The sequence below is a fragment of the Camellia sinensis genome, chromosome 1, assembly GCF_055761805.1.
Source record: "Camellia sinensis isolate YWXY chromosome 1, ASM5576180v1, whole genome shotgun sequence".
Taxonomy (NCBI): domain Eukaryota; kingdom Viridiplantae; phylum Streptophyta; class Magnoliopsida; order Ericales; family Theaceae; genus Camellia; species Camellia sinensis.
In genome coordinates this window covers 106,753,610-106,825,698 of record NC_138961.1, presented here as the reverse complement: position 1 = coordinate 106,825,698, position 72,089 = coordinate 106,753,610, and the positions used below count along the sequence as shown (strand labels likewise).

The 72,089-nt window shown below is 39.9% G+C and overlaps 1 protein-coding gene across 2 annotated transcripts; it reads right to left on the bottom strand.

Moving 5' to 3' along the window:
• Positions 1–37,972: 37,972 nt before the first annotated feature.
• On the bottom strand, positions 37,973–51,640 carry LOC114317499 (DNA-directed RNA polymerases II and V subunit 6B). 2 transcript variants are annotated; one of them, XR_014336944.1, is made up of 6 exons: positions 51,383–51,585; positions 46,611–46,644; positions 46,341–46,522; positions 46,199–46,250; positions 38,335–38,467; positions 37,973–38,267 (listed from the first exon to the last, which is right to left on the bottom strand). XR_014336944.1 is itself a non-coding variant. In XM_028264235.2 (6 exons), exons 1-6 carry the CDS (start codon positions 51,412–51,414, stop codon positions 38,177–38,179), a joined length of 438 nt encoding a protein of 145 aa, XP_028120036.2. In that variant the 5' UTR covers positions 51,415–51,640; the 3' UTR covers positions 37,973–38,176. The 2 variants fall into 2 exon arrangements, 1 of the variants encoding a protein (XP_028120036.2); XM_028264235.2 differs by having other exon boundaries at positions 37,973–38,246; positions 38,400–38,467; positions 51,383–51,640.
• Positions 51,641–72,089: the final 20,449 nt, after the last annotated feature.

The window sequence follows — 72,089 nt, the reverse complement described above, 5'->3', positions numbered from 1 at the left end:
TGGACATGTGGAACACATCATAACCCCAAAAAGTTACGGCAGTAAGGTTAAACAGTATGCCACTTCCCCAATCCACTCTAAAATCTCGAAAGGTTCAATAAACCTCAGAGACAATTTTTCACTCTTTCCAATCTCATTAAGCCCCCATCTTGGTGAAATTTTAAGAAACACATGGTCACCAACGTCAAAGGATAGAGATCGTATTCTCTTATCGGCATAACTGTTTTGCCGGCTTTGAGTCGTAGCCAACCTCTTTTGAATGAGAGAAACCTTATCGGTTGTCTTGTGAACTAATTCTGGGCCCAACATCAGTGCATCTCCCACCTTGGGCCAACAAACTGGTGATCTACAAGGTCGGCCATACAAGGTCTCCAACGATGTCATCCCGATACTCGCCTGATAACTATTATTATTGGCAAACGCAATCAACGGTAGGTATTTCTCCCAAGACCCTTTGAAATCAAGGACATAAGCTCTAAGCATGTCCTTCTAGGCCTGTATTGTGTGCTCAGATTGCCCATCGGTCAAAGGGTGATATGCGGTGCTAAGGGTCAATTTGGTTCCCAATGCCTCTTGAAGGCTCTGCCACAACTAGGCAGTAAAATGAGTATCTCTATCTGAAACACCCATCTAATCAAACTATGTCTCTAATGTACAACTCTGCCAAATAATCAACCGAGTCGCTGGTGCTCATAGGAATGAAGTGCGCAAACTTAGTCAATCTATCAACAACCACCCAAATGGAATCATTACCTTGTTGTGTTTTCGGGAGTCCAACTACAAAGTCCATGGTGATATGCTCTCATTTCTATTCAGCTATAGGCAAAGGTTGTAACAAACCCACTGGTTTTTTGTGCTCGGCCTTCACTTGTTGCCAAGTAAGACATTTCGAAACAAAAGAAGCGACATCCCACTTCATACCCCTCCACCAAAATTGGCAACTAAGACCATGGTCCATTTTGGTGTCTCCCGGATATACCGTAAGGTGTGAGTGATGAAATTCTTGAAGTACATCCTCTCTACAAGGTTCTGGAACAAACAAATGATTAAATACCGCACATTCAGATCCGAGTGGATGTTCAAACCTTTCTCTTATTTCCCGTCAGAGATCCTCTCACGAATGATCTCTACCTCACGGTCGCCCTGTTGTGACTTTGCTAATTAATGTAGATTGTGCAATTAAGGTAAACAAGGTAGCATCCTTGCTAGACTCACCAAGATGCAAGTCAAATTCACCGATATTCCCCAACATATCCCATTCCCAGATGGCCACAGTTGCCACATTACTCATAGGTTTTTGACTCAAGGCATCGGTTATGTTTGATACATGTGTATTGTGTATTATGTATAATTCTACAGTCACCTTTCACAACACCTCTTTCATTAGGCCAACCTAATGAGTTAATTTCTCATTCAAATCTTAATGTTTTTTTTTCATTCTTTTTGTGGTGTAAAGATTTCATTACAAAGAATCTAAACACACTTTAATCCACCTCCAATAAGGATCGGCACCCACTTTAAATTGCATTAAAGTCACCAAAAAACCATTATTTTTCCAATAATCCCCCACATGATTAAAAATTGACTGAATAACAACAAACGGACAACGCTTAACAACAAAGACTCGGAGAGAGTGCAACGGAATAACCCCGGCATTGGAAAGGGTAGCTTTTGGCTTTGAACCCCTCCTAGTGAAATCTATCGAATTTGCTGGCTGCCTAATGAACATGAAGTCTTGAACTGTGCTGCTGTTTATGTAAACCAAGATAACAAACCTCACACAGGAATTACTCCAACCATCGTTCTATTCTCACTGTTGTGTTCGGTTTGGCCCTAGAACACTAACCTGGTTCAGTGAGTGGTTTAAAGAATTACACCTTGTTAATTCTTATAGAAGCGGCCCCACTTCACACTAACATAGGTGACTCTTCTTGAGTGTCCGGCTATACTCAGCTCAACAGCTCAACACACTAGAGTCATTAAAAGCTCAACTTAACCTCTACACTTGCAGGTATCACTGATAAAAGGAATGGCTGGAGGTTTAACCTCCTCAGTGACATTCCACCGTTACACGCCATTAGGTTGTCCCATTGAACCTAGATCTTGGAATCTCAAATTAACTAGGTTGGGTTTCCATTCCGGTAACACCTTACACTACAGGCATTAAACCCTTTCCTTCTGATGACTTCTCTACCAATAATCAATTTAGCCCTTTGGTTAGCGAATCCGCAATGTTGTCCTTAAACTTCACATAGTCTAATGTGAAAACTCCGTTAGAGAGTAGTTGTCATATAGAATTATGTTTACGACGAATATATCCAGACTTTCCATTATATATATTACTTTGTGCCTGTCCAATAGCCGATTGGCTATCACAATGAATACAAATGAATGGCACAGGTTTTGACCAATGTGGAATATCCTCAACGAACTGGCAAAGCCATTTAGCTTCTTCAGTTGTTTTATCCAAAGCAATAAACTCATATTTCATCATTGATCTCAATATACGCATTTGCATGGAAGATTTTCAAGACACGGCGGCCCCTCCGAGGGTAAACACATAACCCCTAGTGGATTTGGAGTCCTTTATATCAGATATCCAATTAGCATCATTATACCCTTCTAGTACCGCTAGGTATCTGGTATAATGCATCCCATAACCCCAGTTGTAGCGTAGATAACCTAACACCCGCATAATGCCCCTCCAATAAGTAGCATTTGGATTACTCGTGTATCTACCAAGCCTGCCAATTAAGTAGGCTATATTCAGCCTCATACAACTCATCAGATACATCAAACTTCCAATGACCCTAGAATATTCTAGATGACACCATTATTCTTGGTCAAGTGTAGACTCAAGTCTACCAATGTCCTAGACACACTTGTATTTGATTTACTAAATTGCTCAAGTATTTTCTCAAGATAGTGAGATTGAGAAAGTACAATACCAACAGATGTTCTAGTAATCTATGACCTATGTCTTTCATGTCAAACTTAGAGTTTAACAATTTCTTGGTAATTCTAATCATCTCATCATTACTACCAACAATGAGTATGTCGTCAACGTATAGACACAAAATGACATAACCTCTATAAGTGTCTTTGACATATATGCATTTTGATTTTGAACCTATTTGACGACATAGCGTTGTCAAACTTCTCATGCCATTGCTTGGGAGCTTGCTTTAAACCATACAATGATTTCACAAGCTTACGGACTTTCTTATTTTGTCTTGGAGCTAAAAACCCCTTGGGTTGTTCCATGTAGATTTCATCATCTAAATCTCCATTTAAGAAAGCTGTATTTACATCCATCTGACGTATCTCCAAACCACATAAAGCTGCTATTGCAATCACCATGCCAATTGATGTAATCCTTGTCATAGGTGAATACATATCAAAGTAATCCAGCTCTTCTCGTTGCCTGTATCCTTTGATAACTAGCCTAGTTTTATACTTATCAATTGATCTATCCACTTTCATCTCTCTTCTAAAGATCTACTTATTCCCTAAGGCCTTACTGCCTGGGGGTAGATCAACCAACTCCCAAGTATGGTTCTGTAAGATGAAATCAATCTCACTCTTAATTGCTTCTTTCCATAAAGGACTTTCAGGTGAAGTCACAGCTTCATGGAAAGTTTGAGGTTCTCCCTCTAACATATAAGTCAAGAAGTCCGGGCCAAAGGACTTTGCGGTCCTGTTTTACTCCTTTTTGGCTTATCTACTTCCTCAACTTGATCATTGACTCAGTCATCTACTTGATCATCTATGTGATCATTGTCACCTTCAATCTCTTTCATGGAACTCGAAATCCCTTTTTGGAGACGATGAGGAAATACATCTTCAAAGAAAGATGCATTTATTGATTCCATGATAGTATTCTTGTGTATATGCACTGCTATTATATGCATAGCCAATGAATATACAATCCACCGACTTTAGTCCTATCCGAACCCACTTGGGTGTAGGCATTGCTACTTTTGCAGGACACCCCCACATTCGTAGGTATATATAAGAAGGCTTGTGGCCTTTCCACAACTCATATGAAGTCTTGTCTACATTCTTTCGAGGTATTCTATTAAGAATGTAATTTGCGAAGAGAATTGCTTCCCCCCACAAGTTATGTGGCAGCCGAGAACTTATTAACATAACATTCATCATTTCTTTTAACGTCCCATTTTTCCACTCAGCAACACCATTTGACTGAGGGGAGTAAGGCGTTTTAGTTTGGTGAATAATCCCAAATTAAGCACATAACTCAGCAAACAGGGATTCATAGTTACCACCACGATCAATTCTTAAAGCCTTAATCTTTCGGCTTAGTTGATTCTCAACTTCATTCTTGAAAAGAATAAATTTATCAATTGCATCATCTTTGCTTTTAAGCAAATACACATAACAGTATTTAGTGCAATCATCAACAAAAGTGAAGAAGTACTTGTTGCCACCATGTGATTGTACAACTTTCAAGTCACACATATCACTATGCACTAAATCTAAAGGCTCGGTACTTCTTTCAATATAATGAAGCGATGTCCTTGTCAATTTTGCTCCTACACAAGTTTCACACTTATGATTTGGATTAATCTTGAAAGATGGTATGTGATCTAATTTTATTAATCTACGCGAAAAGTCAAAATTTACATGACCCAGTCTCATGCCATAAATTAGGGGACTCAAGCATATAAACAGAAGAAGAAGCTTTCTCATTAATTTTCAGGACAAGAGTTATTACATTGAGCTTAAACATATTGCTCGACATATACCCTTTCCCCACATAGACCCCGCTCTTGGTCAACACGACCTTATCAACCTCAAACACTATGTAGAAGCCATGCTTACTCAAGAGCGACCTTGAGACAAGGTTCTTACGAATGTCCAGCACAAATAGGACATCGTTCAGAGTCAGCTCCTTTCCTGAAGTCATCTTTAGGACCACTTTGCACTTTCCCTCAACAGTTAAGGTAGCAAAATTCCCCATGAACAACTTCTCACCATTGGAAACCGGTTCGAAGGTTATGAACATCGTTTTCTCAGTACAAATGTGGCGAGTGGCCCCAGTGTCCACCCACCATGTTCACTTCTGAGACGACAACTACTAGATGCATGTCATCCACATCTTGTAATAGATCCTCTATCTCAGCCATGTGAGCCCGGCTTTTGTTTTGTGGAGGGTACTTCTTGTAAGGCTTCTTCTTCTTATGGCAATCAACTGCCCAATGCCCATCATTTCCACAGTTAAAGCACTCTCCATTGAATCTAAAAGCAGGTTCCTTTGGCTTGTAGACTAGCCTCTTGGAGACTCCGCCTCTAGCCCCTAACTTTGAGCTTTTGCCTATCGATGGTTTTTTTCTTCAGCCCCAAGGACTCACCATGCTCAACCACGTTTGCTTTCACAGTGGAGGTACTCCCACCTTTCTTTTTGTTGTCTTCCTCAATACAGAGCTTGACAACGAGCTCTTTGACTGTCATTTCCTTTCACTTGTTCTTCAAGTATTTCTTGAAGTCTTTCTAGCCATTCGGTAACTTTTCAATTAGCGTAGCAGCCTGGAATGATTCACTCAAGAACATTCCCTCAACATGAATCTTGTGCAAAATTACTTAAAACTCTTGAACTTGACTAATGATGATCTTTGAGACCACCATTTTGAAGTCCAGAAACTGGCCAACGACAAATTTCTTTGCCATAGCATCCTCGGTCTTGTACTTCTTGTCCACAGCATCCCACAACTCCTTTGTTGACTTCTTGGCATAAAACATGTTGAAAAGTGAATATGCCAAGCCATTTAGAACATAGTTCCAGCAAAGGAAGTCTGACTGCTTCCAAGCATCTAGAGCCATGAGCTTCTGCTTGTCTTGATCACTCTCTTCTATGCTTGGTGGATCTTCACTCAAAAACCTACCAAGGCTTAGAGTAGTCAGGTAGAACAGCATCTTCTGCTATCACCTCTTGAAATTCACTCCCGTGAGCTTCTCTGGGCGCTCATGATGGTTGAACGAGCCTCTCGGAACAGCAGAAGCAACAACAGGGTTGACCATATGTGGACATCCCCGAACGTCCCGGGAGGGAAATCCCGTTTTGTTCATATGGGCTCACTACAGATCAAGACTCAAATGTCACGGTCTTGTATCTAATCTCGCAGAGTGCAATGCAAGGCCGATGAATCATCAAAGAGTCCAAATCCGGCAAATCGTTTTTGAAAACATATTTTTTTGAAAGAAGTGCCAAACATGTCGCCACCTAAATATTTTATTTTGGAGAATTTAGGAAACTCTGACTCGTTTGCCTAAGGCCACGTGTCTGTCATCACCAAAGTTGCCTCGGCTCGGGAACTTGGGTACTATTGGGGAAGGTCACTTCGTGAGCACCCCTGCTCGCCCGATCAAAATCGGCCTCTACTAACCATGATATTGAGTTTTGAAAACATTATGTGCTCTTATTCTGGTTATTAACCTAGATTTACTATGTGATGCGCATAGCATACAAGTATAGACTGGATTGCCTAAGTTGGAACAAAGCATCGCACATCTGTTTGTTTTGAAAATGGATTGAAGTTTGCTACTCGCAAGTAGGCTAAAACACGGGTTTCGACGAATTATCCCAACTCAAGCAATCCAACCTTCACCCACAGGCATTCAAGCAGTTATATCACATAAGCAGTTAGCCTCATGGTAAGCATGCGATCATGGCAGTCACTCACACACATGTAAGGATGCTAAAGCATAAAAATTTACCGAGTACTCCGAGCCAAAGAAAGAAGCTAATTAGAAATCATGCATGAATCCTAACTATGCTGAAATGCCTAATGCAATACATGCAAAAATGCAACTAAGATAGGCTCGGCTATTCTAAGATGGCATATGAAATGCAACAATTGATACACGTATTCAACTTGGAATTGAAATACGATGCAGTTAGTATGATGCGCCGAGCCTGGTGCATGCAAAACAGATGAATGAATGCAAACATGCCATCATAAGTATGCTAATTGAAACATGCCCTAAACTAACCATCATAAGCTAGTAAATAAAAGGGAGAAAGACGTGGAGTTGGAAGGCAAAGATCACACACACGCACACTTATTAAAATTGTGCCCTCGCTCGGAGGGTCCAAATAAATAATACAGTCCGAATAAATAATTAATTACTCTAGCTAATTAAATATTACAAAACCCTAATTAATCAACAAATTAACTAGAAAAGCAAATAAATTAGCATGCAAGCTAAATGGACCGCCTCAACTCTGTTCTGAATGATGAAAGGTGTATGTATGCTCGAGTCGCCTTCTCGGTAAATTCCATCGCGATGCCTCGCCTCACCCTTGTTTGCGATTGATCTCAGAAACTTGCACAAAGCTCCAGAAGGCAAAAACTCCACCTTGGGAAGGCCACCGACCAGTTATTAGCATGGGAGACCACCTGCCGACCACCCTTTGTGGTGGAGACCAAAGAGGGTGGTCGGCCTACCAGAAAATCTGGTCGGCCGACCAGTTTCCACCTCTGGTTTTTGGTTTTTCTGCAACAAAGGCAAGAGATAGAAAAGGCAATGTATTTTCAACAAATGTGTGCATGACCACTCTCCCTATCATTGCACAAGCTCTAGGGAGTGTAGTCCTCGATCCTCGTGCCATCGATCACGCATCTTGATACATAATGGCCAAGGAGTCGAATTTCACGACTCAATGGGACATGAATGCACACATAAGCAACTAAAGCCAACGACTCTATCATGGATAGTCAAGAGTGTCAGCGATTGAGAATCGAGGCACGATTCGTCACTTGGAGTACGAAACGTCCCTCGTTTCCCGTGTTTGGACTAAACCCTAGTCCAAACACAATGCAATATGCATGACATGCATGAATGCAACACTAACAAACAACCTAGATGCAAATGCCACTGAATGACGCAAACATGCAAGGGATGACATGCAAACATGCTACTAGCATACACAATGCTATGAAATAATCAATGGCATACTCAATGCAAGATGATTCTTTATGGCATATGCAATGCACACATACGAAGATGGACATACACAAAGGCATAATCAAAGCATACACAATGCGATGGTCAAACATGCAACAACATGAACCAAATGGCATACACAATGCAAGATGGACTTAAACCAACATGAGTGGACCTCAGCCACACCCAAATCAGTGGCCATATGATGAAAATAGCACAACCGAAATACATGCAAATGTGCACGAATGCAAAGGACCGATCCTAAGACATAACATGCAACTCTAACAAAGCATGGCAAAGGATGAAATATGGCATAGAATGGCACATGATCTAGCTTTGAAATATGATACACAATGGTCCCGAATCATGCAAATATGTCACACAATGCATGCAAGATGGCTCGAATACCGAATCTAGTGAAGCGGGTTACACTAGAGGTACACAAAGCAATGTATAAATGGAAAAACCAGCCCCAAACAGACCCTAGGCAGGTCTGAAACAGTGGGAAAATGGCCCAAAATGATGACTCAACATGCAAAGAAATGAAGCTCATGCAATGGTCCGAAAACGAGGCATTTATGCACAACTCTCAAACACGTTTAAAGAGTGGAAATCATGGGAATACGGCATTCATATAAGCCCTAAAATATGATATATCATGACTCCAAAGCATGAAAACACCTCAGTATATGCATGCAATAGACCTCAAATCTCAAAGCTAGGCATGGATATTGAACTACAAGCATGCAAAACAAGTATCATTCGACCATGAGACCCAAAAATAGAGTTAAGGTAGTCCAAAATATGCACAAAATCAGTTTAAGGCATGGCCAAAAAGTGCTAACATGAAAGGCCAAAACAACATGCAACATAGGCTAGTAAGCATGGTTTACACTACATGTATATGAAGCACATGAGGGGCCACCAAACCAGCCAAAAAAAGAAACATGGCATGCCAAAATATGATCAAAAACCCATTGAAACTCAGTTAACAAATGTTAGAATGAAGTGTTCCTTTGAAAGGCCAATGAGAGGGTTGTTCAACACATGTATGATGGACACGTAAAATGGAAAAACTACCTCTGGACAGAGGTTATGAGGGCCCTAAAACTCACTGGAAAGGGCTTGAAATGAGTCTAGGAAGCATGCAAGTAAAGGCCCCGTTGGAAGGCCTTGAAGAGGATTACTCTACACATGCATAATAGACATTCAACATGGCAAAAAGGGCTCTGGACAGAGCCTATGCAGGTCACAAAACTCACAAAAAGTGGCCTGAAACCTAGCTTTGAAACATGCAAATAGGGGCTCCTTTGTAAGGCCAACAAAGTTAGTAAACAAAACAAGGGGTGAGAGGGTCACCCCTCTCTGATTTTGAGGCTCAAAAACACATGGCTAAAAGTCCAAACCAAGGCCAACAAAAATGCTCTAATGCATAGCTCAAAACAAGAGGAAATGAAGCATGCAATGGGGTAGATGACCCCCAACAGAAAAATGGCCTTAAAAACCATGTTTAGAAGCTCAAAACAAGACTTTTTTCAGTTTATGACAAAACCTAAATATGCTTTCAAATAGAGCTAAACTATGAAGCAAAATAAGGCTACAAAGAGGGAAATAGAGACTTACCCTTGTAGAGAAGAAGGCCAGCAGCTTCTAGACCAAAATAGGAACTCTTCAACCTCTAAAAATGAGCTCCTAGGTGCTTAGGTTGACCATGGAGGTGTTGTTCTTGGAGGTGTAGTGCAATGGGGCCAAGAACTAGGAGTTTTGGACACCAAAAGAGAATGATATAGAGAGAGAGAGAGAGAGAGAGAGGTGTATGCCTTTGCCAAAATTTCTCAACCTTGGCTCATGAGGGAGAGGCTCCCTCTTATAGAGGAGGAGGTCCACGGCTTCTCTAAGAAGCATGGAGCAAAGAGGCCAAGCTTCTAAAGGAAGCTAAACCAAAAGGGTCAAGCTTCTTGAGGAAGCTAGACCAAAGGGGTTAAGCTTCCTCAAGAAGCTCAACAAAAGGTCAGGCTTCTCGTAGAAGCTAAGCAAAAGGGACTAAGCTTCTTTAAGAAGCCAAAACAAGAGGGCCAATCCTCGGAGGATGGGGCAAATGCCTCCCAGCTGGCACAGCTGGATAGCACTCAAAGAGACAAACAAGCAGAAGGCTGGCCGACCAGTTCAAATGGTCGGCCGACCACTTGCCCTGGTCAGCCACCCAGGTGTCAAAAGGTTCAAGTTGAAAAGGTGGTCGGCCTATCCATATTGGTGGTCTCCCAGGTGAATGCAACTCAGTGGTGGTATGGGAGACCAGATATTGTGGCTCAAAAGTGAGGGAGACCACTTTCCTGTCAAGAAAAATCGGCCGACCGGGGAAAGGTGGTCTCCAAGAAGAAAAGGTGGTCTCCCACCTTACTACCACCTTCCTAACAATGAAACTAGGGTCCATGCCAAAAATGAACCCACACCGATGCAAAACGAGGGTTCGGGGGTCAAAACGCGCAGCCGGGTACCCCGAAAACCGACTATCAAGCACCGGAAGTGGGGTGCGACCATGAAGGTGGTCTCCCGGGCCACAGTGTCCCTCTAGGGAGAGGAAACAGGTTGTGTGCCAAAAACCGGAGAAACGGAGAAAGTTAAGCGGTCCCAAACCGAGGCGCACGACCGACGGCTCCGAAAATCGAAAACTGGTCTCCAAATGGGAACAATGGCTGACAACCACGAAACGTAGCCTACGGCCATTGAGAGATGGTCTACGAGACCTCTCCCTCCCTTTGGAAAGAGAAAACAGAACCTGGTTCACAAATCGAGGTGAAGCACAAAAGAGTCTCGAAGTCCGGAGGCAAGGCTCTCAGTCGAGATTCTGTAATCTCAGAATGAACACAATATGCACCATCACCGAGCGCTCAGTTGATGACGTTCGAGTCTTAAGGTCGGTCAAAAATGGGGTGTCTACAGTTGCCCCTCTTTGACAGAACTCGGAAGTCATAAGTGATGGGACTGAATGTCAAAGCCCAGAGACGACCCATTTTTGACATGGCCGAAGACTTAGACAAACAGGCAAGATAAACCAAGATATGCCCGCAGGCATGCCCGTAGGCAGGGGGCAAAATTCAAAATGATATGCAAGAAGATTTTGACAATTGGACTTATACGCTACGCGAAGCCGATTTGAAAATTGGACTTATACGCTACGCGAAGCCGGTTTGATAATTGGACTTATACACTTTTGCGAAGCCGGTTTGGAAATTGGACTTATATGCTACGCGAAGCCAGTTTGAAAATTGGACTTATACGCTACGCGAAGCTGATTTGAAAATTGGACTTATACGCTACGCGAAGCCGATTTGATAATTCAGAATTTATGCAATGTAATGTAATGAAACAATGCAAATGACATGCAATGCATTTGAGATGATCAAACCACAAGCAATATAACCCACACAAATATCATAAAGATGATGGAGATGCAAAATTTGTCTACCATAGAAAAGATGCCGACACCCTCAAACCACAATCCCATCAGTGGAATAGGCTCGTACACATGCAGAACTATATGTGTGTAGATGGAACACAAGATACAAGTAATTGGGTGGCAAGATATAAGTGAGGAATGATCTGTTGAGGAAAGATCATGATCCTAAATGCTGGATGCAACACACTACACTACAATGCAATGAATGCAATGGATAAGGCGCGCGGCCAAACCGTATCTTGCCTAAGAAAGGCATGGACACAAACAAACCACATTTAACACAAAAAATGGTGCCATCACCCTCAAACCACAATCCCATTAGTGGAATAGGTGCGTACACAAAATCTCATGACCATGCTTCGACGTGAAAAGTATGGGCACATACCAGACCGAGCTCAACATGGAAAGGCGCAAGCCATAGATGGATAATGCAGTAAATGCATGCAAACTATAATGCAATGTATTCTATATGCAATGCAATGGACATACTAGACGATGTAGTTGTTAGGAAGCGAAGGTACCTTACAGGGGCATTTGGCAATGACCTACCTTAGCAATGTCCTACCTCATGCTGATGTAGGAATCTTCCCCTTCTTTTCGGTTGAACCACAGGTACTACTTTTCTCCCTGACTATGGTCGCAGCTTTCCCTATTCTCCAACAGGGTGACAAACTAGGTTGATTCGGTATCCAGAATTGAGGCGCATACCTATCTCAATCTATGGGGCTGCCATACAGATTTCAAGCCAAGGATAGACCCCTGGGTATTTAAACCAGACTTTAGTCTCGGAAATCCCGAACCTTTGCATTCTAGGTATGAGCCATTCGAACTCTAGTTTCCACCGTCTCTGTTGGTCTCCTAGGAACTCACCGCAAACACAGACAGGTGGCTATACCAGACCATCGGAAGTCGTTCGGGCACGACAAACACCAAAGGAATTGCACCTTTAGAGGATTTAAGGTCTCCTAGACCAGAGGGTACACAAGACAGTGCGACGTAGAGTGAATGCAGAAAACAGTGCTAAACAGATGCACAAAATAGTGCGATGCTAAAGGTGTACAAAACAGTACGAGCAGGGTGAAAGCACAAAACAGTGCGATACAGATAAGGTGCGCAAGATAGCACGATGCAATGCACTAACAAGTGCAGGTAAGGTGCGCAAGATAGCGCGATGCAATGCACTAACAAGTGTGGAGAGGTGCGCAAAATAGCGCGATGTGATATGCAAAACAGAAGATAGTGCGATTGAGGTGCGCAAATAGCGCGAATGAATGTAATGCATAGGACAGTGTGATGCGCAAAATAGCGCAAATGTAAACTGTACAAAACAGTGCAATTGAGGTGCGCAAAATAGCGCGAATGATAAACTGCACAAAACAGTGCGATGCGCAAAATAGCTCGAATGTAAACTGCATAAAATAGTGCAATGCGCAAAATTGCATGAATGTAAACTGCACAAAACAGTGCGATATGTTAAACAACGCGATTGATTTGAAATGCACTAAACAGTGCGATACGCTAAACAGCGCGAGTGATTTGAAATGCACTAAACAGTGCGATACGCTAAACAACGCGAGTGATTTGAAATACACTAAACAGTGTGATATGCTAAACAGCGCGAGTGATTTGAAATGCACAAGATAGTGTGAGCGAGATACAACCACAAGATCCACAAGACAGTGCTAGTGAGATACAAAGTGTAAGTGCACAAGACAGTGCGATAAAATGCATCTTCTAGGCAAGTGTGGGGGTATTTTCTACGCAACAGATACGAGCATTTTCTATGCAAGTATGGAAGCACATTCTATGCAATATTGAAAGCATATTCTATGCATGAGACAAGCAAAGCATATTCTATGTGGAATCGAAAGCAAGCATATTCTATGCATGAATCATAACGATGCGCGGTACGCATGCAACAATAGTGTATATGAAAGTGCACATTCTATGCAATAGAGGGGCATCAAACATGTACTCTGGTGCCTCCGATTTATCTCTCAGAGGGCTTTGCAACACTCTCAACTCGAAAAGGGTACACCCCGTTTATGTTGGCAAGAGATAACATCTGTATGTGAAAACCACATGTGCTGCTTAGACCGCCAGTGAAAACCACTTGAGGTAGAGGCGCACTCATACTTCGATAGCATTAACAAGGTCTGACGAGGTGCATATGGAATGCAATCTCGGAATTTTCTGAAGGTGAAGCATGCTAAGATGCTCCAAATTTTCCCTCTTTTCTTTTGCTTTGCAGTCCGGACCCTAAATAGCTTCAGATAGGTCCTTGTTTTACTATTCTGACATGACTTGGGTTGGACCCTGCGGCTTTATGAAAGAACCAATCCTGTTTTTCACAAATGTGGAGAACGACAGGGCACTCTGAGCACAAAACGATTTTTGAAATCGAAATGAGAAAATGGTTCTCAATCGGGTATTGAGCCTACAACTGACCACAGCCAAAACGACTCAACAATGGAAAATAAAGGTAGAACAACCTAAACATAACTCAACAAAGGAAAAACAAGGTAAAATAACCTAAACATCTGTTGACACTCAAACGACTCAAAACAAGAATCGAGACAAACAAAAAACGCACAAACACAACACTCAGCTGTATTACAAAGGCAAGAGACCTCTCGGTGCACAAGGAGCCAGTTTCTCCGGGTATTGTTTCCCACCATTTCTTATTTGTGATTCTCACATCACTCGGCCCTCAGGCTCGACTTTTCTAAAAAACCCTTTTCCTTACTTTTTCTCTCAGCGCACATCTCTCTATTCTTTAATCTCTCATTTTTTATCCCTCCCCTGAGTGGTTGATGGATAAACAAAAAATTGCGAGCTCTTGCCCCTAGCACTCAGCTAGATTCTTCTTTTCCTGCGCGCAACTAGTGAGTTCCTCCCACAGAGGGGTTGTGCTGCAACTGAGCGTGTAGCGAATCTGCAGTTGACATCGGCTGTCGATGCTTTGCCGGGAAGTTTGAACGTGGTTAGATCTGTCCAGATGAGGGAGTGGAAAATCTTGATCCATTCCAATTCATGCTTTATACATGGCCTGATACCTCGTTGCTTGGAGGATGAGAGAGCTTTCAGCCCTTTGTTGTTAGCTTCAGTTGTGCCCTTTTCTAGCAGGTAGAGTGCCCTTTCTGGCAAGTAGAGTGCCTTTTTCTAGCAAGTATGTTGACAACGGGGGAAAGACAGGAAGCCTGGCTCAACTATGCCCCTAATTCATCATTTTGACCATTTTTTGTTTTGGTTTTCTACTAAAACAATTTTGACCAACATGAGAGTTAGATTAACATGCTTGTTCGATTTTCTGATTTGAAATCATGCAAGTCAGGTTATGAGCACTGAAAATTTTCCTTTTTCGGGTCCAAGAAATGGTCTAGCTTTTAGAAAAATGGAATAATTTTCGAGAGAATTAGTCAACCTCAGTAAAAATTTTCAAAAACTGTTTTTGCAAACGGCCACTGCTCAACGAGCATGGAATCTACTCTTGAGATGCACGACCTCAGACCCATAAACAATGAAAAATTGCTCTTTGTTTGAACAGCACTACATGGCAATTGAAAGTTGCCCCTAGTCTGAATAGCACCGCAGCACATTGTATGGCAACGAAAAGTTGCCCCTTGTTTGAATGGCACCGCAGCGCATCGTAATCAGTCTTCAGAGTGACGATCACAACTGAACTCTCGGATATAGAGAAGACAAAGATGACCAAAACCATCATATGGACACAATCAAATTTGAAGTGTTTTACTGCTGGACTTCAGAATGAAGTTGCCTACGTATCCCAAAGATGGGAATCAAGCCTTGTGTATGTAGACACCCCATTTTTGACCGTCCTCAAGACTTGGACGTCACCATTGGAACACTTGGTGATTATCCATGTTTGTGTTCGTTTGGAGTTCCCGGAGGTCTCGTCTACGCGCCTTGCCTCAGGATCTCCGAACTTGACTGTTTAGTGTCTGGTTTTGCACCAAACACTTGTGTTTTGCCTTCCCCACACACCACCAACAGTGGCTAGAGGTCACCGGCTGGTTTTTGTTGCCATCGGCACATTTTGTTGCCGGTCGGCACTCAATTTTGTCAAAATGACATTTTTGGCCGGCCGACTACTGTGCATCTGCTTTTGTAGATATTTTATCACAGCTGTCTTGCTTTTGGCTCCCCGTGTATGGAGGGATCTCCCTCTTTGGAAGCTTGTCTTGTAAGCTTTACAAGACAATAAGCTCTATAAGAGAGAGCCTTGTCTCTTGGCTTTAGGGTTAGACACTTGAGAGACTTAGGATATTTTTAGACAGCCATTTTTAGGGTTTTGAGTTCTAGGGTTAGAAACCATACACTTTCTATCTCTATTTCTCCCTCTTGTGTGTGTTAAATTGCATTTGTGTCTTACTATTGCACACAAACACATAGTGTTTCACCTTCACTTAGCTACTGAGGTTCTAAGAGGTTGGTTTTGAAGTTTTGGAGCTGTTTTCAAGCCAAGGAGGGCTGTTGGAGCACCATTGTTGAAGGGGTCTTCAAGGGTAAGAAACTAGCCCCTTTATTCCCCAATCTTGCATTGTATTTTTACCTGTCTTAAATTCGTTTTTGAGCTTGGTGTATAATACAAAAAAGTTCTATTTTTAGGCCCTCTTGATTGTTTATTAAGAGTGTTTTTTGGTTTAGAGGTGTTTGACCCCTCTTAGGCCTTGAAAGGCCCCATTTTGTGCTATTTTGAGTAAATTTCGAGACTTTGGTGTTTGGGCCTCTTCACCACTGAAATCTTGAGGGATTTCAATGGTGGAGATGGTGCCTTGAAGTCTCCAAAATGGGAGGGCCACCCCCTCTCCTTGTTGTCCTTGAAAGGGACCCTTTTTGGCCTCTTGAGAGAGCATCATGTTAGAGTGTGTATTGAACATGTCTTGGATGTTTTCCATGCTTATTATGCCATGATATAAACTTGTTGTGTGTTGGTTTTGGTACACCATGCATGCTTAGCATACCTACCATGTAATGCCATGTTATTGCCTTAACATGCCTTAGGTTGTTAGCCTTTGTTCTAGCATATTTTAGGCTTAGTCTTGTGAAGGTTTTGTGCTCATTTTTCCATGTTTAAGGTCTGTCCTAGGTTGTTTGGGTCGGCCATGGCATGCATCATAGACCCCCTTTGCATTTTGGCTTGTTGGCCTTAAGTGTATGAATGTGTAGCATGGCATTCTTGCATTGATTTAGTGGTTTGGACCCATCCACCATGTTATTTCAGACCTTATAGCATGCTTGTATGTTTGCCTTGGATGTTTCCTTAATGCTTTGAAAGCTTGTGTAGCATGCTCCATGTTTTGGCACTTGTGCATGCTTTTGAATTCGAGCCACTTACATGCCATCTAAGAGTCCCTTTCGCGTGGTCTAGGACTGTCTTGAACCTATTTTAAGTCCTCTTAGCCTCATGAGGCTTGGTTGACTTAGCCATGGTTCAAGTCTCTTTGACTTGCTTCAAGTACTTGAGCCATCTATTGCATGCTTGGTCTATTTTGTTTGCTTGGTTTGACACCATTCTAACATGTTTTCAAGGCTTATAATGCATGTCATATGTCCATGATTACCTCCTTTCAAATGGGTTTGAGAGTTGTCCCATTTGTGCCTAAGTGTTGACCCTTAACATGTGCATGTGTGTATGTGTTTAGTCCCTTATTTTGGTCACTTTGACCATAGTTTTAGGCCTATTTAGAGTTGCCTAAGTTATGTGTAAGTCCACCTTTCCATCAATTTGCATTGCCTCATGTTTGCTTGTATGCTTACATAAGTGCCTTGCCATGCCATGTTGCATCCTTAGCTTGTATGCCTAGGTTGCATTGCATCTTGCATGCATGCCTTATTCCTTGACTTGGTGATAGGAATTGGGCCTTGGTTTGTTTGTTTGGTTTGCATTTCATTTGACATGAAAGTTGCACACTTGATTCTTTGGGCCGTCATGCATGGAAATGCGTGATTGGCGGTCCGATAATCGAGACACATGCCCCTTTGAGTCACAAACATGATAGGGGGCATATTAGTGCATACATTGCTTGAATTGTATTGCCATGCAAGTTCTGTCCTCTGCTGCTGTGAGTTGCAGGTTCTGCAGGCTTTCTTTGCCGACCATCAGTTTACATTGCCGACCAGCAATTATTCTTCTGCCGATAGCTTCATTTTGTGCCGATGACCACAATTTGCTGCCGGTGGTGACACTACCCAGCCGGTGGTGATTCCCAATATCCAGAGGAGTAAAAGAAGGAAAACAGAGGCAGACTAGGCATGGCGGTGCACTTCCGAGCAAGACCCGAGCACGCACTACATCTGGCCCTTCCCCCCCCCCCCGAGGCGGTTTACTGCTTTTCCTAGCTTAATTAGTTTGTTAGCTAATTAGGCAATTTGTAATATTTAATTAGCTTGCGTAGTTAATTAATTTGTATTATTTATTTGGTCCCTTCGAGCAAGGGCAAATCTGTAATAAGTGTGCGTGAGTGTGTGTATGTCTTCCAACCTCACGTCTTTCTTCCCTTTTATTTACCTGCTTATGATGGTAGATTAGGGCACGTTTAAATTAGCATACCTCATGTAATGCATGCGTGCATTCATTGATTTTTTTTACATGCACCGGGCTCGGTACATCACGCTAACTGCATTTGTATTTCAAATTCCAAATTGAGTACGTGCATCAATTGACTGCATTTTACATGCCATGCTTAGGTCAGCCAAGCCTACTCTACTTGCATTTTGCATGCGTTGCATTAGCCATTCTAACATGAACTAGGATCATGCATGTTTGCTAACTAGTTTATTGTTTTGGCACGGAGTACGATGTAAGTATTTATGCTTTAGCATCTCGCATGCATGTGAATGTTGCCATGACAATATGTTTGCCATGTGGCTAGATGCTTATATGTTATAAACTGTTCAAATGCCTGTGGGTGAAGGTTGGATTGTTTGAGTTGGAGAAACTCATTGAAATCCGTGTTTTAGCCTACTTGCGAGTAGCAAATTCCAAAGCGTTTTCCAAAACAAACGGATGTGCAATACTTGTTTCCAAATTAGGCAATCTAGTCTATACTTGTTTGCTGTGCGCATAACATAGTAATTCTAGGCTAATAAATGGAATAAGAACACATAAAGTTTTCAAAAACGGATATCACGGTTAGTAGAGGCCGATCTTCGGGTCGGGCGAAAGGGGGTGCTCATAGCTGACCTTCCCCGATCGTACCCAAGCTCCCGAGCCGAGACAACTCCGGTGATGACGGACATGTGGCCTTCGGCACCGAGTCAGGGTTTCCTAAATTCTCCCATAAAAAATATTTAGGTGGCGACTCTGTATCTGGCAAAGCAGTCCATGTTTGGCACTTCTTTCTTAAAATCTGTTTTCTCAAAACGATTTACCAAATTTGGACTCTTTGGTTCAAGATTAAGAACCGCGACACAAATCGAGTCCGAACTGTAGCGGGGCCCCTCGCGGGACGTGTTACAGTGTAGTTCGGGCTAAGGTACACTCGGGTATTAACCTCTCCTTTTGCGCTCTAACTTTTGCCAAGGCCGCCCTTTCTAGGTTTTCAACCTTGCGAGCTTTGTTCTTCTTTTCTTTTCAATTCTTTTCATTTATTTTCTTCTTTTTTTTTCTTCTTTTCTTTTTTTCATTCTTTGCATTTTTTCTCTTTTTTTTTTTTCTTCTCTTTTTTTTTTGCATTCTTTTCTTTGCTCTAACTTTTGTCTGGGTCACCCTTTCGGGTTTTCGACCCAACGAGCCTCTCAAGGGTAAAGGTGAAGCTTTGTCCATGTCAAATGGTTTTGAGATTCTGAAGTCATCTAAATCCAGGAGAATAGCTACTATTCGCTGATGATGTAAGAGTCCATCCAATTAGGGCTGAAATTGCCCCTAGTGTTATGGATAGGAACTCAGTTGTCCTTCAGCACAAACTTTCTTCTTTCCTCCCTTCTGGGATTTGGCATTCTTGCCAGTCTTCATTGATTTGCAAGATGATCCATCTTCGGCTCTTCGAGCACATCTGATATTTTTCTGCCCCTAAGTCGAGGGCTGCTTTGAATCTGGCCACACAGACCTTACATTGCGGTTGACCGTTGAACATTCTGAGTTAAGGTTCAAGGTTTGAAAGCAAAGGGGGGTCGAGTCTCGAGGCTGAGAGCGATCCTAAGCTGCACAATCTCAAGAGCGATTCCACACAGGTCTTTGCAGAACTGCGCAAAACATTTTTTGAAATCTTTTGAGAAAGCGACTAATCGCTCGCACAGAAGACAATGTAGAACCAATCTGGATCAAGCCAGGATCCTTCTCGGTACTCTCATTAACAAACATGATTTCATTCATTAAGGGCTTAGCATGCCTCTCTTTCTCTCAATTGATCAAATTTTTGCAAATCCCGAGGAATTCTTTCCTCTTCGTTTTCATCACAGTGTTCAAAAGGTTTTGAAAAACTTAGGTCAATGCAATGAGTTCGAGGCACAGAAAAGTAGGCAAAAAGCACTGCCATTTCATTCAGAAATTCTGGCACAACTGACACAAGGCAGAAGCGAACACAAGAATGTGAAAATCACAGTTGTTCATTCAAATCTGTTGGCATTACTGGCTCCAAGGCAGAAACAAACTCAAAAGAAAACGAAAAGACAAACACAAAACAAGCAAGTGATGTCCGAGGTAACACCCCCGAAATCACCCGACTCCAACAAAATAGGAATGACTCGGTACAACAAGACAGACCCAACTGACTCAGTAAGAAAAGATTGACTCTGTACAAAACAACAAGACTGACCCAATACCAAAGTCAGAAAGTAAAAATTAACAACATTCGCAAATGTGCTCAAAACAGTGCATGCCATCCACCACATCTGGAGTAAACTGAGCGCCATCCGCAGGCGGTTCATCCCCCGATCACATGGTCACATTATCCCCCAAGTTCACCGATCCAGTACCGATAGACTTTGTAGGACCTGACGTGAAGATGACCTTTTTAACAATTAGATCTTGTATTTCATGGTGAAGATGAAGACACATGTCAGTGTCATGGTCAGCTTGTTGATGAAAGACACAGTACTTCGCCGAGTTGTGGGAGAGAGGAAGTTTATTTAGTAATGGTCGCAGCTCCAGGGACTTCAGATGTCCCTTTTCGATCAGGACCCCCAGGGCCATTGACAAAGACATGTCCAGTGGGGTGAACACCCTCTGGCCTCGAGGTGGGTATTTGGCAGGTTGTGAGCTGGTTATGTTGGATGTACCAGCGAAAGGGTCAGTAGGTGCTGACTTTTGATGATCTCTTCCGAGTGTAGGATTGGAGCTGAAAGGGGTGTTTTTGGTACAACATCTCTTGTCTCAGCTTGCCCCTTGATTCAGACTACCCCTAACTTGAGTGCCAAAAGTATCATCCACAGTTTTTGCAACCACTGCAAGCACTTGCTGTTTGTTTAGTCCTTCGGCCTTCAAAGCCTCAACATCCCATTGAAGGTGTTCATGGGGACCAATTCCTATCCCTACCCTGTTCTTACCGCTCGCCCCCACTTTGCCAAGGGATCGACCTTCTTCAAATGCAGCCCGTCCCAAGATTGGGGAGCCTTTTGTCATGAAATTCCCGGTATGTGATGTGGTCGATGAGGGAGCCAATGTCTCGGAGGCCAGATTTGTCACAGTTCTCTGAAGATCTTCGATCATTCTCTTCAGCTCAGAAGTAGTGGGCTCACGGGTTTGAGATGATTGGGGTCCAGGTGCATCCATCATGCATAAGTCCATGCTTTCTGGAATGAACACCTCAAGCTTGGGTAGATGGGCCGAGGTGATGTATATGCTGGGGTCGAAGGTGGATGGTAGTATATGGATGAGATTGAGGTGGGTAGCAGATGTTTAATCATTGGGGTCTGAAGGTGGAGCTATCGTCCGGTTGTTGATGAGATTTTGGACCTCATGACGTAGGCGGTAGCAACGGTCGGTGCCATGACCGCACTGTTGATGGTACACAGAGTACTTGGAGGGGTTATGTCTGGCTGGGAGTGGGTCAGGCAGAGGTTGAGGATCGAGGGGTTTGAGATACCCTCTTTCCATCAAGATTTTTAGTGCGCTAGTCAGACTCATATAGAGAGGGGTGAAAGTTCTGCCCTGAGCTTGGGCTGGGCCAGCGGTTTGTAGGCTTGGTTTGGAAAAAGGGTTGGCTGTGGCAACTGTATTGATTTCGGTGGGTTTGGGAATAGCGCTACTACCAGCATTGGTACTCCCTGAAATCACCCTCCTTGTCGGTTCACTTGTTCTGGGAATGATCCCACTGTTGAACGCATTCTCGATCTGAACCCCCAGTTCATGCAAACTTTTGAAAGTGAATAGCGGAGCGACTATCAACTTTTGCAACATATCATGCTCGAGGTTTCGCACCATCATCTGCACTTGATCCCTCTCAGAAAGGCGGCGATCTATCATCTGTGCTGCCTTTACTCTCCACCTAGCAACAAATTCCACAAAAGGCTCTGTCGGGTTCTGGCGGGTTGCTTCAAGCTCTTGGATGGTCATTTCAACTTGGGTATTGTAAGAATACTGATCAACAAAGGCCTCAGCCAATTCTTCCGAGTTTTGCTTCACTGTATTCTCCAACTTGGCGTACTAAGCGGCTGCTAAACCCGATAGGGTTCTTCCATGCAGAGAGCGTTTCTATGGCTTAGTCAGACCCATCGGCTTCAGGATATCCAAGAAAAGCCAGATATGTACCATAGGATCTCCAGACCCGTCGAAACGGTCAATATGTGGCATTTTGAATCTGTCCGGGAGCCGTACAGCAGCCTCGGTGTACCTATCCTCAATGTCGGGAATGGAGTTAAAGCCCTGTGCCTTTTTGAATTGCTTCTCAAAGTTTGTGATTTTCACCGCGGTCGGATCGAGGTCACTAGCATCAAGGGGATAAAGCCTCTCATTAGGCTGCACCAGGGGTCTAAAAACTCGGGCTTGAGCCAACCCTTCTCGAGGATCTGGACCCTGCAAATCTTCAGCTGGTGGAAGTGGGTCAAAGTTCGGCTGGGGTCCCAAAGCTGGATGTGAGGCAGATGCCCCAGATGGGTGCTGCGTTTCAATACTAGTCTCAGCCTGCATGGTAGTTCCCTGATTTAACGCTACTATCATGGCCACAAATTCTTCCGAACCCTGTGCCATCACGGTCTGCTGATGATGTGACTGGTGACTGACGGATCAAATGAACCAGTGAGCCTTGACTGGCCCTTCTCTGCCTTACCTTAGCGAAGGAAAACATTGGCTGCTCTAAACTGAGTCTCTGACTGGGCAAAGTCTATCAGCACTAGTCCAATGTATTCGGGGGATATTGGAACCTTCTGAAGCTATGATTCCAGGACTACCTAGCAAAAGAGAAAACAGGCAGCATCTCAGCCCATTTTTGGCAAAACAGATATGAGCGTAGCTGAATGACCATGCTCTCTACCAAATTCTGCCCAAAAGTCTGCCTGTAAACTGATACCCTCAGGTAAAACTGATTCCCAAATACTGATGCCCGCAGGCCTGATACCCAGACTTGCAAACTGTCACATGCATTCCTGTAAAGACACACCCTAAAAGCACATAGCAAGCAAGTGAGAGCCAAAACACCCCTATGTTGGGGTAGGGTTTCCCAGTCCTATTTTTTCAGGAGCTAGGGTTTCACTACGCACGCAGAGGTTTCAAACAACCTATAATCGGGTAAGCAACCTGTCCTAGCTTTGGAATGGCCACTATGAATTCCGAATATGCACTAGGTCGAATGGTCAAAAAAGGTGCCCCGGTAAAATCGGGGTTTGTGTTTCCGTTGTGGCAGAGCCCGCAACCAGTCAGCCTTATGGCACGCTTCTCGAAGCGAGCCTCCGGCAAACCATTCAGAAATAGCATACGGCAAACACGGTGTCCTAGGCACACCGATGCACATGCAATGTAAAGAAACACATAAGTGTAGTCAAATCACGATATCATGAGTTCGAGTCATGTTCTCTAACTCCCCAGCAGAGTCCCCAGAAGCTATAGACGTCCCCGAACATCCCGGGAGGGAAATCCCGTTTTGTTCATATGGGCTCACTACAGTTCAGGACTCAAATGTCACGGTCTTGTATCTAATCTCGCAGAGTGCAATGCAAGACCGATGAATCATCAAAGAGTCCAAATCCGACAAATCGTTTTTGAAAACAGATTTTTTTGAAAGAAGTGTCAAACATGGACTGCTTTGCCAGATACAGAGTAGCCACCTAAATATTTTATTTTGGGGAATTTAGGAAACCCTAACTCGTTTTCCTAAGGCCACGTGTCCATCATCACCAAAGTTGCCTCGGCTCGAGAACTTGGGTATGATTGGGGAAGGTCACTTCATGAGCACCCCCGCTCGCCCGATCAAAGATCGGCCTCTACTAACCATGATATCGAGTTTTGAAAACATTATGTGCTCTTATTCAGGTTATTAGCCTAGATTTACTATGTGATGCGCACAGCATACAAGTATAGACTGGATTGCCTAAGTTGGAACAAAGCATCGCACATCCTTTTGTTTTGAAAATGGGTTGAAGTTTGCTACTCGCAAGTAGGCTAAAACACGGGTTTCGACGAATTATCCCAACTCAAGCAAACCAACCTTCACCCACAGGCATTCAGGCAGTTATATCACACAAGCAGTTAGCCTCATAGTAAGCATGTTAACACTTACCGAGTACTCCGAGCCAAAGAAAGAAGCTAATTAGAAATCATGCATGAATCCTAACTATGCTGAAATGCCTAATGCAACACATGCAAAAATGCAACTAAGATAGGCTCGCCTATTCTAAGATGGCATATGAAATGCAAAAATTGATACACGTATTCAACTTGGAATTGAAATACGATGCAGTTAGTACGATGTGCCGAGCCTAGTGCATGCAAAACAGATGAATGAATGCAAACATGCTATCATGCTAATTGAAACATGCCCTAAACTAACCATCATAAGCTGGTAAATGAAAGGGAGAAAGACGTGGAGTTGGAAGGCATACATCACACACACGCACACTTATTACAATTGTGCCCTCACTCGGAGGGTCCGAATAAATAATAAAGTCCGAATAAATAATTAATTACTCTAGCTAATTAAATATTACAAAACCCTAATTAATCAACAAATTAACTAGAAAAACAAATAAATTAGCATGCAAGCTAAATGGACCGCCTCAGCTCTGTTCCAAATGATGAAAGGTGTATGCATGCTCGAGTCACCTTGTCGGTAAATTCCATCGTGATGCCTCGCCTCACCCTTGTTTGCGATTGATCTCAGAAACTTGCACAAAGCTCTAGAAGACTGAAACTCCACCTTGGGAAGGCCACCGACCAGTTATTAGCATAGGAGACCACCTGCCGACCTCCCTTTGTGGTGGAGACCAAAGAGGGTGGTCGGCCTGCCAGAAAATCTGGTCAGCCGACCAGTTTCCACCTCTGGTTTCTGGTTTTTCTGCAACAAAGGCAAGAGAGAGAAAAGGCAATGTATTTTCAACAAATGTGTGCATGACCACTTTCCCTATCATTGCACAAGCTCTAGGGAGTGTAGTCCTCGATCCTCGTGCCATCAATCACGCATCTTGATTCATAATGGCCGAGGAGTCAAATTTCATGACTCAATGGGACATGAATGCACACATAAGCAACTAAAGCCAACGACTCTATCATGGATAGTCAAGAGTGTTGGCGATCGAGAATCGAGGCACGATTCGTCACTTGGAGTACGAAACGTCCCTCGTTTCCCGTGTTTGGACTAAACCCTACTCTAAACACAATGCAATATGCATGACATGCATGAATACAACACTAACATACAACCTAGATGCAAATGCCACTGAATGACGCAAACATGCAAGGGATGACATGCAAACATGCTACTAGCATACACAATGCTATGAAATAATCAATGGCATACTCAATGCAAGATGATTCTTTATGGCATATGCAATGCACACATACGAAGATGGACATACACAAAGGCATAATCAAAGCATACACAATGCGATGGTCAAACATGCAACAACATGAACCAAATGGCATACACAATGCAAGATGGACTTAAACCAACGTGAGTGGACCTCAGCCACACCCAAATCAGTGGCCATATGATGAAAATAACACAACCGAAATACATGCAAACGTGCACGAATGCAAAGAACCGATCCTAAGGCATAACATGCAACTCTAACAAAGCATGGCAAAGGATGAAACATGGCATAGAATGGCACATGATCCAGCTTTGAAATATGATACACAATAGTCCCAAATCATGCAAATATGTCACACAATGCATGCAAGATGGCTCGAATATTGAAACTAGTGACGCGGGTGTAGACACCCCATTTTTGACCGTCCTCGGAACTTGGTTGTGCTTGCAGGTACACCCAACAACTAGTTTGACTACTCGCCGAGTACTTGACTGTCGCGGCGGAACGTCACCGGTTCGAGCTTCCCGAACCTTGTATCCTTTCTGTCCCATTTTTGGACCATGGCTAGGTCTTTTCAGAGTGACCCTTTTGGTGCACTGCCGGCCATGGCATGGAACAATCGGCCATTGCTTTGATCCTGCCGGCCACTGGTGAAGCCTTGCCGGCCATCAGTGAGCCACTGCCAGCCATTGATGATGGCCGGCACCCCCCCTGTCTGAGCTGGTTTTCCTCCAGATCTTTTGAGCCAGCTGGTTTTTTGTTTACTCCCCTCCATACACGTGTATGGAGGGATGAAGCCCTTGTAAAGCTTCTTGAAGAAGCTTTGGCTTTACATTCCTCTATATAAGCAAGAGGGCTCCCTCTTTGCCAGAGGTTCTGAGTTTTGGAGAGCAAAAACTCCCTTTCTCTCTATATTGTTTGTATTTTGTGCTTAGAAATTGGATTTCCTTGCACTTTTACACTACAACACCTAGATATACACCACCACCATTGAACCAAGCTTCTTGGGAGGTCTTCTTGAGGTCTGAAAGTAAGCTTCCACCCCCTGAAATTATTGGTTTCGAAGAGGGTCTTCAAGGGTGAGCATTTCCCCAATTTTTGCACTTTTTTGCACCTTTCTTTAGCCCTCTTTGCATATTGATTTAGGCTTTGCTTATAACTGAAAAAAGTCTTGTATTTAAGTCCTTTTTAAGTTTGGTTGAGGTCATTTTTCTATTTGGGGTGTGTAGCCCCCTTGCATGCTTTGTTTGGCTTTGTTTTAAGCCATATCTTGAGGCCTCTGAGCTAGCCTTGGTTTGGCCTTCCTACCACTGAAATCCAGTGGGATTTTGGTGGTAGAGGTGTGGTTTTGAGGTCCTAAATCAGAGGGGATAGTCCCCTCTCTTTGTGTTCCTCTTTGCTTGCATTTTTGGCCTTCCAAAGGACCATCCCTCCATGCATCTTTGAGGCTTGGTTTAGGCCTATTTTTGTGACTTTTAGGACTTGCCTTGGCCTTGTCCATGGCTGGTTTGGTCATATTTTGCATGCATATAGTATGTGTAGTGTAACTCCATCCATAGCTCATCAAAGTAGCATGTGTGCATAGTCTTTGTTGAGTCCATTTCAGTCCATTTTTGGTGATGTTTTACCATGCCATGAACCTTTTTTGGGTTGGTTTTGTCACTCCATGCTTGCATGATGCACTTGTAATGTAAATCCCCTAAACTAGCTTCATATGCTCCATGCCATGCCATGTCATTTTAGCTTGTTTGGTTTACATTCCAGCATGTATTTGGTCATCATTTGGCATGTTATGACCCTATCCATAGTTGGTTTAATCATCCTTTGCATGCTCCATATAGGGGTAGAACAAATCATGTTTACTAGCCCTTTGTGCATGATATTTTGACTCATCATACTAGCGTATTTTGGCTTCGCTCAAACTTATTTTATGCTTATTTTGAAGTGTTCTAGGACTTTTTTGTGCTGCCATGGCCATATATCACTCATGCTTTGTATAGCTATAGTGTAAATGCTTAGGCTAGTCTTGGGTTTTGAGGCCTCTATCATGCCATACATGTGATGTTCGCATGCCTTGCCCTCATTCCACATGCTATTTCAGTCCATGAAATATTGTTGTTCACTCGCATTTGACATGCCTTGAATGCTTTGTATAGCTTGTGCTTTATGCCTCAAGAATGAGCTTTTGTGCATGCCATTAAGCCTAAGCCTTTGACTCATCATTTCAGTACATTTTGGGTCCTAATATACCATGATGTAACTCTGTTTTTGGTTGCCCAAGTCATGCCATGATTGGTTCTCATAGGTGTAGTGCATTGCCTCTTTTGTAGCCTTTCATGTCCTATGTTTTAGCATTGTATGCTAGCTTGCTTTGGCTTACTTCCATGCATGTTTTAGTCTCATATTTGGGTTGCGCTTGCCATATCCTTCATGCTTCGTATAGCTGTAGTGTAATTGTCCTTGCAAGCTTCGTGTTTCGGTGATTCGCGCATGCTATCCTTGAGCTATTTAAATGATTTGGCATCATATATCATCTCATTTCAGTGCATATAGTGTTGTTACGCTTGCACATTTGTCACTTCTTAGGCACTTTTGAGAGTTGCCCTTTTAGGTCCCTTTGATGAACCTTTCGCATTTCGCATGCTTGAGTGTGTTGTTTGGCTTAATTCATCGCTTTGGCTACTGATTTGGACCTAGTTGAGAGCCATCCATCTTTGGTGTAAGCCCATCTTACCATGTTGTCGCATACTTGTTTAGCTTTGCATGCCTTGCATGCTCACATGTTCATGTTGCATTTTGTCATATTGTCCAAGGTCATCACCTCACATCATGCTTATATGCTTGTTGCATGCTTGGTTTAGTTGCATGTTTGCACATTTAGGTCATGTTGCATGTTTTCCATGCTTATGTGTTGCATTGCTTGGATTACGTGTTAATCCGAGCACGAGGAACGAGGGGCGTTTCATACTTCAAGTGATGGAATGTGTCTCAATTCTCGGTCGCCGAAGCTCTTGATGGTTCATGATAGAGTTCTAGGCTTTACTTGCTTTATTTGTGCATTCATTTTCATATTGATTGGCATAAGTTGGATCTTTGGCCACATGCATCGGGATGCGTGATTGATGGTCGTGGATCCGACTAGGCCACTCCCTTGATGTCTTGAGGTGATTTGGAGTGCCATGGTGCGTACATGTCCTTGGGAAACCCTCCATTTTCTCTATTTGTGCTTCGTTGCAGTTTGGTGTCACAGCACACCAGTGGCCGGCAGCCTGTCACTGATGGCCGGCAGTGTGCCACTCTTGGCCGGCAATGGACCACCTTTGGCCGGCAGTGATCCTTACATGGCCGGCAGGCCACTGGTAACTTCCCCTGCAGTATTTTGGTACGGTCCAGCAACAAGCGCTGGAAGACACCCTGCAAACAGAGCCTCTAAAGAGCAACCGGAAGGCGTTTCGACGCGAAGAACTGAAGCGAGCGTGCATGCCTCCCTTCTTCAAACAGAGCTAGAATAGCACCGTTTACTGCTTTCCCTACCTGCTTGTTGTCATTCATTAATTAGTTAATTGATTCGTTAATTAATTAAGTTGTGTAATAATTAGTTGTAGCTAGTTATTCAATTTGGTTTTGTAATAATTAATTAGCTTGTGAGTTAGTTAATTAGGTGGCTTGTATTATTTATTCGGTCCCTTCGAGTGAGGGCAAATTTGTAATAAGTGTGAGTGCGTGTGTGCATGTTTTTCAACCCCATTTCTTTCTCCCTTTTATTTACCCGCTTATGATGGTTAGATTTAGGGCATACTTCAATTAGCATACCTTATGCTATGCATGCGTGCATTCATTCATCTGTATTACATGCACCGGGCTCGGCGCATCATACTAACTGCATAGTATTTCAAATCTAACTTGAATACGTGTTATCTGTTGCATTTCACATGCCGTCCTAGGATTAGCCGAGCCTATGCTAGACTGCATTTCGTATGCGATACATTAGGCACTTAACATGGACTTGGATCATTCATGATTGCTAACGAGTTCTCTGTTTTGGCGCGGAGTACGATGTAAGTATTTATGCTTTAACATCTCGCATGAGTATGATTGTTAACATGACAGCATGCTTACCATGTGGCTATATGCTTATGTGATAAACTGCCTGAATGCCTGTGGGTGAAGGTTGGATTACTTGAATTGGGATAATTCATTGAAATCCGCATTTTAGCCTACTTGCGATAGCAAACTTCAAACATTTCCAAACAAACGGATATGCAATGCTTTGTTCCAAATTAGGCGATCTAGTCTATACTTGTGTGTTGTGCGCATCACATAGTAATTCTAGCTAATTAATCGGAATAAGAACGCATGTGTTTTCAAAAATGAGATATCATGGTTAGTAGAGGCCGATCTTCGGATCGGGCGAGAGGGGGTGCTCATAGCTGACCTTCCCCAATCGTACCCAAGTTCCCGAGCTGAGGCAACTTTGGTGATGACGGACACGTGGCCTTAGGCAACGAGTCAGAGTTTCCTAAATTTCCCAAAATAAAATATTTAGATGGCGACTCTATATCTGGCAAAGCAGTCCATGTTTGGCACTTCTTTCGAAAAAATCTATTTTCAAAAACGATTTGCCAGATTTGGACTCTTTGATGATTCATCGGTCTTGCATTGCACTCTGCGAGATTAGATATAGGACCGTGACTTTGAGTCCTGAACTGTAGTGAGCCCAATGAACAGAACAGGGGATTCCCTCCCGGGACGTTCGGGGACGTCTACAGCGGGTTACACTAGAGGTACACAAAGCAATGTATAAATGGAAAAATCAACCCCAAACAGACCCTAGGCAGGTCTGAAACAGTGGAAAAATGGCCCAAAATAATGACTCAACATGCAAAGAAACGAAGCTCATGCAATGGTCCGAAAACGAGGCATTTATGCACAACTCAAACACGTATAAAGAGTGGAAATCATGGGAATATGACATTCATATAAGCTCTGAAATATGATGTGTAATGACCTCAAATCTCAAAGCTAGGCATGGATATTGAACTACAAGCATGCAAAACAAGTATCATTCGGCCATGAGACCCAAAGGTAGAGTTAAGGCAGTCCAAAACATGCACAAAATCAGTTTAAGGCATGGCCAAAAAGTGCTAACATGAAGGGCCAAAACAACATGCAACATAGGCTAGTAAGCATGGTTTACACTACATGTATATGAAGCACATGAGGGGCCACTGAACCAGCCAAAAACAGAAACATGGCATGCCAAAATATGACCAAAAACCCACTGAAACTCAGTCAACACATGTTAGAATGAAGTGTTCCTTTGAAAGGCCAATGAGAGGGTTGTTCTACACATGTATGATGGACACACAAAATGGCAAAACTACCTCTGGACAGAGGTTATGAGGGCCCTAAAACTCACTGAAAAGAGCCTGAAATGAGTGTAGGAAGCATGCAAGTAAAGGCCCCTTTGGAAGGCCTTGAAGAGGATTACTCTACACATGCATAATAGACATTCAACATGGAAAAAAGGGCTCTGGATAGAGCCTATGCAGGTCACAAAACTCACAAAAAGTGACCTGAAACCTGGCTTTGAAACATGCAAATGGGGGTTCCTTTGTAAGGCCAACAAAGCTAGTAAACAAAACAAGGGGTGAGAAGGTCACCCCTCTCTGATTTTGAGGCTCAAAAACACATGTTAACCACTGAAAATCCGCTGGATTTCAGTGGCTAAAAGGCCAAACCAAGGCCAAACCAAGGCCAACACAAATGCTCTAATGCATAGCTCAAAACAAGAGGAAATGAAGCATGCAATGGGGTAGATGACCCCCAAAAGAAAAATGGCCTTAAACAAACATGTTTAGAAGCTCAAAACAAGACTTTTTTCAGTTTATGACAAAGCCGAAATATGCTTTCAAATAGAGCTAAACTATGAAGCAAAATAAGGCTACAAAGAGGGAAATAGAGACTTACCCTTGTAGAGAAGAAGGCCAGCAGCTTCTGGACCAAAATAGGAACTTTTCAACCTCTGAAAATGAGCTCCTAGGTGCTTAGGTTGACCATGGAGGTGTTATGCTTGGAGGTGTAGTGCAATGGGGCCAAGAACTAGGAGTTTTGGACACCAAAAGAGAATGATATAGAGAGAGAGAGGTATATGCCTTAGCCAAAATTTCTCAACCTTGGCTCATGAGGGAGAGGCTCCCTCTTATAGAGGAGGAGGTCCATAGCTTCTCTAAGAAGCTTGGAGCAAAGAGGCCAAACTTCTAAAGGAAGCTAAACCAAAAGGGTCAAGCTTCTTGAGGAAGCTAGACCAAAGGGGTCAAGCTTCCTCAAGAAGCTCAATAAAAGGTCAAGCTTCTCTTAGAAGCTAAGAAAAATGGACCAAGCTTCTTTATGAAGCCAAAACAAGAGGGTCAATCCTCGGAGGATGGGGCAAATGCCTCCCAGCTGGCACAGCTGGATAGCACTCAAAGAGACAAAAAAACAGAAGACTGGCCGACCAGGTCAAGTGGTCGGCCGACCACTTGCCCTGGTCGGCCAACCAGGGGTCAAAAGGTTCAAGTTGAAAAGGTGGTCGGCCTACCCATATTGGTGGTCTCCCAGGTGAATGCAACTCAATGGTGATATGGGAGGCCAGAAATTGTGGCTCAAAAGTGAAGGAGACCACTTACCTGTTAAGAAAAACCAGCCAACCGGGGAAAGGTGGTTTCCAAGAAGAAAAGGTGGTCTCCCACCCTACTACCACCTTCCTAACAATGAAACTAGGGTCCATGCCAAAAATGAACCCACACCGATGCAAAACGAGGGTTCTGGGGTCAAAACGCGCAGCCGGGTACCCCGAAAACTGACTACCAGGCACCGAAAGTGGCGTGCGACCACGAAGGTGGTCTCCCGGGCCACAGTGTCCCTCTAGAGAGAGGAAACAGGGTGTGTGCCAAAAACCGGAGCAAACGGAGAAAGTTAAGCAGTCCCGAACCGAGGCGCACGGCCGACGGCTCCGAAAACCGGAAACTGGTCTCCGAACGGGAACAATGGCTTATGACCACGAAACGTAGCCTACGGCCATTGAGAGATGGTCTACGAGACCTCTCCCTCCCTTCGAGAAGACAAAACAGAACCTGGTACGCAAACTGAGGCGAAGCACAAAAGAGTCCCAAAGTCCGGAGGCAAGGCTCTCAGTCGAGACTCTGTAACCTCAGAACGAGCACATTATGCACCATCGCCGAGCGCCCAGTCGATGACGTCCGATTCTTAAGGTCGGTCAAAAATGGGGTGTCTACACCATAGAGGTCACAGCAACCGGGTTGACCACAGGGGTTACAGTAGTAGGGGTTGGCAAGCTAGTTGCCCCGGGGTTCTGATCCCCACCAACATTAGCAGTAGTAGCAACATCGGTGATAGTTGTCATTTCTGAAAAATATAACAGAATTTCACTATTCTGCTTTCCAAAAATTAAACTTAACACTAGAAAATCCCATAGTTTGCAATTTAATTCAAAACTAGTCTCACCACTTCCCTAGAATTGAACATGGTCATGAATGTTTCCAAGAAAGCTGGAGGGGTCACACTGATCCCACTTAAAACCCAGTTAACCTTAGACAAAGCTTTCAAGAGCATGCTGACTCCTAGTCTAAGAGAAACAATTTTGAGAATTAAGTTTTCCAAGGGATAAATTAGGTCAAAACAAACCAAGTTCCAAACTTGCATACAATTTAAAAATTGCTAACCAAATTATAAGCAATTTAAAAATAATTGCCACATCCATTACAAGCAAATAAAACTTGCTTTTACATATTGGTAAAATATCATAACTAAAGTCCAAGCAAAAAATTGCTTCTATTATATATGAAAGAAAATAGCCAATCCAAAAGAATTCTATTTAGCCCAAAAGAATTGTATTTAGTCCAAAAATTCTTGTCCATGCTTAGGTATTCCTGATCAACAAAAGGTTAGTAGTCCATTTTTTTTTTTTTTTCCATTGTCTCTCGCATAGGTATTCCTGTAAAGAGAGTTAGTAAGAAACACAAAAAAATACAAACCAAATAATCTAAAGAAATTGTACATACAATCAAATATTATTAAACTTTCTAGCAAAATTATTTAATAGCAAACATAAATAATAAATTAACATACCGCACAAGTTATAAACCCTTATAACTCCTAGATAAATAAATTGAATTACTAGGCAAGAGTTACACAAATAAAACTAAAAACTCCAAAATTAAATTTATAATTTAATTTATACATTAACCATGTACATAAATATAGACAAGTTACACAATTACAATTTATAGCTCCACAATTAAATTAAAATTTGAATAGGCAAGAGTTACAAAATAAGCCTATAACTCTAAATATCGAATTAAAATTTAATAGTCATGAGTTATGTATGAAATTATCACACAATAAATTTGTAAATAATGCTAACAATTCACACGTAAATAATTCTAGAAATTTCAAAATAATTCGCATGCAAATTACACTAAAAAGCAATGGGATTTAGATAATTCACATGTATATCATATTCGAAAAGTAGAGCCTCATTAGCATGTCTATTTTAACTAAAAAATTAAACACTTATCAACATGCAAAGTATATTATAAATGTATAAAATAAAAAGACATACAAAGCATGATAGGAAATCATGAACCATGCTCATAGAATAAAATTATACTAAAACAATAATTATGCCAATTTTACTTACAGATCTAGAAATAAAAGTATTCTAATTAAATTTGAACAATTAGAACATAGCATTGCAAATACTAATTTACAATCATGTATTTTCAGGAAAACCAGTGGTCTATTTTCCCAGAAATAATCAAAGCACATGTGTTAATATTTTATAAGAGATATCTACAATGCAAACAAGGCGAAGGAAGCAATAAGCAAATAAATATATTTTATATATATTCCCCTAATCATGCTGGTGAATGTAACATAGGTTCTCAAAGATATATATATATATATATATATATTATAATAAAACTATTAGCACAGAACCAAGTCAGGAAATCTAGTGTGTAAGCCACGAACAGAAGCTAAACAATGGGAGTGAAACAGTGTTCCTATGCAAACAGTGCTAGGCGCATGCAAATCCAAATTTTTATTTTGCATAACAGGTAAAGCAGTGTACTTAAAGATGAATCGATTTGGTAATACTATGAAAAACATATAATCTGTTTTAAGTTTGTTATATAAATTGTGTCATTAACTAAAACAAATAGATTCATATGTTACACACAAATAGATTCATGATGGATAATTTAAATTTCAAAATTAAGAACTTGTCGGAAATTGCAAATTACACAAGAAAAGAACGCAAACCGAAACCTACACTAGACAGTCTCCTTAAAACAAATTCGTCGCCTCACCGGTTGGGTGTTGGAGGTTATTCGACGTCTATTTCACAGAATATGACAATTGAACCAGCTACAGCAAAGCACCTACTGCGCAGTTTCGACAAACAAAACAAAGGCAGCACTCTCTCACTAGAAAGAGTAAAATTTTAGAGTAAACTTTAAACACAATGGGACAGCAAACTTTCTAGTGTAGAAGAATGAATGAGAGGGTCTCATTTTATACACATGGAGGGAGAGGAAAGGCTCCTGCAACAAATGCACGATTTATTTTTGCAAAACTCCCAAGACATAAATTGCAAAATTGATGACTTTAATCCATCATGAATACAAAGGAGTTACCAGGTTTTATACATATGTGTATTGTGTATAATCTTGCAGCCACTTTTCCCAACACATCTTTCACGAGGCCAACTTAATAAGTCAATTTCTCATTCAAATCTTAATAGTTTTTTGTCATTTTTTTGTGGTGTAAAGATTTCGTTACAAAGAATCTAAACTCACTTTAATCCACCTCCAATAAGGATTGGCACCCACTTTAATATTGCATTAAAGTCACCAAAAAATTATTATTTTCCAACAAATGTAAGATTTATTATATGCTAAAAATAAAAATTATAAAAATAAAACTGTTATATCATATAAAAAACTGTATAAAAGGTCAAGAAATCCAATAAATAAACTCCCTAACACATTCATGGAAAAAAAAAAAAAAACAACTAAAGCTAGGCCGAGATCAGGATAAAAGCGATTTTTGTCAAAAAAAAGGTTATAAATGTATGTAAAATAATCAAATTATATCTTTTTTTGCTTAAGTTGATATAAAATAATCAAATTAGTGGAAATTTGATTTTTCCCTCCAAATTATACCTCGATGATTAATTTAATTTATGTAATTCTTATAATTTTAATTTTACTCCTAAATTATTCAATTTTGAATTAGTTTCATCCTTGCTATTAGTTGCCATCTATAGTGAGACGGCACTTGCTGCTGTCTTCATTTGAAATTTTATTTTATGCTTCAAGCTATCCCCAAAATATCAATTAAACCCCTAAACAACATAAAATTTGAGGGTCTAATTGATATTTTTGATATAGTTTGGGGGGGCAAAATAAAATTTCATTAACATATCAGCAACTTTAGCTTGATTATAAATGACAGCTAACGCCAGAAGTGAAATTGATCCAAAATCAATAGTTTGTGTAAAATTAAAATTATAAGTAGGAGGATTAAATTGATCATTGAGATATACTTTGGAAGGTAAAATAAAATTTCCTCATCAAATTATATGTTTCTTTGCATAAGTTGATATTATCTTAATTGGACACGAGATGTTCTATCTCAAATTATATTTTGAGATTTTAGTAAAATCTAATGATTATTAACAAAAGAAAGTATAGATTAGGAATCAGGTCTTTGGCCCCTTTGACAAAAAGGAAAGTAAAAGTAAAAGTAAAAGTAAAAGAGGGAAAAAACTGCTTTTAATTCAAAGATGGGCGTAGATTAGAAGCAATTAATTTGTTAAATATAACCATTAACTATCTGCAAATTTACCAAAAAAAAAAAAAAAATCTGCCAACAAAAACTTCAAAATTCTACGATCACTAAAATCGATTTCAAAATAAGTCTAAATCCAAATACTTTCTTAAATTAAGATGACAACTTAAGATAAATCAAACCCTATATATATATTTAATCATCCAGCAGTGTAATGTAAAATGATTTGAGTGAAAAGTGACTACACGCCTTTATTTGGTACCCGCGACCCTATCAGTTAGGACTGGGCATAGGATTATTTGACTTGTGAAAACTGCCCAACTCGAACCGTCCGTATCTATTTGGGCTGTTTCGCATAGTCATTATGGTCGGATACGGGTTAGGATTTTTCTTGCTTTGCGAGTTGCGAAAGGATCGCTGGTTTTACCCGCACTTGCAGTCATCCGTCCGCATCTGTATACAATTTTTTTTTTTTTAATATAAATTTGGACCGTCAGATTTTCTTGTAAATTTTGTAAGTGTGACCCTAATCTTCTCTTCTCTCACTCACTTACAAGTAAACAAATGTCTTGCAACTTCTTTTGCATTGCAAGTGTGTAAATTTAACAAATACGAGTAACTTGTAATAAATGAGTAAAAAGACTTACTCATAGTTATGCTTATTGTTTTTCACTAGTTAATAAATTCAACAAATCCTAAAATCAATTTTTTAAAAGAGATATTTGTTTTATTTTTATTAAAACTACGAATTTTATTTAGTTTATACCTTTTTTGCAAAGTGAATAAGAGTATATTGACTAATCCTGATATGTGCTTATGGTGTTTCCTCCTGCAAATAAATTAGATAGATAGGCTGTAATTTGTTAAGATAAATCATTTAAAAAATAATTTCATGATAATAATATTAAAAAATATATGTGATTTTATTGCCCAAAATAATATTTTAAAAAAATGGAGGGAAATGACCCCAAAAAAATATTTAAAAAATAGAAAAAAAAAACAAATCCAAAAATAAATTTTAAAATGAAAAATCCAATCCACAAACCGTTCCCACATCCGTGAATCTTATCAACACAAACTGCAATTCACATTGCGAGTTCAATTTTTCTCAAACCGTAGTACGCAAGGGATTTGAGGTGGCTGATGTGCTGAGGGCACAACAGTCACTGCTGTGCAACGAAATGGGCCATTTTGAAACTCATTTCGATAATCCGAACCGTTCACGTTTTAAAAAACATCAAGTAGAGCATGTAAGCAAAAAATCAAGTTAATCGGATATCATTTACCTATTTATCCACTCACATTTGTATCTACAAAAATAAATAATGATTGTGATTTAAAATATTAAAATAAATACAAATGAGTGAATGAAAAAATAAACGATGTCCGATTAACTTAATTTTTTACAGACATTCTATTTGATGTATTCTAAAATGTGAACGATTTAGATTATCAAAATGAGCCCCGAAATAGGTCCATTTCACCGCAAAGCAGCCACCCCAAACCCGTATGTGTGCAAGTGAATCCAAACCACAAATTGAACCGTCAAAATTTGATCCATGAACATCCCTACTATCAGTCTCTTTTGGAATCAAAAACGTTTTTCTTTCAGATCAAGAATGTTTAGAACTCCCACCCATCATTAGCGATCTAGCTTTTACCAATCTAGTCCATTGTGGCTCTCAACAAACCAGTAATAATAATCATTCTTTAAAATAAAATAAAAGTAATAATAAAGTAAAAATAAAATAAAATCAGAGGAAGCAATTGATCAATACACACAAAGAGCAACTAATCAACATTAATGCCCCCATAGGCAGCAAGACTGCTTTGTCCAAGGGGATTATGCTAACAAGATTCATTACAGCAATAAAGCTTATAAAGTTGCAGCATAACCTTCAACAAGCCATTACAAATACAAACTTTCAAATCCCCATCTCAGCAAACTTTCAAAGTTGCAGCATCAATGCACTAATCACCTCCCACTTGCCTCTTCCACGAATCCTCCACAATCAATTCATCAACTCCCCAATCTTCGTAACTGGAAAAGGACCACATAATTGATAGATTATTGTTTAGGAGGAAAAAAAAAAAAAAAAGAGGAATTCAAAATGTTTGAAACACTAATTCTAGAGATCATATTATTGTCAATTGAAGAAGACTGCAGGAACGCTAAATATGCAGAGAACTCTACCTTCCATCTGGCAGGTAGCGGCGGATGGTGAAAGGTATCTTCCGCTGACGGAGCTCCTTCATTGCAATCTAAGACAAATATAAGAATGCACAAATAAAATAAAATAAACAAGCTAGAAGAGAAAATAGATGAAACTAGAGCACAATTTACTTGAGTGGATTACTTTGCGACGGTTGACTGATGAATATCTAACCAGTAAACAGCTTTTTTCTTTTTTTTATTCTTTTTTTTTTTTTTTTTTTAAAAAAGTAAGGAAGAGGGGGTACATACAACATTATGAGAAAGAACAAAGCTGACACAAGGATTTCCAGTCTTTCGAGTCCTTAAACAATTAAACATTTTGAATTAGAAGTAATTATGCACCAACTGATTTTTTTGGTGCCATCAAAGAGCTGAACAATGAAAATAGAAGGCAAGTTCTTGATTAAATTGCTCGTAATTCGGAAGACCTTCAGGACTTGATGTGTTTGAAAGACGCAGGATTTGCAGTTGAATAGTTTAGGGGTAGTACAATTGGGAAAAGAGGATTCAGAATAAAAAGTTTGTCATAACAAGAATTGTTTTAACGACTTACGAGTGCCTTTTTTTTCCCCAGAAAGAAAAATCATATTTAATTGCATACAAATAAAAGAAAGGATGACCATGAATATGGATCAGAAGTACACAAATAGAATCCTAATACACTTGGAACACAAGACAAATAAAAAATAAAAATAAAAAAAGAAAAAAGAAAGGAGAAAAGGCAAGAGATTAAAGAAGAAAAAGAGAGAAACAACACAATAAAAAAAGTTAAAAAGTAAAACCCCTCTTCTAAATTGAATAGTCACATAATTCAAAATATATATTATTACAATCTTCTGATGGTGAAGAAACAACATTGATAAATCCAGGTATTTGGATCAAACTAAATTCACTCCAATCAAAGAAACCTAAAAAGGCAAACATGAAAAAAAAAAAAAAAAAAATGATATTGGATACAAAGAATGATATAAACTTGGTTTGTGGTTGAAAAAACTAAATAAAAAAATAAATAAAGTCCCATAAGAATATGACTATGACTCATATATAAACAACTGACCCCATCATTATATTGTTCGACACCATCTCTTGGAACAAAAAATAAAGTCCTTCAGTTCTTAATCCTCGTGAGGTCCAAAGCCTTGGTTTTCAGCTTACAACATGGGTATCTTCTCTATGAAAGCCACACAAACATCAGTATGTAGATGGAACACACTATGAAATATTTGGAAAAAATACTCAAACAATATCATAGATAATAGTGGCTTTACTTCTTTAAGTGAGTTAGTTGATCGAGAAACTATTGCCCAAAGGTGCTTTTACGAAAGCCGGTCATCGATGGCTAAGATCCTTTCCAAACTCTGAAGGAAGCTCATTTCTACCTTTCCTTGTGTATTTAGGGATAAATACAAACCGTAAATGTAAGGTCATGTTTGTTTAGACAGGCTGGATAAGGGGGGATTACAATGCACCAGATTGTTAATCCTGAGATAAATAGTCCATGGACTATTTTGCTGAAAATGATGTGTATTCCATATTTGTTTTGTCATGATATTGGTTTTGTCATGGTATTGGATGTTTGGAAATGACTATTTTAGTGAATCTCATGTTCGATTAAAAAATTATGAAAAAGGGATAACTTCTCAAAAGACCATTTTGTCCTTTTGAGTTTACAATGACAACGCTAAATTTGAAGCATATTTTATTTTATTTTATTTTACTAAGACCACTTTTAATTTTATTTAAATATAACATTAAATTTATATTTCCATTTATAATTTTACTAATACAAAAAAGAAAAGAAAAGAAAAAAAATAATAAGAAAAGGCTGTTATATACTCTGTTATCAGAATCTTACGATTTACGATTCGATTCACAATTTTTGCAAAGTCAATACGAATCTATGGGTGATCTATTTTGAAAGTGAATCTCTAGTGAATCGCACGATTCACAATCGATTCACTTTTTACGATTCATGCAATTCTTGGAACTATCAAGTCTAACAAGTTTGACATATTTTTTACTTTTTCTTTCTTTATCTTTTTTATTAAAAATGACATAATACAACTTTTAATAGCGCTTAGTATCAAAATAACCAATATATGAACATGATTTATTACTATTTTAGTGATCATGGAGTTTTTAATAGGATCCAATCAGATTCAGTCAGACCCAACATGTTCTTAACCTATATTCTTATTTTTTTTCCTTTAAATAATCAAAATACATCTTCTAAAGATGTTTAAAATTAAAGTAACTTACACCATGAATGCTATTTTATTAAATTAAATATAGTTGCCTATTATATGGGTGAGGTCAGTTATACAATTTAAAATATTTTAGACTTTAAAATAAAAAGATCCTAAATAATACTTTCTTATTATTTTGTCATTGTTACTTGAAAAAAGTAAGCATGCTTATTGTCCAAATATTAATATCATTGTCAAATTATTGTTTACTTTGGAAATTGAAAATTTGTCTTTGTTTATTGTCTTTATCAAGAATCGTTGTTAAGAAATATCCACACCAAAAAAAAGAAAAAGAAGGTAATATGATGATCTTACATAGGAACTTTTATTAACTTCTTACCTATTAAATTGCATAATCATCATTCAAAATAATATTTTCATTAATGTAAGTATAATATTTCATTTTCATAAGATACATTTAACATACACATTTCCAAATCTGTAGATATATTTTTCCAAATAATTTAGAAAAAAGTGACTAAATCTGTATGATTCACGATTAGATACGAGGCCAATTCGATTCACGATTCAAATCCCGATTTGACAACTATGGTTATACATCTTGAGATTAATTTACACATTTAAAAAATAAAATCCAACATATTTAAAAAAAAATTAAAAATTAAAATGAAGAAAAGAGATGCCATATAATGTTTTTCTTTTGAGCATTAGAAGTATATTCCATTTTATTATTTTGCTAATACAAGAAAAAAATAAAAGACTATTATATATCACAAGATTAATTTATACATGTTTACAACAATCCAACATGTTTAAAAAAATGAAAGAAAGATATGTCATATATTTGAAGGTCAATTTCGTCATTTAGCTAGCTAATCTAAAGGTTGGCTCAATCTGTCCATTTCTATCCCACACACCCCATGGGATTAAGTTATCTCACATAGGGCAACTATTAGTTCCCACTAAACTATTAGTCCGACCTTTATTTTTCTAACCAAATATTGGACTAATTATTCCGTTGGACACGGAGTCCAACCCCATGGATCTATCCCAAATGCATAGAAGACTCTCCATGGATTGGTTGTAATGTTCACGAGATTGTATATAGTCAAACGTTCAGTGAGATGACTTTCCTACTAATTGAATCACTTGAATTAGTTGCAGTAAACGAGGCATTTGGCATCAAGTTGGGTATTCCTAGAAAAAAAAAAGTTGGCCAATAGCCACTAAATACGATGCTTGCTTTTTTATTCGTGGGGACGCCCTCTTTGGGAATTTTCTTTAATCTTAAATTGTGAACAAGTACAAAACTAAATTTTCCGAAGTACACCCTATACAAAAATCATGAAAGCCATCGATAATTATCTCTCTTTGTTCCTAGAACTCTTTCTGCATTTGTTTTACTCCAATTCACTTATCTCAGGAAATATCAAGTCAAGGATTGGAACAGTTATGCTGCTTATCAATGTCTCTATTCGACTCCTCCATCCGCCTTGAGCATTGAGAAAGGTTTGGAGTCAAGGTTCTGAAAAGCGGTTGCGGTTGCGAGGTGTAAAGGCCGTAGCGTAACGGTTGTGGTAATCGGAACCGTGAATTTTTTTATTTTTTGCACAATTTAAAAAAAACTTACCAATACGCATATTTTTTCCCCATAATCATATTTATTGGGTTTTAAAATAAATATTGATCAATTTTTGTAAATTTTTAAATATGATCTAATATATTTTATATTTTTAAATCACTATAAACTGAGTTTTTTACATTTTATTTTAATAATTAATGACTTTATATGTCCTAAATCCATATTATGCTTGTGGCAACAAATTTTTTTTTTATTGGACTTGGATGTATAAAATTATTTTTTTAATTATTATACTTGTGGAAGCATATGCAACTTTTAATTTGAATAGTTTTAAAAAATAAATTATACATGCTAATGTAATCATATAAAAATTAAAAAATAAATTATAAAGAAATTTTTTTTGTTTGGGTTTGGATCACTTGAATATTCATTCTCTTTTTGAATAACTAGTAAATAAAAATAAAATAAACTAATCAAAAAAAATTGACATGTACAAAAAATATATTAATATATAATTATAGGTGTTATGTTTTCTAGATATTTTACAAAAAAAATCAATCACTAAACAATGACAAAAGTACAAGAATAAATAATAGCCTATATATATATATATATAAATAGATAATGACCACACTTATTATTATTATTATTATTTTCAAACAATATATATAGATAGACGCATACAAACAAAATGGTTGAGTGATAACAGCTGAATAGAATAGTATAGGTCTTACAGCTTTAATAAATCAATAACATGTTTAGCATCTTCTCTCTTTTCTCTCTCTATTTCTTACTCCTCCATCTTCCCTTTTCATCTTTCCTCTTCTCTCTCTCCCTCTTCCCCCATTTTCAGTTTTTTTTTTTTTTTTTCGAAAGAAGCAGTTCAGAACCGTTACGTAACGGTGCGTAACAGGCCGTTACGACCTTTACAGCACCGTTACGACTGCTACGACAGCCACTACGGCCGACACACCTGTGAATCTCAATCACACTGCAAAAACGGCGGTAACAGATGGTGGTAACTACCAAAACCGTTACGTAACGGCATTACGTAACGGTTGCGGCCGCTTTTTAAAACCTTGTTTGGAGCCCTTGACTAACCCTGATGAGGACAAGGACCCCTCAACTTTAAGCCAAGGGCTTACACCAACGTTTTGTGGCCATGTCTCCTGAGCGTAGTCCTCACCCCCTTTCCCTATAAAGTTCATATGGCCTGGCGATTTTCTAGTTATTATACTTCTTAGAGTTATAGGGTGAGGAGCTGACCTACAAATCACATTTCTATTATGGAGTTTTAGAAGCCATAGTGGGTATGCTTAACCAATTCTGGCAACAACAGCATAACAATGAAATTGAAATGTTGGTCGCTTACCTAAGTTGATGGTGTATCTCAACTATATTTATTTGTAAAAAAAAAAAAAAACACAGAACACTCGTTTGACAATAAAAAATAAATAAAAACATTGATATACAATTAAGTCCTAACTTTGGCATATTCAAACCAAAGATTTGTTAATGTTGTTATTTTTAACCTCCCCTGACATGAGCATCAAGAAAGAAAATGAACAAGATGCAGGGAAGTCGAGACTCAATGACTAAGCAAGTTTTAATAAAAAATCATAGGAAGATAGGTGGGTAATTTTTTTTCTCTTATGCAAGGGTCAAGCCACTGTCCTTAAAGCACTAACATCTTTCCTTGTTTGTGGTGCCCGCTATCCGAGTGAAAATGACAACCATGTGAGATCAAAGTCACTTGTTGTCCATTTTCTCTCTATTCAACAAATGCCATCAATATTCACTCATTTCTTTATCCAAATCTCGTACAATATAGCTTTGGGTAGGGCATTTGTTCTTATCGCTCTGGGTTCCAATCTACATGACCTCCAGGCAGTACAAAATACACCTCTTCCACAAAGGTAGGTAGCAACCTAAAGGTGTCAAACGGGTGGGTATGTGCAGATTTGGGTGGGTAATAAAGGGTTAGGCTAGTAAACAATTCAACCCAAACCCGCCCATTTAATAAATGGGTTTAGTTGGGTTGGGTTTAATTGGATAAAGGTTGGACTAATCAACCCGGACAGCCCGTTTAGTTTTTTGAACTTTGATTTTGCTGGATATATTTTTTTTTCTTAACAAAATATTTTTAAAAATTATATATATATATATGAATAGCTATAAAGCATGGGTACTTCGAAAAACAAGTCGTACCACTACTTGGTACTTACCGGCATATGGTACCTTGTATGGTTACTTCTGTATACATACCGGGTATACGAAACACGTACCCAAGTTTTTTCTTCTTAATTTTTGGCCTACTCAGACGTACCTAATACATATCCAAGCCAAGCCGTACCGTATTTCAATTGAAACAATATTTTCTTCTACTACAAAGATAAAACTCTTTCACTGGACTTCTTTTTTATTTTTTATTTTATGCTTAGCATGATTTTAAAATTAAACTATGGTTTGTAAATTATTTAATATATTGATATTTAATTTTGATTCATACCTTTACTTTTGGCATTAAATATTAATTATAAGTTGGACCTTAACAAATTAAACCATTTAATTAATTTTTGCATTACTCTAAATTAAAAATAAATATTTTTTTACAAGCATACCAAGCCGTATCCATGTCCTATTTTTTTTGAATTTTACCATATCAAAATATCCGTATCGTACCAATGCCAGTATTCATACCCATACCCGTACTTCATAGATGAATAGTCATATATTTGGAGGAAAAAAAAAAGGGGAAGAAAAAGACATTGTTATGATTTGGGTTAATGTAATATGGAATTATATATGTAAAACAAGTTATAACGTACGTATATGTACATTCCTGTTTTTGCATAATGTTACATCATTACATGTATATAAGTGAATACATATGCATTATATTTTTTAAGTAAAATAACTAAAATGAGGAAAAAAAATGAAAAAAATATCTTATATCTAAGATCAAAATAATTTCACAATTCAAACACAAAAAGATTTATCTTTTAGCTTTTTAATATCAAGGAGGGGGGAAAAAACAGTGAATGTCATATAATAATAAATAAATAAATCAGATAAAGAAATCTCCAGGTGTTGTGTTAAAGGGGGAAAAATTAAAATGAATAGAGAGAGAGTGATTGATTCAGCTCTAAAACAAGGGTTGCCAAGAAGCGCTCTGTTTTGGTTATAGAACACATGAGAAAAAATACATAGCCGACAAAGTCTGAGTTTCTAAACCAGTTCCATGGATTCATGTAAATTTTTTGTTCTAACCATGACCAACACAACAAACACCCATATACAACCATTTCTAAACTGCATATTATGCGGGTTTATTTGAGCTACCCAATCACAACCCAATTAACAAATTGGATGAGTTTGGACGGGTTCGCAGGTACAGGTTAGCATTGCCACCTTTGTAGTAACCTGAGCTTTAAGGTAGTGTTTGGTTCACTAGAATGAAACAGAATAGAATGATAATTCCATCAAAATATTTATTTCTATGTTTGGTTGACTAAACAAATAAATACAAAATGTATTACAAATGGAATCATGATTTAAATTTCAAGATAATAGTCATTTTCTAACTCATTCCAGTGAACCAAATAGAGCATAAGAGTCTAATCAAGAAGGAATCAATAAAAAGTAAAAATTAAACAGATTGATAAGGTAGGCCATCAAGGAATGCAGGAGTGAGAATAAACAATGTAATTTAAGTTGAAGGAGAAAGAACAAAGCCGGAACAATGGAGTTAGTGACAAGATATCATTGTCAACATGTAGGCATAACTGTAAAAAGTAAAATAATTGATAATCAACCATGAAGTCCAGATAAGGCTTACATAAATTGAGTCAAGTTCAGTAGCATGGCATTGGCATTTAATAACAAAAAGAAGTTGTGAACTAAATACAAGTATAACAAAGGTGAAAGGGCAAGTGGAAAACAAAGAAAAGCAGTTATAGTCTTTTAACAAAGATCTTAAAGAAGCTCACCTCAAGTGGATCAGTTTCACCTTCTAACTCAACCATCACAGGTGCATTCATGCTGCTCACTCAAAGTCGAAAGTTAATATGTCATCCACTCAACTTGTTTTGATCTAACAATATTCTAAACCCACAATTTTCAAAGATATACCTGATTTGCAGGGCACGAGTGCCCAAAATTCTTGCACGCTCATATTTCGTCATATATTTTGATGTCTTCCGAGGTCGTTCTCCTGGTTCCTCTTCTTGTTTTTCATTAGTTTCAGCTAAAAGGGGGTCAGTCATGTCATCGTGGTTGTTATTATCTGCTTCCTCTTCTAGTTCTACCCCTTCCTGTCAATAAGACCACAAATATTCAGTCACATACCAGTAATAATGCCCACTAATACATTAAAGGCATATCAAAGTAAAGACTTCTCACATCGGGCTCAGGCTCCAATGGTTCATCTTCATACCTGCACAAACAAAAAAATTCATCAACATAGAATAATAAGAAACCCAAAAGATTGATACACAAAGCTCAATCATTAAGATAAGATATTTCAAAACTATTGATGCACATTCCAACACAGATGCAGATAACATCAATTAATAGGGCTGCTTTAGGGAATGCTCTGTGGCAACTATATGAGTATTAGTACTTAACACATGTATAATGGCATAGGCTACAAACTCACAACTAATTTAACATGGGATACATATTATTCCATGTCATTCCATGACCTAATAAAAACATGTAGATGGTTTAGACCTGAAAACGATTCATTAATTGACACAAACACACGTCCCTATGAAATATGTACACAATAATATCTTTTGAAGAAAAAGACAAGCATAGAACACCTGTTTCTTTAGGATGACATCATAGAAAAACACATAAGAAGCTACTTCCTTCATCATTGGAAAATAAAATATAAAAATATCGATCTAATTGTGGTGGATTTGGTGTTTTGGGGCAACATCCTTTTAATGTCAATAAGCACTAGAAAGTAAACATAACATCAAAGTCCAGCCCATCATTTACAGATTTTTTACTTCCAGGCCAGGGCCAGCCCTGAATTTTTGAGACCTAAGAGAACTCTTAAAAATGAGGTTCTCTATTTATATTCACATGCAAAAAAAAGTTTATCAGTAATATGGTAATTATACACCACCCACACAAAGTTTGCTTCGCATATATAATTACTAAAATAATATACTAAAATTTGTTTACATATTTAAGTATAAAAGAAATCATTACATTACAAGAATTCAAATAGATCAAATACCGTTTTATTTAGTTTACAATTTAAAAATGAGTTAATTGCCTAAAAGTCCTATTTACAAATGCTATGGTAGCTCAGGTCCTATTTAAGATTTTTTTTGAACCAGTAAGTCTTGTTTAGTAAAACTGAGAATATTATCAGTTTTTCCTAATTTTTAAAACTAAGAATATTATCAATTTTACATAATATTTCAGATAATTATTTCACTAACTAATAAAAAAAGAGAATAAAATTAAACATTTTTGCCTTTTTACTTATTTGTTTGATTCAACTATCCAATAAAATCAAGAACATTATCAAGTTTTTTCAGTTTTAAAATTGAGAACATTATCAATTTTTTCCTTTTTAAAGGTTTTTTTTTTTTTTTCTAATTTTGCACATTAATGTTCCATCATCATTTTGCTTTATAGACACAAAATTTTCAGTTTTGTACCCAAAAAAAAAAAAATCAGTTTTTTCATTGTTTTCAAAAATATATATACATATTTAGTTTTTTTTTTTTTTTTTGTACATAATTTTTTTTTTATTTTTTCAATTTGATAATTGATGTTTTAAAATTTTGAAAATCAAAATAAATGTCAAATCATCATGTTCCTTTATAGATAACTATAAATGCTGAACAATCATTGTTTGAAGGGTAATTCTGACTATGACAAATTTAATGGGACTTGAAGGTCCAAACAACTCCTGATGGAGTATAAGTTAATAAATTAGGACTTGTGTGTAAATGTCCCTTTAAAAAAAAAGATTTCTGGTGAAAGATCCCTCAATCTCAACTTTTCCTACAAAAAGGACAAGCTAAAATGTTTTCATTCATTATAGACAAATATCATAATATAATTAAAATATAAAAATACCCAAAGTTTTACTAGTCTCATTCCCTACAATCTCAAAATACCACCACCGCTGCCGCTACCCATTGGCCACAAGCCACCGGTGGTCGGCGATTGTCTCTAGCTGTCGGCCATTATCTCTGGTAGTCGCCGACGATTCCTTTCCAACTGTTGATGACCGGCCACCATTTTTCTAGTGAACATTTTCTAAAGTGAATCTCCGACGGCTATTTTTCAACAACCACCACCACCACCACCACCACTACTGCCACACTATCACCACCACTTAGTAACTAACAAAAAAAAAATTATTCAAAATTTACTATTTCCTAGATAGTAAAATTTTACAGTATCAATGTCAATGAAACTAAAATTTTACTTTATGAATTTAACATTTAAACAATCAATTTTCACCATTATTATCACCATCACCAATCACCAAACTATGAATTTACCATTGCTAGTAGAAATATTAAACAAAACATTTATCAAAATATTGAATAAACAATATTAACCAAACCAAACCAAACCAAACCAAACCAAGGTAAGCCTTAAGTCCCATTAAATGGGGTTAACTGCATGAATCCTTCTTCTCCACTCAACTCTATCCAAGGCCATTTCGTTAGTCAAATTAAAGAAATTCATATCTCTATTTACTATACTAATCTACGTCAATTTAGGTCTACCCCTTCCCCTAACACTACCATCCACCGTCATTGTATCGCATCTCTTCGCTACTGTCTCTGTTGGTTTCAATTGTATATGACCAAACCATCTCAATTTATTCTCTCTCAACTGATCTTCTATTGGTACTACTCCTACCCATTCTCAAATAAACTCATTCATAACTCTATCTTTTCTAATCTTACCACATTCACCTTAGCATCTTCATCTCAGCAATACTCATCTTATCTACATATTGTTTCTTAGTTATCCAACATTTCATCCCATACAACATCGCTAGTCTAATAGCCGTTCTATAGAAAGACTAAATAGACAACTCCAACAGCCTTTTTCTAACAAATTTGAGAATGTTATCTCATACATGAAGTTGTTAGTCTCAAATCTGAGTTCGTCGATAACAGATCCGAGATGGCAGAGGTTGAAGACAGTGGTCACCGGTGATAGATTTGAGACCGCGACTAATTGTGGAGATGATGAACGACGCCAGTGGACGATGAATCTGAGACAGCAACGGATGGGGATGACGATGAGCAACGCAAACCGATGACGGAAATGGTGAAAGTGAGAAACGATGGCAGAGATGATGAAGATTTGAGACACAGAGAGAGAGAGAGAGAAAGAGAGAGAGATACAGGGCTCGTTTGGTTTGATTTTCTGAAAAAATTTTGGGAAATTTTCTCTACAAATAAGTTTTCAAAAATAATCAAACCAAACAAATTTTCCCAAAACTTGTAAACCAAACAAGTTTTCCAAACAAATCTCTCTCACACACATATCAAATCAATCACTTTTTCCAAAACTCTATCTCAAAATAATTTTCCAAAACATCTTTTAAAAAAAACCAAACCAAACATGTTTTCGTACTTTTTATCTCTAAAACACATCTCTCAAACACAAACCAAACATACCCACAATAGTGAAATTGGTTCTTAAATAAAGAACAAAGTTGTCCTTTAATTTAATGCATTATAGTTTTTTGTCCTTTACATCTACAAAAAATTAAACCAATGACTTTTCCCAACAAATTAATTATTGTGTCCTTTTCCCAATATAAGTAAGTAATGAGGGCATTTTGACGACATATCCCTTAAAAAAACACCAAATAAAATCTAAGACTATAATACCAACAAAAAAATAAAATAAAATAAAATAAAAATTGAACCAAGTGTAATAAAGTATCACTTAAACATTACTCTCGTCATTTTAGTGATTTTAGTAGCAAAATTACTAAAAGAAAATTACTGATGATAAGTACTACTTTTCTCTCAAGATTACCACTATCTCTCTATTGCAATCGGCACCATAGCTAATGCCGCCACTTCCTCCATCACTACAAACTCACCATATCACAATATAAAAATTGAAAGACACAATTTGAAAATAATATATTTCAAATTTGATCTTATACATATCAAACAACTTTTTTTAATTTAGCACTTAAATTTTTATCAAACAACTTTTCAACTTACAAAATTCAACATTCAGTTCTTAGTATTTAATTTTCAATTTTCAGATTTATCAAATACCACCACAGTGATAAATTTGATATTTATTTATTTTTTAAAAAATTTTTTTTACATCCACTCCAAAACTACATTCTTTCGGTCTTAGAGAATTGTATTTTTAAATCAAGGCACTACGTTGTTTTAACTAAACCATAAAAGTAAAATAAATAAAAGACCACACAGTAGCTTTGTAATGGACAGTAATGTGCATCATTGTGGCTTTGTAATGGATAATGATGCTGCATCATTTTCAAGTACAACAAATCGCAGAGCAGGCACCCCATGCCCCATGAATCATGACTCATCCAAAGGGTACTTCTTTCAAGTAAAACAACCTAAATATGAACTTATTTAAATTTTCATGAATTCACATGTTTTGCCTAAAATCCAAAATTTTGACTGGAATCGCTCAAGAATTAAGGTCTGCAGTAGTGTTGTTCCACTCAAAGTAAACCCTAGTATAACAGGCCCAATATTATGTTTTGTTAGGAAAACACAGTAGTCAGAATTTCATGGACCAACCTCGCTGTATAACCTATAGCAGTTCTCTCCCTACTGTTAAACATTTTTTATTTCATAAATAAATGCACAGGAAATCAACAGTACAAGATGAAGCCGATGAGGCGCAGTTAAATTATGATCAAATTGCTTTCAATTGAACTCAAAGGACAAAAAAAAAAAAAAAAAAAACTAAACCCTAACTTCCAAACCCACAATAATCATGACATATTACCAATTGAAGAAGCAATTGGTTGCCAGAACAGAAGGAAAGATAAATAATAAATTCAAAATACATAAAGAATGAAAGCTGAAGTGGAGGAAGATATGAATTCATACAAACATCAAAGCTAGAGCGAGATAAGAGGGGATGATTAATGCAAGAGAGAAAGTTAAGGAAGTACGAACCCTCCGTCCATGTCGTAGTCTTCGTCTGCCATTTCCGCAAAACCAGAGTACACTCCCTTTCCTCTCCCTGTCGACCAAACACGCCCGCCCTCCTGCAACACTACGCCTATTTATATAGGGTAGATGACCCCAAATGTGGTTCAAATTTGCGGTCCGGTGTGCAACTCGAGTCCAGATCCCTCGTTGAGTCCCCTCCTTCATTTCCTTCTTGCAGGACCTTCGGGTCCACTTTGAGGCCCAGTTTTGATAATCTAAACTGTTCATATTTTTAGATTTATTCAGTATATTATACCTGTAAAAAATCAAGTTAATCGGATATCAAAAAGTATGCGTTCAGAAAATTGAGACTACAAACTATTTTTTAATAAACAGTTTACCGAACACATACTTTATGATATTCGATCAACTTGATTTTTTACAGGTATGATATACTGAATAAATCTAAAAATATGAACGGTTCGAATTATCAAAATTGGGCCTCAAAGTGGGCCTGAAAGCCCTGCAAGGAGGGAATGAAGGACCGAAATGAAGGGGAGGATCCCAATTCATGTAACTCGGCCTTCGTTTCGTAAGTGATTTTTTTAATCAAAAGAAATTAAAAAATTATTAACTTGCACGAAAAAGTCAAAAATATATATATATATATATATATTTTTGTACATCTTTTCGTAAAAAATTAAAAAAGTATTCTAAACATATTAATTTTCTTTTACATTATATTTTAGCCAAAAAGTTAAAAAGTTGCTAAAAAGTATGTTCCCAAACGAGGCCTCATTTTCATTTGGAACACAAGGAAAAAAAACCCTAGGGTAAATTACATCGACGAATTTAGATGTAGAGATACAATTTGAACCCGACCCGATAGAGACCCGACCTCCCGTCCCCGATAAGAGCAGTTTTTTCTCGGAAAATATCCCTAACGGGCAGGGAATGGTATTTGAAATTGAATCCCCGATCAGTTTCGAGCCGGGGATGATGATAGCTTTCACAGCCCCGGACCTAGCTCGTCTCCGGTCCAGTCCCCAGCCCCGTTTCTTCTCAAAATAAAATTACCAGAATACCCCTCTATCCATTCATATATATAACCCCCCCTCTTTAGACCCCTCTGATCTGTCTCTGTCTCTATCTCTCTCATTTTCTCTTCTCTGCAATCAGTGACGGCGTCGCCTCCTCCTCCACAGCAGTATGCAGTCACCCCCGCCACCTCCTCCTTCGTCACCTCTCGTTGCCTCCTCCTCCGTCGCCACCTCATTCTCCTCCTCCTCCTCCAGGCTACCGCGAACCTTCTGTAACAACCCTCGTACTGTTTACTGATTTATGACCGATTGATTACCGTTAATCACCGATTACTGTTAAACGAAGCTGATAATGACTGATAACTAACTGATAATCGAACTGAATGAAATACTGAACCGACTGACTGAAGTTGAAACTGAATTGACTGAGTATATGTTAGTTAATTGCATTCTATCTGTTTGATTGTCTGATTATCTGTTCATGTTTATATGTTTAAACTGCTATTTGAAGGCCTTATCGGCGGCCGAACTAGAAACCGATTGATGTTACGTGACCCTCATATTTAATGTGATTTTATGGTATAAGTATCTGAAAATTGATTAGGTATGATTAAATTAGATTAAAATAAGCCAATTGAAGAGTTGGACTTAATTACCGTTTTGCCATTGAGTGGGCCACTATCTCACACACATACTTGAGCCAAGAACAACATTTCCTCAGCCATTTTCCTTCTCATTGCCGACCAAGAGGGAAGAGAGGAGAGAGAGTGAGAGGAATTGAATTCTACCTTGGGTTTTGCTTGGAGAATTGAAGGAATTGAAGTATAGATTGCATATTTGAGCTCCTAGTCTTCTAATTCAAGCTCTAGGTAAGGATCTTATCTTCTTATTGATGCTATTGAACTAGTTCTTGCATGGTTCATGCTTCATTGTAGAACTAAGTCATGATTTGGGTCATTAATGGTGAATTGAAGCTCATTTCTTGCATGCATGGTTGAATTAATGAGTTTTGAGTTGAATTCATGGTAAATGGTTACATGCATGTCCATGTTGTAAGAGTAGACCATGTTTTCATCTTGTTTTGAAAAGAATGAGCTCATTTGAACAAGCTTTGAAGCTTTGATTTGGTTTAAATCCTTGCATGTTTGCATGTTCTTCATATTCTTGAAAATGGGTTTGAATATGGTTCTAATTGACTCACCTTTGGGGCTTGAATTCATAAATTGAGCTTTGAAACTTGTTATACATTGAATTTAATGATGTTTTCCAGAATTTGGGCCCAAGAGGTCGAGTTTGGAGTGGTTGAATGCTTGGTTTGAGCTTGGGAGGCAAATCTGGAAATTCCAGATTTGGCTTCCTCGCTCGAGCGAAGGATTCCCCGCTCGAGCGAGCACCTTTGTCCAGGGCTCCGCTCGAGCGACCATCGAGCGACCATCGCGCGTAAAATTTCAGCATCCAGTACTTTTACTGTTTTGCAGACCGCTCGAGCGAAGGATTCCTCGCTCGAGCGAAGCCTTTGATTTTGGACTTACGCTCGAGCATAGAAAGTCTCGCTCGAGCGAGGCTCCTATTTTCAGCAAACTTTGCGAAATGTTTTCTAAGTGTATTTTTGCATCCTCATCCCATCCTAGGCATTCTTAGGCCTAGTTTAAGGCACCTTGATGAGGATATCATTGTAGAACACACCAAGGCAAATTAGGGATTAAGTTATGAGATTTCCCAACTGTGTAGCTTAGTGTGTTCAACCTGTGAACTGTGTAGGGTTGGCAACTGGGGAGACACGCTCTAGCATACTGTAGCCCAGAACTCTGTGAGTAACAATTGTGTAAAGATATGTTCAACTGATTATCTTCTGAATACTGAACTGAACTGTTTACTGAACTGGTATTATTTACTGAATGAATGTATGTCCTTTATTTCTGAACTGTACTGTGGCATCCTTAGTATCTACGGTTTACTGTTACCGTTACTGTCACAGAGATCTCTGTCGGTTTCCTTGTGGAACCACTACTGTTTACTGACTGATGGCCATCATTACTGTTCGGTCTTTTAAGACCTACTGTTACTGTTATGCTAATGGATGTACCACATATGACTGTTTACTGTACTGAGCAACTGAATTACTGATTGAAATGAACTGTTTTCATTACTGTAAGGACATTCATTCTAAACCCCTTTACGCTTTATGTTATTCACTGGGCTTTAGCTCACTGCTCATATATATATGTAGGTGTACAGGCACCAGACCGCAGCTAGAGGCGTCAGGGTTACTCCAGTTTTGTCAAGCCAGCCTTTGTGCCTCACTGCGAGGTTCCGAGCCTACTGTTAAGGCTTAGGGGTGTTTTAGAATTTCCCCCTTTTTGTACTGTTTCACTGTTTTGTATAGACTGACTGTTTACTGTACTGTTATACAGGGATTAGGTCCCTGTACTGTGTGACTGTTAATTTTGTATACTGTGTTGTACAGACGGAATGTTTTCTGTACTGTTATGTGGGGTTGAGTCCCTAGTTAAGTGGATGTGAATATTGTGTATACTGTTCTGTACTGTTTTTGTATAATGTATGAAAAGCCTTTTTGCATACAGACTGTCACAGCTCAATGGACACTATTTATTTACTGTATTGGCTTCCGCCAGGCCCTGTACTCTGTTTCACTGTATTACTGTTCAGCAGGCCTTCGGTAATCTCGGATTACTGGCCGGTTACGGTGCTAAACCCATAGGGCCGGGTTTGGGTCGTGACAGAGTGGTATCAGAGCGATACTTACCACGAGTTATACCGCACACACGTGTCCAAATGAGCTATAGGGGGTCCTAGAAAAAGTAATTAGGACATCTCATGAACTTGAAAAGTGTGTGGCTATGTTATGACTGAATATCTGTTAATGCGTTAAACTATGAAACAAATGATTGCTTATGTTTAAAACTGTTATAACTGCTTATAGTGAAATGGACAATGCAAATGAACCTGAGTCCTCATCTACTGAGGCAAGAATGGAAAGAATGATAGAACTGATAACTGCTAGACTGGAACAACAACAGAACCAACAGCCCCCTCCTCCTCCTCCTCCTCCGGTACAGCCGAAACCTAATGCGAATGCGGATGATGGGGATATTATTGCTCTCACCCATAAATTCAGTAAGATGAAACCGCCATCCTTCCAGGGAGGCCTTGAACCGTTAAAAGCTGAAGCGTGGGTGCTTGAGACAGAGAAATTATTTGAGGTGTTCCCGTGCTCTGAAGCGAATAAAGTACTGTTAGCTACCTTCACCTTACAAGAAGAAGCTAGAAGGTGGTGGATGTTAATCCGTGAAACAAACACTGTTATGACTTGGGCTCAGTTCAAGGAGTCCTTCTTTGAAAAGTACTTCCCTCAGTGTGTCAGGGATAGAAAAGTGACCGAATTTGAACAGCTGAAGCAGGGCACAATGTCCGTTGCAGAATATGAAACCAAATTTACTGAACTTGCCCGTTATGCACCGCACATGGTGGATACTGAATATAAGAAGGCCAGAAAATTTGAAGGTGGCCTTAATGTGGCAATACTTGACCGGATAAATGTTTTGAAATTACCGACTTTTGTGGGTGTTCTCGACCGGGCATTGATGGCCGAGTCGAACATTGCAGCAGTGAAACAATCTGAAACACCAACGACTGAATGGCATGGAAAAAGGCAGAGTTTCAAATTTAAGAAAGGCAAGCACAACCCAGCCAACAAGAAACAGAATACGGGGTCGACAACTAGCCCCAGCCAAGGGAGTGGTTTCATACCACCCTGTTCTGAATGTGGCAAGAAGCACAAAGGGGTTTGCTACAGAATATCTGGAGCCTGTTACAGGTGTGGCAAGGTGGGCCACATGGTTAAAGACTGCCCCTCTGCTCCACAAGCCAGTGGTAAAGCTGCACCAAGCGCAGCAGTATCAAATGCTCCACCAAAGCCTAACCCTAAAGCTACCGGGAAAGAGCCTATGAGGCAAGGCCGAGTGTTCGCACTAGTACCGGGAGATGTGCAGAATACCGAGACCGTTGTGTCAGGTATTCTCTCTATCTGTACTCAAAATGCATATGTACTGATTGATTCGGGGTCTACGCATTCTTATGTATCATATGCTTTTTCACGGAAATTGGATAGACCCTTAGAACCCATGAACTATCTGCTAGCCGTATCATCACCCGTAGGGGGATCCATGACATGTGCTTATATGTACCCCGCATGTGAAATTATTGTTGGGGATATGCATCTGTTTATTGATTTACTGCCATTGAACATTGATCATTTTGACGTAATATTGGGGATGGATTGGTTACAAAAATATCATGCCACTATTGACTGTGTGACCAAGCAAGTTGTTTTCCGTCCACCTGGTTTGCCTGAATTTGTGTTTAATGGGAGTGGAGTAGTACCTCCTCCGTATTTGATTTCGTCAGTGAAAGCTGTTAAATTAATTAGAAAGGGGTGTAAAGGATATCTGTGTTCTGTACTGACTGTGTCTACTGATGATAGTGTTAAAACTGATGTGAATTGTATTCCTATAGTCAGGGAATTTCCAGATGTTTTTCCAGATAATCTTCCAGGAGATTTGACTGATAGGGAGATTGAATTTACCGTTGATGTGATTCCCGGAACACAACCAGTTTCTAAAGCTCCTTACAGAATGGCTCCAACTGAACTGAAGGAACTGAAAGTGCAATTGCAAGAACTGTTAGATAAAAAGTTCATCAGACCTAGCACTTCGCCATGGGGTGCTCCTGTTTTGTTTGTCAAGAAGAAAGATGGCTCACTGAGACTGTGCATTGACTACCGTGAACTGAATAAGGTAACTGGAAAGAACAAATACCCTTTGCCACGCATTGATGATTTATTTGATCAGTTACAGGGTGCACAAGTGTTTTCTAAGATTGATCTCAGATCGGGGTATCGTCAACTGAAGGTTAAACCGGAAGACATTGATAAAACTGCTTTTAGAACAAGGTATGGACATTATGAATTTCTAGTTATGCCTTTTGGAGTCACGAACGCACCAGCTGCTTTTATGGACCTCATGAACAGAGTTTTTAAACCGTACCTTGATGACTTTATTGTTGTATTTATCGATGACATATTGATTTACTCCAAAAGTATAGAACAGCATGAACATCATCTGAGACTTGCCCTACAAACCTTAAGGGAACAGAAACTGTATGCTAAACTGTCTAAATGTGAATTTTGGCTTGACCATGTTATGTTTTTGGGGCATGTTGTTAGCAAAGATGGAATTTCTGTTGATCCGCAGAAAATTGAAGCTGTGGTGAACTGGCCTAGACCAACAAATGTGACTGAAGTCCGAAGCTTTTTGGGATTGGCTGGATATTACAGAAGATTTGTCAAAGATTTCTCCAAAATTGCCCTACCATTGACTCAGTTAACTCAAAAGGGGACATCATTTGACTGGACCGACCAAAGAGAATCTGCTTTCCAGGAGTTGAAAACTCGACTTGTGACTGCACCAGTTTTGACTTTACCCTCAGGTACGGATGGTTATACTGTATTTAGTGATGCTTCTCATAAGGGTTTGGGATGTGTTTTAATGCAGAATGGGAAGGTTATAGCTTATGCTTCCCGACAACTGAGACCACATGAAAAGAATTACCCGACCCATGATCTGGAACTTGCTGCAGTAGTATTTGCACTGAAAATTTGGCGTCACTACCTGTACGGGGTAACATGTGAAGTATATACCGACCACAAGAGCTTGAAGTATTTCTTCACACAGAAAGAACTGAATATGAGACAGCGGAGATGGCTAGAACTGATAAAGGATTACGACCTACAGATCTTGTACCACCCAGGAAAAGCCAATACCGTTGCCGATGCATTGAGCCGGAAATCGATTGGAAACTTAGCATGTTTGCTTACAGGACAGAAAGAGTTGCTTTGTGACCTTGAAAAATCTGAAATTGAAATTGTTTTACGGGAACAAGGTGGAACCTTAGCTGCTATTTCTGCTCAACCGGCACTGATTGAGGAAATTAAAGAGAAACAGCAACTGGACGATTTCTTGAAGAAGATCATCGAGGAAAGAGAATCTAAACCGAGACCGGGATTCAAATTTGAGAATAATGTACTGAAATTTCAAGAAAGACTGTGTGTACCGAATGATACTGAACTGAAAAGAAGAGTTCTGCAAGAAGGCCACAATTCGAAATTGTCTATCCATCCGGGGAATACGAAAATGTACCAAGATCTGAAACAGAATTTCTGGTGGCCGGGAATGAAGAAAGAAATTGCTGATTTTGTATCCAAATGTCTTCATTGCCAACAGGTCAAAGCTGAACATCAACGACCTGTCGGATTACTGCAACCCTTACCCATACCGGAATGGAAATGGGAGCACATCACGATGGATTTTATCGTTGGGTTACCTCGCTCCAGAAAAGGTATGGATTCAATTTGGGTTATTGTTGATAGACTAACCAAATCTGCTCACTTCTTACCTGTCAAGACGATTTATAATGCGGACAAATTGGCTGTTATCTATATTGATGAAATCGTTAGACTGCATGGAGTGCCTGTGTCTATTGTTTCTGACAGGGATTCGAAGTTTACATCGAGGTTTTGGCAAAGCCTACAGACTGCATTGGGTACTGAATTGAGGCTGAGTAGTGCCTATCATCCTCAGACAGATGGCCAATCTGAAAGGACCATCCAAACTCTGGAGGATCTACTGAGAATGTGTGTCCTTGATTTTCAGGGAGACTGGGAAAGCCATTTGCCCTTAGCTGAATTCGCCTACAACAACAGCTACCATTCGAGTATTGGTATGGCGCCTTTTGAGGCATTGTATGGCAGAAAATGTAGATCTCCAATTTGCTGGGCAGAAGTTGGAGATGGGCCTTTGCTTGGGCCCGAGATTGTATATGAAACAACTGAAAAAGTGAAACTGATACAGCAAAGATTGAAAACTGTACAGAGTAGACAGAAAAGTTATGCAGATGTCAGAAGACGGGACAGAGAGTATGAAGTGGGTGATCACGTTTTTGTGAAAGTGACACCAATGAAAGGCCAGACTCGTTTTGGAGTCAAAGGCAAGTTAGCACCGAGATACGTCGGACCTTATGAGATTATTGAGAAAATTAATCCGGTGGCGTATCAAGTTGCGCTCCCTCCTGAAATGGAACACATGCATAACGTCTTCCACATTTCTATGTTGAGAGACTATCTCCGGGATCCCTTCCATGTAATAGAGCCTACCCACGTAGTGTTGAGTGATGACTACACTTACGAGGAACGGCCTATACAGATTGTAAACCGACGGATCAAGAAACTGAGGAACAAAGAGATCCCGTTAGTGAAAGTTGACTGGCAGAACCATGGTGGCGTGTATGCCACTTGGGAAAGGGAAGATGACATGGCTAAACGATATCCTGAACTGTTTCCACTGAATCCTGTTTTCTTCCAGAATGAAGGTAACTCGAGTTTAGAGGACTAAACTCTTTATAAGGAGGGGAGACTGTAACAACCCTCGTACTGTTTACTGATTTATGACCGATTGATTACCGTTAATCACCGATTACTGTTAAACGAAGCTGATAATGACTGATAACTAACTGATAATCGAACTGAATGAAATACTGAACCGACTGACTGAAGTTGAAACTGAATTGACTGAGTATATGTTAGTTAATTGCATTCTATCTGTTTGATTGTCTGATTATCTGTTCATGTTTATATGTTTAAACTGCTATTTGAAGGCCTTATCGGCGGCCGAACTAGAAACCGATTGATGTTACGTGACCCTCATATTTAATGTGATTTTATGGTATAAGTATCTGAAAATTGATTAGGTATGATTAAATTAGATTAAAATAAGCCAATTGAAGAGTTGGACTTAATTACCGTTTTGCCATTGAGTGGGCCACTATCTCACACACATACTTGAGCCAAGAACAACATTTCCTCAGCCATTTTCCTTCTCATTGCCGACCAAGAGGGAAGAGAGGAGAGAGAGTGAGAGGAATTGAATTCTACCTTGGGTTTTGCTTGGAGAATTGAAGGAATTGAAGTATAGATTGCATATTTGAGCTCCTAGTCTTCTAATTCAAGCTCTAGGTAAGGATCTTATCTTCTTATTGATGCTATTGAACTAGTTCTTGCATGGTTCATGCTTCATTGTAGAACTAAGTCATGATTTGGGTCATTAATGGTGAATTGAAGCTCATTTCTTGCATGCATGGTTGAATTAATGAGTTTTGAGTTGAATTCATGGTAAATGGTTACATGCATGTCCATGTTGTAAGAGTAGACCATGTTTTCATCTTGTTTTGAAAAGAATGAGCTCATTTGAACAAGCTTTGAAGCTTTGATTTGGTTTAAATCCTTGCATGTTTGCATGTTCTTCATATTCTTGAAAATGGGTTTGAATATGGTTCTAATTGACTCACCTTTGGGGCTTGAATTCATAAATTGAGCTTTGAAACTTGTTATACATTGAATTTAATGATGTTTTCCAGAATTTGGGCCCAAGAGGTCGAGTTTGGAGTGGTTGAATGCTTGGTTTGAGCTTGGGAGGCAAATCTGGAAATTCCAGATTTGGCTTCCTCGCTCGAGCGAAGGATTCCCCGCTCGAGCGAGCACCTTTGTCCAGGGCTCCGCTCGAGCGACCATCGAGCGACCATCGCGCGTAAAATTTCAGCATCCAGTACTTTTACTGTTTTGCAGACCGCTCGAGCGAAGGATTCCTCGCTCGAGCGAAGCCTTTGATTTTGGACTTACGCTCGAGCGTAGAAAGTCTCGCTCGAGCGAGGCTCCTATTTTCAGCAAACTTTGCGAAATGTTTTCTAAGTGTATTTTTGCATCCTCATCCCATCCTAGGCATTCTTAGGCCTAGTTTAAGGCACCTTGATGAGGATATCATTGTAGAACACACCAAGGCAAATTAGGGATTAAGTTATGAGATTTCCCAACTGTGTAGCTTAGTGTGTTCAACCTGTGAACTGTGTAGGGTTGGCAACTGGGGAGACACGCTCTAGCATACTGTAGCCCAGAACTCTGTGAGTAACAATTGTGTAAAGATATGTTCAACTGATTATCTTCTGAATACTGAACTGAACTGTTTACTGAACTGGTATTATTTACTGAATGAATGTATGTCCTTTATTTCTGAACTGTACTGTGGCATCCTTAGTATCTACGGTTTACTGTTACTGTTACTGTCACAGAGATCTCTGTCGGTTTCCTTGTGGAACCACTACTGTTTACTGACTGATGGCCATCATTACTGTTCGGTCTTTTAAGACCTACTGTTACTGTTATGCTAATGGATGTACCACATATGACTGTTTACTGTACTGAGCAACTGAATTACTGATTGAAATGAACTGTTTTCATTACTGTAAGGACATTCATTCTAAACCCCTTTACGCTTTATGTTATTCACTGGGCTTTAGCTCACTGCTCATATATATATGTAGGTGTACAGGCACCAGACCGCAGCTAGAGGCGTCAGGGTTACTCCAGTTTTGTCAAGCCAGCCTTTGTGCCTCACTGCGAGGTTCCGAGCCTACTGTTAAGGCTTAGGGGTGTTTTAGAATTTCCCCCTTTTTGTACTGTTTCACTGTTTTGTATAGACTGACTGTTTACTGTACTGTTATACAGGGATTAGGTTCCTGTACTGTGTGACTGTTAATTTTGTATACTGTGTTGTACAGACGGAATGCTTTCTGTACTGTTATGTGGGGTTGAGTCCCTAGTTAAGTGGATGTGAATATTGTGTATACTGTTCTGTACTGTTTTTGTATAATGTATGAAAAGCCTTTTTGCATACAGACTGTCACAGCTCAATGGACACTATTTATTTACTGTATTGGCTTCCGCCAGGCCCTGTACTCTGTTTCACTGTATTACTGTTCAGCAGGCCTTCGGTAATCTCGGATTACTGGCCGGTTACGGTGCTAAACCCATAGGGCCGGGTTTGGGTCGTGACACCTTCATACTCCATCGCCTCTCACATCCTCCTCTCTTCGCCACGACAGATCTGAGCAGATCATACCACCGCCACCGTCGATTCCTTTTTTCACACTCATCTCAAATCTGAGAAGATCCCAACACTCAGATCTCATGTATATGTATGTGTGTGTGTGTGTGTGTGTGTCTCTATTTGTCTCTATTTCTTTCTTTTTTTTCTTTTCTTTTTGGTTGATGATGTTGTCGTTGATGATGTTATTGTTGATAATGTTGTGGCTAATGATTTATTATTAAGAGAGAAGGCTAAACACACACACACACACACACACACACACAGAGTTACGAGGATTTTCTGAGGTTGGGGAAACCCGATCCCCGTTAGAAGGTGGGGGCGGGGACAGGTGCAGGGGCAGGGGCAAGGGCAGGGGCGGGTGATTGGTTTCCCGCCGGAGATTGGGGGCGAGGACAGGGAATTTTGTAGCTTCGGGGATTAGAGACGGGGAGTGTGATCCCCAACCCCCCTGACCCATTGTGATTCCTATTTGGATGATGGTGCACTTCGATTGTACTTTGATTTGAATCGTTTAATATTTAAGGATTTTTTTAATAAAATATTTGTGTAAAAAATTACATTTATTACACAATGGTAGTGTTGTGACCAAATTAATTTTGTATTCAATTTTATACTTAAAATTGTATTTATTGTTTATTTTTACTGATACAAAATTGATTTAATCATAGTATTATCGATATCCGATAAACTTGATTTTTTACAAGAGTGTCCTACTCGAAAAATTCTAAACATTTCAATCATCGAAGTGAGATCCGAAGTGAGCCCATCACTCGAACAATAGTGATGGCTATATAAATGGCACAACAACAACCTTTCATCCAAATTACACTTACCACTTTGAGGTTTGAAAAAAAAAAAATTACAAGAGGTCCTGAAATTTTAACATAATTATATTGACTTTTTATTTTTAATAAGGCTAAAGGAATTGAAACAAATGTAAATGATATAAAAACATAAAAAATATATATATATATATATATATACATTTCAATGTGAACAATATGTTAATATCATTTGTGTCTTTCATATAACTAATAAATTCTTGATGAAAACAAACTTAAGGCTCAATTTGTTTAGAATGAAATAGGTAGAAAGTGAAAAAAAGAGGGGAAAAAAAAAAATTAACTTCTGTGAATTTGTTTAGCTTGAAAGTGGTGGAAAATGTAAGAAAACTAATTTTCTTAGATACCCATATTAGTATTGTGACTAATTTTTTATTTCTTGCAAAAAATATAAGAAAATACAAGGAAAATTGAATGTGTGAGTTATCCATAACTAAACTTTTGAATTTTTCTATCTTTTTCTTACAAAATTTTCATCTTACTTAAATGCTTGCAAGAAAATATATTTTATTTTCTATTTCTTTTCTTTTACTTTCAGTTTCTATCAAATTTTTTTCTAATCAAACAGAGCCTGAGTGTTATATAAATTAAAATTTTAAGGGAATTTAATGTAATTATATCAAAATTATGGAATTTGTATTTTTTTTTTAATTTTAAGTGGGATTTTGGTAGTATAATTTAGGGGGAATTACTTGACAGTGGAGTTTGGATAAAATTATTATTGTGGGAGCCGGATATCGTTGGTATACGTGTAATAAAGCCGAATGACCGTATAAGGATAGTCAATGACGAAATTTGTATTCCGCTCCATCCTGGACAATTGCAAGACCGAATAGACTAATCGGGCGAAGAACCAGTTGAATAAAAACCGAATAAATAAACGTGCAATGGATTGAGGGTGGCCCGACCCTGAGGCCCAAAAGAAAAATATAAATAGAGGATCATCAACCAAAGAAAGGTATGTGAGAACAAGTAAGATTAACTTAAGATACAAGCAAGCAAGAGAGTATACACTGGCTTATCCGTCGGAGTACTAATTTTGGCACCCCCGACCGGAATGTTTAGTCCTTTTCAGGTGACTAGCTGAGGATCAATAGCGTCCTACAGGATCCAAAGAGTATTTCCAAACCACTTCTCCACAATTGGCACCGTCTGTGAGAATACTCCAGCACATCCATGGCGGGCATGACGAAAGATCCTCCGGTAGTTGCTGACGACCTTACACCACGAGATGATACCACTCCAAGCAACAAGCTTGGGCCAGAGAACATTATCGCACGGAGGGCCTTGAACTTTGACACAGTTATCCAGACCTCACCCTCGACATCAGCACATGAGACAATGCAAGCGATTATGGATCAGGCGAAGCAAAATGAACAGAGGTTGGAAACATATGATGGCTAAGAACGAGCGCCTTCGATAGGATTTAGCCTTTAAGGTGGCAAAATCCCAACTGGCTGCGCACCAAGATTCGGGACGACCTCTGAGAAAGGATGGTCAGCTACCTCGAATTCGGAGACATGATAGTGCCAGTGATTCTGACTCATCATCCTCAGAATCCAAAAAGAATGGACGAGTCGAAGTCTCCAGTTCTTCTAAAGGAAGTCTGCGTGCACGGAATAAGCGAAAAAGAAATGAGTCAGACGAAAAGGATCAACATGACCCCTTTGTGCGACGGATCGCAAGGGCAGTGCTACCCAAAAAGTTCAAAGCTCTATTGTTCACATTATATGATGGAAAATCGGACCCCATTGATCACATTCGTCATTATAAGCAAGCCATGACACTTCATGCAGACGACGAGGCCCTCATGTGTCGAATATTTTCGAGCAGTTTAGGATCATTGGCCGTCAGATGGTATTATAAGTTGGAACTGGCATCGATTAAGAGCTTCCATTAACTCCAAAAATCCTTTAGGGCAAGGTTCATCACCAATGAGGTCCAGCCGAAGCAGGCCGATTCTCTCTGGGCGATGCAAATCTAACCAAGGGAAACCCTACCTGCGTATTCGATGCACTATTGGGAATGCTTTAATCTAGTAGATGATGCCTGCAATGACTCCATGGCCATTACCGCCCTTAAAATGGGATTGTATCTTGATAGTGTCCTCCGCAGCTCCTTGACTAGAGGGCCCCCCAAAACAGTCTGGTCATTAATGAAGAAAGTCGAGGAATACTGCAAAGTGGAAGATGACGCCCTGCGGGTCAAAGCCAGGCACAAGGCCACCAGGACGACCCCATCTAAAAACATTCAGTCGATAAACTTTGTACCATCACAGAGCGCTGAACCACAGAATCGGACTAAACGAGACAAAAGACGATATTCGCGCTGATCAAATGACCGATGTTCACACCGAGCTAATGAACAATTTCAAGTGGATAGCAGGCACATAAGGCACGCGGACAAGAAATATACGGAGTTGTCGAAGCCGATCAACATGATCATGTCTAAAGTTCAACACCTTTCGTTCTTCAAATTGCTACCCAAGATGATGGGACCTCCCGACATGAGGAGACGGGATAGGCGGTGTGAATATCACAAAGACCACAGTCATGATACCGACAGTTGTTATGCGTTGAAGGATCACCTTGAAGAGTTGGTACAAGACGGTCGGCTTAAGCAACACGTCCGAAAGAACGACTTAACCAAAACAGTTGCTTTACGGCAGGATTCACCTCCACTTGGCGTAATCCATATGATATACAGCTTGCTGATGGCATCCGCGGTACATACAATTCAGTCGCATCTTAACTCCCAAAAGCAAATCACACCAGCGAAACGGCCCCATGAAGCTGCGAATATTACTTTCGATGATTCTGATTTGGTCGGCGTAACACTACCCCACATTGATCCCTTGGTCATCGAACTACGCATAAACTGATCCACCGTTGAACGTGTTCTTATTGACCAAGGGAGTACCTCGGAAGTTATGTACTGCAAGACCTTCATCAAACTCGGCTTCACTGAGTCAGACATGTCTCCAGCTTATTATTCGTTATTCGGCTTTAACGCTAATCTAGAATATCCGCTCGGCAAAATCACACTACCAGTTCGGGGGGGCTCCTGATCAGTGGATGTAAAATTTTTGGTTGTCAAGCTTCCTTCGCCGTATAATCTCATCATGGGACGAACTTGGCTACAAACCATGAAGGCCGTGCCAAGCACTTATCATCAACTACTTCGCTTTCTGATTGAATGTGGCATTGAGCAAATTCGAGGTTCCTAGAAATCGGCACGTGCATGTTATTTGCTTGCCGCAAAGACACCAAGAGAGCTGGAAGTGAATTCAATTGAGGTGTCGGATCGAGAGAGCCTCAACAACGTTGGGTGGCTCTCAAGTGAAAAGGCAACCAAAGCCTTGGATCGAGTTGCAATTGACGGGAATCCTGACAAGTTCTTCATGGTCAGCACTTCCCTGAATAAAGTCGATAAGTCGGAGCTAATTTCCTTCTTACTCGGCAACCTTGACGTATTTGCATGGTCAGCATATGAGATGCTGGGGGTGGATCCATCTGTGTCTCAGCACTGCTTAAACGTTGATCCCAAATGTAAGCTGATTATTCAGAAAAGCCGGTGGTCAGCCGCAGAACACACTGCTGCTGTTGTTAAAGAAATTGACCGGTTGCTTTGATGCCGGGGCAATCTGCGAAGTGACCTATCCTACATGGCTATCGAATACTGTGGTTGTAAAGAAGAAAAATGAAAGTTAGCGTGTTTGCGTGGATTTCACGGACTAAAACAAAGCTTGTCCCAATGATTGTTTTCCCCTCCCCGTAATAGACTAGCTCGTAGATGCAAAGGCACATCATCAACGTATGAGCTTCCTGGATGCATACTGAGGTTACCATCAAATTGCCATGCATCCGGAGGACCAGGACAAAATCGCATTCCTCACCCCAAAAGGAATCTATTGCTATAAGGTTATGCCTTTCGGGCTGAAGAATGCGGGGGCAACCTACCAAAGTCTAGTCACTGCCATGTTCAAGGAGCAACTCAGCCGTACTATGGAAGTGTGCATCGATGATATGGTAGTCATGTCCAAAGAAGAGCAAACTCATCTAGCCGATCTGGAAGAGATATTCAGTATTCTTCACAAATATAAAATGAAGCTGAACGCTTCCAAATGTGTCTTTGGCATCGGATCTGGCGAATTCCTTAGCTACATTGTTAATCATTGCAGAATTGAAGCCAACTCGAGACAAATCACAGCAATTCTAGAACTCGGCTCTCCTCGGTTGGTCAAAGAGGCACAGAAGCTGATGGGAATGGTCGCTGCTCTCAACAAGTTCATCAGTCATTCCACAGATCGCTGCCGACAATTTTTTCACACCCTTCGGCAAGGTAAAGCTTTTGAATAGACTCCCGAGTGCAAAGCCACTTTGGACAGTTTGAAGACTTATCTCCGATCAGTTCCACTCTTGACAACACCTTCGGCAAGTGATCCGTTCATTTTATATCTGGCAGTTTCCGACCGGGCCGTTGGCGCCGTACTGTTAAAGAAAGAACTAGGGGAGCAACGGCCAGTTTATTATGTGAGCAAAGCAATGGTTGACACCGAAACACGTTACCTTCCGTTGAAAAAACTCGTCCTTGCTCTCGTCATGGCAGCAAGAAAACTAATGCATTACTTTCAGGGGCATACCATTGGGGTACTGATGGACTACCCCCTCCGGTCAGTACTCTGTAGTGCAGAAGCATCAGGGCGCGTTTCAAAATGGGCTCACGAACTCGGCCAGTATGATATTCAATTTCTGTCCAAAACCTCAATTAAGGGGCAAGTGCTCGCTAACTTTGTGGCCGAATTCACTGGATGTCTCGCCGACTTTAAGTCTGATCAAATTCAACCTAAGCCGAACTGGAGAATTTACGTTGGGGACATTTGGCAGTTGTATTATGACGAATCATCCAACCAACGTGGCAGTGGGGCAGGCGTAGTGATCATGGCTCCCAACGGGGAAATAATCGAGCAGGTTGTCAAACCGGGTTTCAAAGCATTGAACAATGAAGCCGAATACAAAGCATTGTTGACCGACTTACGAAATGCACTTCTTCTCGGTGCTCGATATCTGCTTATCTTCTATGACTCAAAACTAGTCATCAACTAATTGAAGGGGGAATACACACCCAAAAATGACTGTATGGCAGCTTACATGAAAACGATGAATTCTTTGCTGGCGAAATTCGACCATCATGAATTTAATCAAATAACCCGGGATCAGAACACACATGCAGACGCCCTGGCTTGCCTAGCCTCCGCCATCAACTAAGAAACTAAACGGACAATTGAAGTAGGATTCATCCTAGAGCCGAGCATTGCCCCCTCAGAGTCAATTCAAATCAATATCATAGAATCAGGTCCAAGTTGAATGGACCCCATCACTGCATTTCTATCTTCTGAACAGCTCTCGATGGACAAGAAAGAAGCGCACAAATTGTGAAACAAAGCCTTGCGATATTACTTAGATCCGTAAGGAAAGCTCTACAAAAAATACCTTTCTGGGCATACCTAGAATGCATTCATCCGAATAAAGTCGAAGAACTCTTGACTGAAATACACGAAGGTAGTTGCGGTGCCCATTCTGGCGGGCTTTCTTTGGCTCATCGAGCTGTAACACAGGGGTACTACTGGCCAACCATGAGAGCTGATGCCGGGTGTTACGTCAAGAAATGTGAACAGTGTAAGAAGTTTTCCCCTCTAACCCATTTGCCTGCTGAGGAGTTGAGCTCAATCACTAGTCCCTGGTCATTCGCTCAATGGGGGCTTGATATCATCGAGCCATTGCCACAGGCCCCAGGGAACAAGCGATTCTTGATTATCGCGACAGATTACTTCACAAAATGGCTTGAAGCGGAGGCACTAACACACATTCGAGATACTGATGTTAAGTGTTTTGTATGGAAAAATATCATAACAGGATTCGGTATTCTAAGAGCGCTCATTTTAGACAACGGCACCCAGTTTGATTGTGGCGTCTATCGAGAACTATGCAGCACGTATGGTATTCGGCCCTATTTCTCCACCCCAGCTTATCTATAGAGTAATGGCCAAGCTAAAGCCTCCAACAAAGCCATTTTGGACGGCATCAAGAAGAGGCTGGAGAAAGCAAAAGGCAGATGGGTCGAAGAATTGCCCAGTGTGTTGTGGGCTCATCGCACTACTCCGAAGCGATCCATTGGGGAAATGCCGTTTGCTTTATGCTTTGGAACCCAGGCAATCATCTCCCTGGAGATCGGTCTCCCAACCTTGAAATCAAAAGTTTTTGCTATGGGCCGAAATGACATGTTGTTGGCCTTGGATTTGACTTTGATTGAAGAACGACGAGACCGTGCCCTTGTAACCATGGCACGGTACCAGCAACAACTCGCTAATACGCATAATTAACGTGTTCAGCTACACCATTATTCACTAAGAGAATTGGTCCTCAAGAAAGTGCTCCTCACTGCCAGGAATTCGGCTGACGAAAAATTGGGTCCTACCTGGGACGGCCCCTATCAAATCAATTCAATCGCAGGAACAAAGGCATATCGGTTTAATGACATGTCTGGGAGAAGTCTGCCACGTCCTTGGAATTCCACGCATTTGCGTAAATTTTATCATTAACCCGACTTGTCCGGCGTGATAACTTGTTTTGAATGTTCTCCGTGTACAAATTTCACTTTTATAATGCAAAGACTTCTCAGTATGAAATTTTAGTTCGGCAAATCAAAAGCCTTCGGATTCGGAGCGCCCTTCGTGGATTTCACGATTAGCCAAGATAAAAGCCTCCGAATTCAGAGCCCCATCCGTGAATTACACGTTTGGGCCGAGTAAGCCTCCGGATTCGGAGCGCCCTTCGTGGATTTCACGATTGGCCAAGTTAAAAGCCTCCGAATTCGGAGCCCCATCCGTAAATGACACGTTTAGGCCGAGTAAGCCTCTGGATTCGGAGCGCCCTTCGTGGATTTTATGATTGGCCAAGATAAAAGCCTCCGAATTCGGAGCCCCATCCGTGAATGACACACGTTTGGGCCGAGTAAGCCTCCGAATTCGGAGTGCCCTTTGTGGATTTCACGATTGGCCAAGATAAAAGCCTCCAAATTTGGAGCGTCCTTCGTGGATTTCACGATTGGCCAAGATAAAATCCTCCAAAATCGGAGCACCACTGGTGAATGACACGTTTGGGCCGAGTAAGCCTTTGGATTCGGAGCGCCCTTCGTGGATTTCACGATTGGCCAAGTTAAAAGCCTCCGAATTCGGAGCCCCATCCATGAATGACACGTTTGGACAGAGTAAGCTTCCAGATTCGGAGCGCCCTTCGTGGATTTCACAATTGGCCAAGATAAAAGCCTCCAGATTCGGAGTCCCATCCGTGCAATACACTTTGGGCCGAATAAGCCTCCGGATTCGGAGCGCCCTTCATGGATTTCACGATTGGCCATGATAAAATCCTCCAAATTCGGAGCCAAATTCGTGAATGACAAGTTTAGGCCGAGTAAGCCTTCGGATTCGGAGCGCCCTTCGTGGAATTCACAATTGGCTAAGATAAAAGCCTCCGAATTTGGAGTCTCATCCATGCAAGACACGTTTGGGCCGAACGAGCCTTCGAATTCAGAGCGCCCTTCGTGGACCGATTGGCCAAGGGAATAAGCCTCCAAATTTGGAGCGCCCTTCGGGGAAACCACGTTTGGCCAAGGCAAAACGCCTCCGAATTTGACGCTCTTTTCATGAATATTATGATTGACAAGCATAAACGCAGTTGACGAAAACTGGAAGATGATCATAGCTGAATTTATAAACATAAATTGAAACAACATGCAAACATTTAAAATAATATGTTTCATTGAATTAATCGATAATACATAATTCGCTTCCAATCTACGTTAGAGCGGTACAATATGTTCAGTTTTATTCGGCATCCCTCGTTATCGCTCTTCTCGACTTTGAAAGCCGCAAAAGGAAAATGATGACCTTGATATAACGGTGACGCCGAATCAACGCCTGCTGCCCGAAGAGCCTCTGCGGCCTGGAGAGCCTTGACCCACCCGTGCTTAAATCCATGATTCTCGCATCGGCAGACCTTCTCGGCAAGCTTTTCCTTAGTCTTTTGTATCCAACTTTTCGCCTATCATGGAAGCCTTGCTCATAAGCCCTGGTCTTTGCAGCCTCTATTTCGAACATGCTTGTTGTATCTCGATCGGCAGTCGCATGACTTATAAGCCGTTGGGTCACACTTTCTTCCACAATCGGGTTAGCTTGGCCGGCTGACTGCGTCTCGGCAATTTTGGCCTTTCTTAATTCACACTCAGCCTCCTCCGTGCGAGTTTCTAAGTTTCAAATGTATTCATCCTTCTACTCTATCTCCCGCCATGCGGCAGGAAGATGCATGCCGATTTCATAGGCGGTATACAGCCCTTTCATCACTCCATGGATGCCCTCTCAAAACACTTCGAAATCAGGTCGACTAACCATCGACTATTGGACTTCTGGTGGAAAAATCTGTCGAGCAAACTTGACTGCCACATTTGGGCTGTGAACAATTGAATCCGCTTCCATTATCGGTTTATTCCCCACAAAAATTGCAAAACTTAACGGCCGCGACATCACACTGGTTTCTCTTCTCGAGCGTGGTAGAGGGGAGCTACCCCGTTGCTGTTTTTCTCTTTTGGGTGACCTACTTCGACGACACGGGGACTGGATTTTTTCACGTTCCCTCGACGTCCTACTCCCCATGCGCGTAGGCTCGCCACCTCGATTCATCTCTGCGTCCAACTTCGTGAGTGTTCTCCCTTCTCCTCTGCTGTTGAAGAATAACCTTCTTGCGATCCACAATCGTCCACACTACTCTTTTCCCCT

Coding starts and splice junctions, on each gene's coding strand:
- LOC114317499 (XM_028264235.2), bottom strand. CDS start 51,414: ATGGCAGACGAAGACTACGACATGGACGGAGG. Junction 46,645..51,382: donor GACTACGACATGGACGGAGG/GTTCGTACTTCC, acceptor TTGTTTGTGCAG/GTATGAAGATGAACCATTGG. Junction 38,247..38,399: donor CGCTACCTGCCAGATGGAAG/GTAGAGTTCTCT, acceptor GTCCTTTTCCAG/TTACGAAGATTGGGGAGTTG.